We start from the raw sequence: 62,532 nt of genomic DNA, 5'->3' as shown, positions 1-62,532 counted from the left end.
TTAATTTATTCCCTTCTACCTTCTGGTTCTCGATCACCCTATCCTAATTCTCCTCTCTAAGATCACCCACCCCTCAGTCTCCTGTGCTCCAGAGAAAATCTTCTCTGCACTCTTTCCAGCTTAATGACGTCTTTCCTGTAGCAGGGTGACTAAAACTGAACAGGCAAAATGCAAATTGGAGGAGCAGCATCTCATAATTTCACTTGGGCAGCGTACAGCCCAGTGGTATGAATATTAATTTCTCTCACCTCAGGTAGCCCCGACATTCCCTCTCTCTCTCTATCCCTCTCCCACCCAAGTCGCACAAGCTTCTCATTTTCACCCAACAAACAACTAACAATGGCCTAGAACATAGAAACATAAAAATAGGTGCAGGAGGAGGCCATTCAGCCCTTCAAGCCAGCTCGCCATTCATTGTGATCATGTCTGATCATCCACAATCAGTAAACCGTGCCTGCCTTCTCCCCATATCCTTTGATTCCACTAGCCCCCAGAGCTCTATCTAACTCTCTCTTAAACCCATCCAGTGATTTGGCCTCCACTGCCCTCTGTGGCAGAGAATTCCACAAATTTACAACTCTCTGGGTAAAACTGTTCCTTCTCACCTCAGTTTTAAATGGCCTCCCCTTTATTCTAAGACAGTGGCCCCGGGTTCTGGACTCCCAAAACATTGGGAACATTTTTCCTGCATCTAGCTTGTGCAGTCATTTTATAATTTTATGTCTCTATAAGGTCCCCTCTCATCCTTCTAAACCAGTGAATACAAGCCTAGTCTTTTCAATCTATCCTCATATGACAGTCCCGCCATCCCAGGGATCAATCTCGTGAACCTACGCTGCACTGCCTCAATTACAAGGATGTCCTTCCTCAAATTAGGATACCAAAGCTGTACACAATACTCCAGGTCCGGTCTTACCAGGGCCCTATACAACTGCAGAAGAACCTATACTGAAATTCTCTCGTTATGAAGGTCAACATGCCATTAGCTTTCTTCACTTCCTGCTGTTCCTTTATAGAAACATAGAAAATAGGTGCAGGAGGAGGCCATTTGGCCCTTCGAGCCAGCACCGCCATTCATTGTGATCATGGCAGATCATCCACAATCAGTAACCTGTGCCCAACTTATCCCCATTCGCCTTGATTCTGCTAGCCTCGAGTAGTCCGGCACTCCCTCCTCCTCCCTGTACGCTCGGTAAATGGCTTTCGCCGCCAACAGCTCCATGGAGGGGAGTGGACGTGGGGGCCGAGTGGGTGGAGGGAAGGGTGGGGGTAGGAGGGGGGTGAGGGTGGGGGGAGGAGAGACTGGGGGAGGAGGGGGTGGGGAAGGAGAGAGTGGAGGAGGAAAGAGGGCGGGTGGTGGGGAAAGGGGGGGTGGGCGACAGTGAGAATGGGGCTGGAGGAGGAGAGAATGGGGGAAAGGGGGGTTGTGGGGAAAGGTGGGTGGGGGAAAGTGAGAGTGGGGGTAGGGGAGGAGAGAGGTGGGGGGGAGGGGGAGGGTGGGAGGAGAGAGTGGGGGTGGGGGTGAGGGGGAGGGGGAGAGTAGGGCTGGGGAGGAGGGCAGAGTGGGGCTAGGGAGGAGGGCAGAGTGGGGCTGGGGAGGAGGGCAGACTGGGGGTAGGGGAGGAGAGAGTGGGGGGGAGGGGGAGGGTGGGAGGAGAGAGTGGGGGTGGGGGTGAGGGGGAAGGGGGAGAGTAGGGCTGGGGAGGAGGGCAGAGTGGGGCTGGGGAGGAGGACAGAGTGGGGCTGGGGAGGAGGGCAGAGTGGGGCTGGGGAGGAGGGCAGAGTGGGGGTGGGGGAGAGTGGGTGGGGAGGAGGGATGATTGGGATGGGGGCGACAGTGGGGTGCGGGCAGGGAAAGTGGGTGTGGGGGGAGGAGGGGGGGCCGAGTGGAGGTGAGGGGAGGGGTGAATAGCGGTGAGGAGGGGGGAATAGGGTTGAGGCAGGGCTGGGGGGAATGGGGATGGGGCAGGGGAGGGGAAAGTGGGGGTGGGGTAGAGGGGATGGAGTGGGTCTGTGAGAGGAGGAGGGGGGTTAAGGGGGATTGAGTGGGGGGGGGGGGGGTTGAGAGTGCTACACCAATACAGGAGAGGCTTTGGGTCCACGGCTCACTCAGTGACACCCTCTCCCTTTCCCTGTTCCCCCTCTGTGAGGAATGGGCCCAACGGGTCCACTTAGTCCAGTATTATTTAAGCCTCTTCATCTTACAATAGGAGAGAGAGTGTGGGAGAGAGGCAGATGTACAATAATGTCCCTGCAATACATGATATATTCCACTAACTGCTCATTGATGTTCAGAGAGACATGACCGTGTGTCTACTCACATTCTACGACGAGGGTCACAGTCCCCTCCCCTGTCCCGTGTTCATTCTCCGCCACACACTGATAGTCCCCAGCGTCCCGCGGTGTCACCCGAAGGATTTTCAACCACAGCTCGTTGCTGGAACGTGTTGTGCTCAGCGTGACACCGAGATGTCGCCAGGTCAGGTTGGACGCTGGGAAACTCTGGACGGAGCATAGGATCGCTGCAGAGTTTCCTTCCTTTACACTGACCCCATAATTGTTCACGTTGCTGGGGGAAGTGATGGAGAGATTCTGCGGCGCGTCTAAAGGCGAACGGTTTAAACTTGAGTTAACACGGCAGAATTCCACATGCCAACCAGGAGAATACGGAGAGAAAAGATGAAGGACGAATGTAACCAGTCTGAAGAAGGGTCTTGACCTTTATAGGGCCCTGGTGTGACCACATCTGGAGTATTGTGCGCAGTTTTGGTCTCCTAATTTGAGGAAGGACATTTCTTGCTATTGAGGGAGTGGAGCGTAGGTTCACCAGGGTAATCCCCGGGTTGGCGGGACTGTCATATGAGGAAAGATTGGAAAGACTGGGCTTGTATTCACTGGAATTTAGAAGGATGAGAAGGATTAGGCGAGTGGGCAAATGCATGGCAGATGCAATATAATGTGGATAAATGTGAGGTTATCCACTTTGGCGGCAAGAACAGGAAAGCAGAGTATTACCTGAATGGTGGCCAATTAGGAAAAGGGGAGATGCAACGTGACCTGGGTGTCATGGTGCACCAGTCATTGAAAGCAAGCATGCAGGTGCAGCAGGCAGTAAAGAAAGCGAATGGTATGTTAGCATTCATAGCAAGAGGATTTGAGTATGGGAGCAGGGAGGTTCTGCTGCAGTTGTACAGGGCCTTGGTGAGACCGCACCTGGAGTATTGTGTACAGTTTTGGTCTCCTAATCTGAGGAAAGACATTCTAGCCTTAGAGGGAGTACAGAGAAGGTTCACCAGATTGATCCCTGGGATGGCAGGACTTTCATATGAAGAAAGACTGGATAGACTAGGCTTATACTCGCTGGAATTTAGAAGACTGAGGGGGGATCTTATAGAAGCATATAAAATTCTTAAGGGGTTTGAGAGGCTAGATGCGGGAAGATTGTTCCCGATGTTGGGGAAGTCCAAAACAAGGGGTCACAGTTTAAGGATAAGGGGGAAGTCTTTTAGGACCGAGATGAGAAAACTTTTCTTCACACAGAGAGTGGTGAGTCTGTGGAATTCTCTGCCAAAGAAGGTAGTTGAGGCCAGTTCATTGGCTATATTTAAGAGGGAGCTAGATGTGGCCCTTGTGACTAAAGGGATCAGGGGGTATGGAGAGAAGGCAGGTACAGGTTACTGAGCTGGATGATCAGCCATGATCATATTGAATGGCAGTGCAGGCTCGAAGGGCCAAATGGCTTATTCCTGCACCTATTTTCTATGTTTCTATGTATCATATGGAGACGTAGTCCAGAACCAGGGGCCACAAAGTCTAAGAACAAAGGGGTGGCCATTTAAAACTAAGGTGAGAAAAAACTTTCTTCACCCTGAAATTTGTGGAATTCTCTGCCACAGAAGGCAGTGGAGGCCAATTCACTGGATTAATTTAAAAGAGAGTTAAGGGCATGTCCCACTTAGGCAATTTTTTAGGCGACTGTCAAAGTCGTAGCAGAACGCCAACATTTTATTTTATCCGACGTCAATGACCACGACAATGCTGAGTCAGGTCGAGATTACACCGTCTTTGGAAACATCGCGAAATTCCCATGCTGTTAATGCTTCTCCGGCGTCCTAATTTTCGCTGAAATCACTGACAAGTCGGTAAGTATTTGAGAGTTTTCAACTATAATATCTTGTATGGGTTACTTAAAAACCAAGCTTCACGGTGACAAGACATAAACTGGATTGACTTCCAGTTTACTAATGGAGGTATTAAGAAATTTAATTTTAAAAGTGGTTACATGGATTTTTGTGAAAAGTGTGTGAGCATTCTTTGAAAATGTACGGGAGATGCATATCTGGTTTCTGGGTTGCATATCTGGGTTGGGAGCCTACTTTAAATGTGATCGCTGATGGCCATAAACATTGCGAAAATTCCCACGCTTACCTGACCGTCAAACTGTCGCCTCCAATCTACCTGTCAAATGTCCTGACAGTAAATAAATTGGTTAAACACAAGTATTTTATGGTATCTTGAAATGACTTTACTTGAAATGATTTTAATATTATGTGCTTCTAAATGCATCTAGGAGAAACTAGCAAACCTGGGGACAGCATGCGACAGCGCCCGCAATAAGCAACGGTACCTGGCGGCAAGCCAGCTGTGGCCGAGAAATTTCACTCTGGATGATTTCCCAGCGACGCGCTGAGATCCACTACGATTCTTGGAAGACTCCTCACGATCATGCACGCGACACCCTGGCGAACTGTCGGCGACAGCCTAGTCACCGGCAGTCGCCTTAAAATCGCCTAAGTGGGACAGGCCCTTACGATAGAGCTCTAGGGGCTAGTGGAATCAAGGCATATGGGGAGAAAGCAGGCACAGGTTACTGATTGTTGATGATCAGCCATGATCACAATGAATGGCGGTGCTGGCTCAAAGTGCCAAATGGCCTCCTCCTGCACCTATTTTCCATGTTTCTATGTTTCTAAAAGTCACCCATTCCTTCTCTCCACAGATGCTGCCTGGCCCACTGAGTTACTCCAGCACTATGTACCTGTCCACGTTCTCCAGAGATGCTGTCTGACCCGCTGAGTTACTCCAGCACTTTGTACCTGTCCATGTTCTCCACAGAGATGCTGCCTGACCCGCTGAGTTACTCCAGCACTTTGTACCTGTCTACATTCCCCAGAGAAGCTATCTGTCCCACTGAGTTACTCCAGCACTTTGTGTCTATAAACCTTGAACACTTTGAACCATCCTACCACAACCAGAGAGCTGTCCTGAACTACTATCCACCTCATTGGTGACCCTCGGACTATCCTTGATTGGACTTTGCTGGCTTTACCTTGCACTAAACGTTATTCCCTTATTATGTATCAATACACTGTAAATGGCTCGATTGAAATACAAATGTAACCAGTCTGACGAAGGGTCTCGACCCGAAACGTCACCCATTCCTTCTCTCCAAAGATGCTGCCCGATCCACTGAGTTACTCCGGCACTTTGTACCTGTCCAGGTTCTGCGGAGATGCTGCCTGACCCCCTGAGTTACTCCGGCACTTTGTACCTGTCCACGTTCTGCAGAGATGCTGCCTGACCCGCTGAGTTACTCCAGCATTTTGTGTCTATCTTCGGTTTAAACCAGCGTCTGCAGTTCCTTCCTACACATTTCGTCTGCTCCACTGTGAAATCTCCGCAAGGTATGTCTAGTTTGAGGAAGTTCTCCTCTTTCTGACGAGAGTTAGAGTCTTAGGGTGATAGTGTGGAAACAGGCCCTTTTGCCCACACCAGCCAACAGGCCCCATCTGCACTTGTCCCACCTGCCCGCATTGGCCCATATCCCTCCAAACCTGTCCTATCCATGTACCTGTCCAACTGTTTCTTAAACGTTGGGATAGTCCCTGCCTCAACTACATCCTCTGGCAGCTTGTTCAATACACCAACTACCCTTTGTATGAAAAAGTCACCCCTCAGATTCCTATTCAATCTTTTCCCCTTCACCTTGTATCTATGTCCTCTGGTCCACGATTCCCCTACTCTCGGCAAGAGACTCTGTGCATCTACCCGATCTATTCCCCTCGTGATCTTATATGCCTCTATAAGATCCCCCCTCATCCTCCTGCGCTCCAAGGAATAGTGACCCAGCCGACTCAACCACTCCCTATAGCTCACACCTTCTAGTCCTGGCAACATCCTCGTAAATATTCTCTGAACCCTTTCAAGCTTGACAATATCTTTCCTACAACATGGTGCCCAGAACTTTACACAATATTCTAAATGCGATCTCACCAACGTCTTGTACAACTGCAACATGATCTGCCAACTTCTCTACTCGATACTCTGACTGATGAAGGCCAATGTGACAAAAGCCTTTGTGGCCACCTTATCTACCTGCAACTCAACCTTCAAGGAACCACGCACCTGCACTCCTAGATCCCTCTGCTCCACAACGCTCCCCAGAGGCCTAACATTCACTGTGTAAGTCCTGCTCTTGTTAGACGTCCCAAAATGCAACACCTCACATTTCTCTGTATTAAACTCTTGCCCAGAGTAGGGGAATCGAGGACCAGAGGACGTTTCGGGTCGAGGCCCTTCTTTAGACTGGTGAGGGAGAAGGTAAACGAGAGATAAAGACGATGGTGTAGAGAGATAAAGAACAATGAATGTCAGATCGGAGAGCAGGAGGCATCACAGAGAGGGAGCAGGATGTGGCAGAACTGCAATCTTGTGAAAGATTGCAGCAGGATCTTGATCGATTGGCCAGATGGGCTGAGTACAAAGTGCTGCAGTAACTCAACGGGTCAGTCAGCGTCTCTGGAGAACGTGGACAGGTACAAAGTGCTGGAGTAACTCAGCGGGTCAGTCAGCGTCTCTGGAGAACGTGGACAGGTACAAAGTGCTGGAGTATCTCAGCGGGTCAGTCAGCGTCTCTGGAGAACGTGGACAGGTACAAAGTGCTGGAGTAACCCAGCGGGTCAGTCAGCGTCTCTGGAGAACGTGGACAGGTACAAAGTGCTAGAGTAACCCAGCGGGTCAGTCAGGGTCTCCGGAGAAAAGGAATAGGTGGCGTTTCGGGTCGAGACCCTTCTTCAAACTGAGAGCCGGGGAGTGGGAAACGAGAGATATAGACGGCACAAATGAATGAAAGATATGCGAAAGCAACGTTGATCAGGTAAAATGTGGAGCGCACAATGGTCCATTGTTGGCTCTGGGGTAGGTGATAACGAGCTATTCAGGCAATGATAATCATGAGGACGACAGTAAATAAAAGACGTCCCTCACCTGAAACGTCACCTTCCCTTGTCTTCCAGGATTGAAAGCCTGAGCTACAGGGATAGGTTGGGGCATAGAAACATAGAAAATAGGTGCAGGAGGCCATTTGGCCCTTCGAGCCAGCACCGCCATTCATTGTGATCACAGCTGATCATCCACAATCAGTAACCTGTGCCTGCCTTCTCCCCATATCCCTTGATTCCACTAGACCCCAGAGCTCTATCCAACTCTCTCTTAAATCCATCCAGTGATTTGGCCTCCACTGCCCTCTGTGGCAGAGAATTCCACAAATTCACAACTCTCTGGGTGAAAAGGTTTCTTTTCACCTCAGTTTTAAATGGCCTCCCCTTTATTCTTAGACTGTGTGTGTGGCCCCTGGTTCTGGACCCCAGCATTGGGAACATTTTTCCTGCATCTAGTCCTTTCATAATTTTATACGTCTCTATAAGATCCCCTCTCATCCTTCTAAACTCCAGTGAATACAAGCCCAGTCTTTCTGGGCAGGCTGGGATTCTATTCCTTGGAGTGCAGGAGGATGAGGGGTGATCTTACAGAGCTGTACAAAATCATGGTGGGAATTGATCGGGTAGACGTACAGAGATTCTTGCCCAGAGTAGGGGAATCGAGGACCAGAGGACAGAGACTGAAGGTGAAAAGATTTAATGGAACCTGATGGGTTACTTTTTTCCACACAGAGGTTGGTGGGTGTATGGAACGAGCTGCCGGAGGAGGTGGTTGAGTCTGGGACTATCCCAACGTTTAAGGAACATTTGGACAGGTACATGGATAGGACAGGTTTGGAGGGATATGGGCCAAACGCGGGCAGATGGGACTAGTGTAGATGGGGCATGTTGGCCGGTTGACTCCATCTACACCTCACGCTGCCTTGGCAAGGCCAGCTGCATAATCAAGGACCAGTCTCACCCCCGGTCACTCCCTCTTCTCCCCTCTCCCATCAGGCAAGAGGTACAGAAGTTTGAAAACGCACACCTCCAGATTCAGGGACAGTTTCTTTCCCAGCTGTTAACAGGCAACTGAATGATCCTACCACAACCAGAGAACAGTCCTGAACTACTATTTTACTATCTTTGATCGGACTTTACTGGCTTTTTCTTGCACTCAACGTTATTCCCTTATCTTGTATGCGTACACTGTGGACGGCACTATTGTAATCGTGTAGACACAAAAAGCTGGAGTAACTTAGCGGGACAGGCAGCATCTCTGGAGAGAAGGAATGGTGACATTTCGGGTCGAGACCCTTCTTCAGACAATAGGGAGAGGTTGAACAGGCTCGGATTCTATTCCCTGGAGCGCAGGAGGATGAAGGGCGATCTTATAGAGGTGTACAAAATCATGAAAGGAATAGATCGGGTAGACGCACAGAGCCTCTTGCCCAGAGTAGGTGAATCGAGGACCGGAGGACATAGGTTTAAGATGAGAGCGGAAGAGAAGATTTAATAGGAACCTGAAGGGTAACTTTTTTCACGCAGAGGGTGGTGGGTGTACGGAATGAGCTGCCGGAGGAGGTAGTTGAGGCTGGGACTACCGCAACATTTCAGAACCATTTGGACAGGTAACATGGGGCGGCACAGTGGTGCAGCGGTAGAGTTGCTGCCTTACAGTGTTGGCAGCGCCAGAGACCCAGGTTCGATCCTGACCACGGGTGCTGACTGTACGTTCTCCCCGTAACCTACGTGGGTTTTCTCTGAGATCTTCAGTTTCCTCTCACACTCCAAAGATGTACACGTTTGTAGGTTAATTGGCTTGGTAAATGTAAAAATTATCCCTAGCGTGTGTGGGACGGTGTTAGTGTGCGGGGATCGCTGGTTGGCGCGGGCTCGGTGGGTGGAAGGGCCTGTTTCTGCGATGTGTATCTATAAACTAAGAATGTGTGTGTGTGAGAGAGAGGGAGAGTGAGTGTGTATGTGAGTGAGCGTGAGAGAGAGGGTGTATGTGTGTGAGTGAGTGTGTGTGAGAGTGTGTGTGTGAGAGTGTGTGTCAGAGTGTGTGTGAGAGTGTAGGTGTGTGAGAGTGTAGGTGTGTGAGTGAGTGTGTGTGAGCGAGTGTGTGTGAGTGAGTGTGTGTGAGTGAGAGCGTGTGTGTGTGAGAGAGAGGGTGTGTGTTTGAGTGAGTGTGAGAGGGAGAGTGAGTGTGTGTGTGTGAGAGAGAGTGAGTGAGACAGTGTGTGTGAGAGAGAGGGAGAGGGAGTGAGTGTGTGAGAGTGTGTGGGAATGAGTGTGTGTGTGTGAGAGGGGGAGAGCGAGTGAGTGTGAGAGTGTGTGTGTGTCTATGTGAGAGAGGGGGAGAGAGTGAGTGTGAGAGTGTGTGAGTGAGAGTGAGTGTGTATGTGACAGAGAGAGTGAGTGTGTGTGAGAGAAAGGGAGAGTGTGTGTGAGAGAGTGTGTGTGAGAGGGTGAGTGAGAGGGTGAGTGAGAGGGTGAGTGTGTGTGTGTGAGAGAGGAGAGTGTGGGTGTGTGTGTGTGTGTGAGAGAGAGAGAGGGGGAGAGAGTGTGTGTGTGTGTGTGTGTGTGTGTGTGTGTGTGTGTGTGTGTGTGTGTGTGTGTGTGTGTGTGTGTGTGTGTGTGTGAGTGAGAAACATAGAAAATAGGTGCAGGAGTAGGCCATTCGGCCCTTCGAGCCTGTACGCACCGCCATTCAATATGATCATGGCTGATCATCCAACTCAGTAGCCTGTACCTGCCTTCTCTCCATACCCCCTGATCCCTTTAGCCACAAGGGCCATCTAAATCCCTCTTAAATATAGCTAATGAACTGGCCTCAACTACCTTCTGTGGCAGAGAATTCCACAGATTCACCACTCTCTGTGTGAAAAAAAAACGTTCACATCTCGGTCCTAAAAGACTTCCCCCTTATCCTTAAGCTGTGACCCCTGGTTCTGAACTTCCCCAACATCGGGAACAATCTTCCCGCATCTAGCCTCTCCAACCCCTTAAGAATTTTATATGTTTCAATAAGATCCCCCCTCAGTCTTCTAAATTCCAGCGAGTATAAGCCTAGTCTATCCAGTCTTTCTTCATATGAAAGTCCTGCCATTCCAGGGATGAATCTGGTGAACCTTCTCTGTACTCCCTCCAAGGCTAGAATGTCTTTCCTCAGATTAGGAGACCAAAACTGTACACAATACTCCAGGTGCGGTCTCACCAAGGCCCTGTACAACTGCAGCAGTACCTCCCTGCTCCTATACTCAAATCCTCTTGCTATGAATGCCAACATACCATTCGCTTTCTTCACTGCCTGCTGCACCTGCATGCTTGCTTTCAATGACTGATGCACCATGACACCCAGGTCACGTTGCATCTCCCCTTTTCCTAATTGGCCACCATTCAGGTAATACTCTGCTTAGAGTTTAGAGAGAGGGAGAGTGTGTGTGTGTGTGTGTGTGAGAGAGGGAGAGTGTGTGTGTGTGAGAGAGGGAGAGTGTGGGGGGTGTGTGTGTGCGTGTGCGTGTGCGTGTGTGTGTGTGTGTGTAACTCCATCATCTGTGATGGCCCAATAATCCATCTGTCGTTATAGAGTTGTGTCAGTGTGTGTGTACTCACATTCTACAGTGAGGGTCACATCCCTCTCTGTTGTCCCGTGTTCATTCTGTGCCACACACTGATAGACCCCAGCGTCCCGCGGTGCCAGCTGAGGGAACTCCATCCACAGCTCGTTGCTGGAGCGTGTTGTGTTCAGTGTGACACCGAGATGTCGCCACGTCAGGTTAGATGCTGGTAAACTCTGGACGGAACAGAGGATCGCTGCAGAGTTTCCTTCCTTCACACTGACCAAGGAACTGTTCATGTTGTTGGGGGAAGTGATGGAGAGATTCTGGGGGGCATCTGCAAAAAGATAAAATTTAGCAACCAGTTTTGCGGCACTTTCAATGATCCTTGGATTATGAAAGACTTCAGACTTGAGATACAGCGCGGAAACGGGCTCTTCGGCCCACCATGTCCACGCTGACCATCGCTCACCCGTTCACACACTAGTTCTTTGTTTAGTTTCGAGATACAGCGTGGAAACAGGCCCTTCAGCCCACCGAGTCCGCGCCGACCAGCGATCCCCGCATATTAACACTATCCTACACAAACTAGGGACAATTTTTACATTTACCAAACCAATTAACCTACAAACCTTCACGTCTTTCGAGTGTGGGAGGAAACCGAAGATCTCGGAGAAAACCCAAGCAGGTCGCAGGTCGCAGGTAGAACGTACAAACTCCGTACAGACAGCACCCGCAGTCGGGATCGAACCTGGGTCCCTGACGCTGCATTCGCTGTAAGTAGCAGCAACTCTACTGCTGTGCCACCGTGCCACCGTGCCACCCACAAATTACTTGATGGGCCGAATGGTCTAATTCTGCTCCTATCATCTATGACCTTATGTACCAGCACTGCGAATAGATGATTGCTGTTCCTGCACAATAAACGATCTCCATACTTACATTGCACAGTCAGTGTGAGTTTCTGCTTGGATGAGACAGTTGGGTAACTGACTTTGCAGGTGAGGTCTTGCCCGTGATGTTTGGGCGCTGGGGTCAGGGACAGAACAGAAGTAAATGTCAGCGTGTCACCCGGCTGAGTTTTGCTGTGCGAGACTGACGATGGTATATCAGCGGGGGTGACCCAGGTTAATTTGGGTGCCGTTCCATCACACGTGGTGTTGAAGGAGCAGGTCACGTTCACAGGCTGACCTGCCACCATTTTAGCAGGGAATATCGTGGGTTTATCTGTGAAAGCTAACACAGAGAAACGGATACTTTTAGGTAAATATCATTAGATGCATCGGTTCACATCGAAATCCCAGTCTTGGGTTGCCAACTGTCCCATATTAGCCGGGACATCCCGTATTTTGGGCTAAATTGGCTTTTCCCATACAAGACTGCCCTTGTCCCGTATTAGGCTCGAGGAACAGTGTAGGCCCGGACAGTGTAGGCCCGGACAGTGCAGGCCCGGAGAGTGCAGGCCTGGACAGTGCAGGCCCGGACAGTGTAGGCCCGGAGGCCCAGGCACCCTCTAATGGAGGTTTGTGCCCAGCGTCTGGGCTTGTGGACAATGAGAGTGAATGGGATTGTGGGCAGCACTGAGATTGTTCCCAGATGATGTTGTTTATGCTGATGTGGATGAGGTATAAATATCAGCTCCAGGATACTTGGGCAATCTGTGCTGCCCCTCTTCCAAACACAGTGGTAGCAATGGGAAGGGGGGTTATGTGTAGGGTTGCCAACTGTCCTGTATTAGCAGGGACATCCCGTATTTTGGGCAAAATTGGTTTGTCCCGTACGGGACCGCCCTTGTCCCGTGTTAGGACCGGGGGGCGCTGTAGGCCCGGAAACTGTAGGCCCGGACGCTGTAGGCCCGGACGCTGTAGGCCCGGACACTGTATGCCTGGACAGTGTAGGCCCGGACACTGTATGCCTGGACAGTGTAGGCCCGGACAGTGTAGGCGCCTGGGCCGCTATAGGTCTGGACAGTGTAGGTCCGGACAGTGTAGGCCCGGACAGTGTAGGCCCGGACAGTGTAGGCGCCTGGGCCGCTATAGGTCCGGACAGTGTAGGTCCGGAGGCCCAGGCGCCACCTAACGATGGTTCCATAGCAACCCGCCTTCCGTCACGGACGGCCGCTATTGATGGAGCGGGAGCACGTGGCCACTGGCTGGGTGAGGTCACGCGTGGCGCGGGGCGGTGACGTCACCTTGTCCCTTATTTGGGAGTGAGATAGTTGGCACCCCTAGTTGGAGAGGGCCCTGATTTCAGGCTGACGCAGTGGGTACCTCCCCTCCCTCTCTCTCTCTCTCTCTCTCTCATGAGTAAATGGCAGTGAAGACATTCGGACATTTTCCAGATCGTCTCTCACCTCGTTTGCCGCGACATCGCACTGCCCAGAAGATTGCGGCGGTGATGACGACACCAAGGGCGACGGCAAGAACAATCACGGCCACGACGTATTTCCCAGTCCTGTCCTGGCCACATACTGAGGGGTGGAGAAAGGAGTCGGTGAAAGCCCAGCTCCGAGACACAGACACCACAACTTAACCCCAGACCAAGCAGCGAAAGAGATTCTCCAGCATGCAGCTCTCCATTGGATTACACTGGAATTACATAACAGGCCATTCGGCCCGTCTTGTCCTGCTGTCCCTACTTTCCTCATCTCTCAGAATGTCCCACCTCCTTCTAAATCTACTTCTACTGTGCCCTCAACCCGCACCGAGAGCAGTGAGTCCACCACTCACCTCTCCCTGAGCAAAGCCATGTCCCTCTGAGGTCCCAACGGCTGTTTACTGCTGATGGCCTCCAGTTCTGCTCTTCCTCACACTCTGCCCACATTCACTTCATCCTAACCCTTCATTGTTTCAGAGTCGTGCAGTGGCACAGCACGGAAACAGGCCCTTCGGCACATCTCATCTAAGCAAGTCCCATTTGGTCCATTTATCTCTGAACCTTTCCTATCCATGTACCTGTCCAAATGTTGTTATTGAACAACTTCAACTACATCCTCTGGCAGTTCGTTCCCAGATACCAACCACCCTTTCTGTTAAAAAGTTGCCCCTCAGGTTCCTATTAATTTATTCCCTTCTACCTTCTAGTTCTCGATCACCCTATCCTAATTCTCCTCTCTAAGATCACCCACCCCTCAGTCTCCTGTGCTCCAGAGAAAATCTTCTCTGCACTCTTTCCAGCTTAATGACGTCTTTCCTGTAGCAAGGTGACTACAACTGAACAGGCAAAATGCAAATTGGAGGAGCAGCATCTCATAATTTCACTTGGGCAGCGTACAGCCCAGTGGTAATTTCACTTGGGCAGCGTACAGCCCAGTGGTATGAATATTGATTTCTCTCACCTCAGGTAGCCCCGGCATTCCCTCTCTCTCTCTCTATCCCTCTCCCACCCATGTCGCACAAGCTTCTCATTTTCACCCAACAAACAACTAACAATGGCCTAGAACATAGAAACATAAAAATAGGTGCAGGAGGAGGCCATTCAGCCCTTCAAGCCAGCTCGCCATTCATTGTGATCATGTCTGATCATCCACAATCAGTAACCCGTGCCTGCCTTCTCCCCATATCCTTTGATTCCACTAGCCCCCAGAGCTCTATCTAACTCTCTCTTAAATCCATCCAGTGATTTGGCCTCCACTGCCCTCTGTGGCAGAGAATTCCACAAATTTACAACTCTCTGGGTAAAACTGTTCCTTCTCACCTCAGTTTTAAATGGCCTCCCCTTTATTCTAAGACAGTGGCCCCGGGTTCTGGACTCCCAAAACATTGGGAACATTTTTCCTGCATCTAGCTTGTGCAGTCATTTTATAATTTTATGTCTCTATAAGGTCCCCTCTCATCCTTCTAAACCAGTGAATACAAGCCTAGTCTTTTCAATCTATCCTCATATGACAGTCCCGCCATCCCAGGGATCAATCTCGTGAACCTACGCTGCACTGCCTCAATTACAAGGATGTCCTTCCTCAAATTAGGATACCAAAGCTGTACACAATACTCCAGGTCCGGTCTTACCAGGGCCCTATACAACTGCAGAAGAACCTATACTGAAATTCTCTCGTTATGAAGGTCAACATGCCATTAGCTTTCTTCACTTCCTGCTGTTCCTTTATAGAAACATAGAAAATAGGTGCAGGAGGAGGCCATTTGGCCCTTCGAGCCAGCACCGCCATTCATTGTGATCATGGCAGATCATCCACAATCAGTAACCTGTGCCCAACTTATCCCCATTCGCCTTGATTCTGCTAGCCTCGAGTAGTCCGGCACTCCCTCCTCCTCCCTGTACGCTCGGTAAATGGCTTTCGCCGCCAACAGCTCCATGGAGGGGAGTGGACGTGGGGGCCGAGTGGGTGGAGGGAAGGGTGGGGGTAGGAGGGGGGTGAGGGTGGGGGGAGGAGAGACTGGGGGAGGAGGGGGTGGGGAAGGAGAGAGTGGAGGAGGAAAGAGGGCGGGTGGTGGGGAAAGGGGGGGTGGGCGACAGTGAGAATGGGGCTGGAGGAGGAGAGAATGGGGGAAAGGGGGGTTGTGGGGAAAGGTGGGTGGGGGAAAGTGAGAGTGGGGGTAGGGGAGGAGAGAGGTGGGGGGGAGGGGGAGGGTGGGAGGAGAGAGTGGGGGTGGGGGTGAGGGTGAGGGGGAGGGGGAGAGTGGGGCTGGGGAGGAGGGCAGAGTGGGGCTAGGGAGGAGGGCAGAGTGGGGCTGGGGAGGAGGGCAGAGTGGGGGTAGGGGAGGAGAGAGTGGGGGGGAGGGGGAGGGTGGGAGGAGAGAGTGGGGGTGGGGGTGAGGGGGAGGGGGAGATTAGGGCTGGGGAGGAGGGCAGAGTGGGGCTGGGGAGGAGGGCAGAGTGGGGCTGGGGAGGAGGGCAGAGTGGGGGTGGGGGAGAGTGGGTGGGGAGGAGGGATGATTGGGATGGGGGCGACAGTGGGGTGCGGGCAGGGAAAGTGGGTGTGGGGGGAGGAGGGGGGGCCGAGTGGAGGTGAGGGGAGGGGTGAATAGCGGTGAGGAGGGGGTAATAGGGTGGAGGCAGGGCTGGGGGGAATGGGGATGGGGGCAGGGGAGGGGAAAGTGGGGGTGGGGTAGAGGGGATGGAGTGGGTCTGTGAGAGGAGGAGGGGGGTTAAGGGGGATTGAGTGGGGGGGGGGGTTGAGAGTGCTACACCAATACAGGAGAGGCTTTGGGTCCACGGCTCACTCAGTGACACCCTCTCCCTTTCCCTGTTCCCCCTCTGTGAGGAATGGGCCCAACGGGTCCACTTGGTCCAGTATTATTTAAGCCTCTTCATCTTACAATAGGAGAGAGAGTGTGGGAGAGAGGCAGATGTACAATAATGTCCCTGCAATACATGATATATTCCACTAACTGCTCATTGATGTTCAGAGAGACATGACCGTGTGTCTACTCACATTCTACGACGAGGGTCACAGTCCCCTCCCCTGTCCCGTGTTCATTCTCCGCCACACACTGATAGTCCCCAGCGTCCCGCGGTGTCACCCGAAGGATTTTCAACCACAGCTCGTTGCTGGAACGTGTTGTGCTCAGCGTGACACCGAGATGTCGCCAGGTCAGGTTGGACGCTGGGAAACTCTGGACGGAGCATAGGATCGCTGCAGAGTTTCCTTCCTTTACACTGACCCCGTAATTGTTCACGTTGCTGGGGGAAGTGATGGAGAGATTCTGCGGCGCGTCTAAAGGCGAACGGTTTAAACTTGAGTTAACACGGCAGAATTCCACATGCCAACCAGGAGAATATGGAGAGAAAAGATGAAGGACGAATGTAACCAGTCTGAAGAAGGGTCTTGACCTTTATAGGGCCCTGGTGTAACCACATCTGGAGTATTGTGCGCAGTTTTGGTCTCCTAATTTGAGGAAGGACATTTCTTGCTATTGAGGGAGTGGAGCGTAGGTTCACCTGGGTAATCCCCGGGTTGGCGGGACTGTCATATGAGGAAAGATTGGAAAGACTGGGCTTGTATTCACTGGAATTTAGAAGGATGAGAAGGATTAGGCGAGTGGGCAAATGCATGGCAGATGCAATATAATGTGGATAAATGTGAGGTTATCCACTTTGGCGGCAAGAACAGGAAAGCAGAGTATTACCTGAATGGTGGCCAATTAGGAAAAGGGGAGATGCAACGTGACCTGGGTGTCATGGTGCACCAGTCATTGAAAGCAAGCATGCAGGTGCAGCAGGCAGTAAAGAAAGCGAATGGTATGTTAGCATTCATAGCAAGAGGATTTGAGTATAGGAGCAGGGAGGTTCTGCTGCAGTTGTACAGGGCCTTGGTGAGACCGCACCTGGAGTATTGTGTACAGTTTTGGTCTCCTAATCTGAGGAAAGACATTCTAGCCTTAGAGGGAGTACAGAGAAGGTTCACCAGATTGATCCCTGGGATGGCAGGACTTTCATATGAAGAAAGACTGGATAGACTAGGCTTATACTCGCTGGAATTTAGAAGACTGAGGGGGGATCTTATAGAAGCATATAAAATTCTTAAGGGGTTTGAGAGGCTAGATGCGGGAAGATTGTTCCCGATGTTGGGGAAGTCCAAAACAAGGGGTCACAGTTTAAGGATAAGGGGGAAGTCTTTTAGGACCGAGATGGGAAAACTTTTCTTCACACAGAGAGTGGTGAGTCTGTGGAATTCTCTGCCAAAGAAGGTAGTTGAGGCCAGTTCATTGGCTATATTTAAGAGGGAGCTAGATGTGGCCCTTGTGACTAAAGGGATCAGGGGGTATGGAGAGAAGGCAGGTACAGGTTACTGAGCTGGATGATCAGCCATGATCATATTGAATGGCAGTGCAGGCTCGGAGGGCCAAATGGCACCTATTTTCTATGTTTCTATGTATCATATGGAGACGTATAAAATTATAAAAGGACTGGACCAGCTAGATGCAGGAAAAATGTTCCCAATGTTGGGGGAGTCCAGAACCAGGGGCCACAAAGTCTAAGAACAAAGGGGTGGCCATTTAAAACTAAGGTGAGAAAAAACTTTCTTCACCCTGAAATTTGTGGAATTCTCTGCCACAGAAGGCAGTGGAGGCCAATTCACTGGATTAATTTAAAAGAGAGTTAAGGGCATGTCCCACTTAGGCAATTTTTTAGGCGACTGTCAAAGTTGTAGCAGAACGCCAAAATTTTATTTTATCCGACGTCAATGACCACGACAATGCTGAGTCAGGTCGAGATTACACCGTCTTTGGAAACATCGCGAAATTCCCACGCTGTTAATGCTTCTCCGGCGTCCTAATTTTCGCTGAAATCACTGACAAGTCGGTAAGTATTTGAGAGTTTTCAACTATAATATCTTGTATGGGTTACTTAAAAACCAAGCTTCACGGTGACAAGACATAAACTGGATTGACTTCCAGTTTACTAATGGAGGTATTAAGAAATTTAATTTTAAAAGTGGTTACATGGATTTTTGTGAAAAGTGTGTGAGCATTCTTTGAAAATGTACGGGAGATGCATATCTGGTTTCTGGGTTGCATATCTGGGTTGGGAGCCTACTTTAAATGTGATCGCTGATGGCCATAAACATTGCGAAAATTCCCACGCTTACCTGACCGTGAAACATCAAAATCCCAGTCTTGGGTTGCCAACTGTCCCATATTAATAATAATAATAATAATAAACATTTATTTTTTATAGCGCTTTTCCAAGTGCTCAAAGACGCTTTACAAAAACAGTCAAGACATAAAAACAAACGAACTGTCCTGACGGAGAAGCGGCGAACAAATAGCGCCAGCGTCCTCTCACGTCAGGGTCCGGCAGTAGACAATAAAGAACACAAGACACACAATTACAATTTTTAACACAAACAGCCATCACAGTGATTGCTCCAGGCACACCCTCACTGTGATGGAAGGCAAAGAAAAGTCTTATCTCCTCCTCATTCTTCTCCCGTGGTGCCACGAGGCGATCGAGGCTCCCAACTCTTGAAGCCCCCACCGGGCGATGGAAAGTCCCAGGGCCGAGCCAAGCAGGCCGATGAAGGTCCTGAGCCCCCACCGGGCGATGGAAAGTGCCGCGGCCAGGCCATGCAGGGCGATGAAGGTCCTGCGAGCGGGGCAATCAAACCTCGCGCTCCGGGGCGGTCGAAGCTGCTACGGCTGGAGCTCCCGAAAGCCGGTCGCCAGCCAGGGACCTGCGAGCTCCCGATGTTGCGGTTTGCAGGGCCCACGGCCGAAGCCTCCGAGATGGTAAGTCCAGGCCCTGCGACCGGAGTCTTCAAGGTCGATCCCAGCTGGAGGCCGCCGACTCCACGGTGTTAGGCCGTAGCGCGAACGGAGATACGACACGATAAAGGTCGCATCTCCGTTGAGGAGATTGGAAAAAAAGGTTTCCCCCACCCCCCACCACCCCCCACATATACAGAGTTAAAAATAGATCAAAACGTACATTTAAACGATGACAATAGAAAAAAAAAAAAAAAAAAAGACAGAGAGACTGCCGGTGAGCCGCAGCTGCAGAACGCAGCCACGCCCCTAACACGCCACGCCACGCCACGTCGGGACATCCCGTATTTTGGGCTAAATTGGATTTTCCCATACAAGACTACCCTTGCCCCGTATTAGGCTCGAGGAACAGTGTAGGCCCGGACAGTGTAGGCCCGGACAGTGCAGGCCTGGACAGTGCAGGCCCGAACAGTGCAGGCCTGGACAGTGTAGGCCCAGAGGCCCAGGCACCCCCTAACGGAGGTTGCGTAGCAACCCCCCTCCCGCCCCGGGCGGCCGCCATTGGTTGAGCGTGAGCACATGGCCGCTGGCTGAGTGAGGTCACGAGCGGCGCGGGGCGGTGACGTCTCCTTGTCTCGTATTTGGGAGTACTATAGTTGGCACCCCTATCCCAGTCCCACAAGTAAATGGACATTCACAAGGATGATCCATGAACAGGGAGGAACAATGGTCAGGGGAAGTTGAAAAGGCCAGGGATCAGTAATGTCATGATGGCCTGTGATCAGGTAGATGGGGGCAGGATTCTCCACTGAGGGCTGTAAGGAGACCAAACATAGACTGGCCGATCATTTCGCTGAACATCTTCCCTCAGTCCGCCTGAACCTACCTGATCTCCCGGTTGTTAAACACTATTTCCCCTTCTCATACTGACCTTTCTGTCCTGGGCCTCCTCCATTGTCAGAGTGAGGCCAAACGCAAATTGGAGGAACAGCACCTCATATTTCACGTGGGCAGCTCACAGCCCAGTGGTATGAACATTGACCTCTCTGACTTCAAGTAACCCTTGCATTCTCTCTCACTCCATCCCTCCCCCTTCCCAGTTCTTCGACGAGCCTATCTCCGACTACATTTTATCTCTGCTTGCTCTGTTTTTTACCTTCTCCCCGCTAACAATGATCTGTTGTACATTTTCCTCAATCTCCATCCTTTGTCCTGTTTTCACCTCACACTTCCTTATCTATGTATCTCCCTCACCCCTGACTTCAGTTTGAAGGGTCTCGATCCGAAACGTCACCCATTCCTTCTATCCAGTGATGCTGCCTGTCCCACTGAGTTACTCCAGCATTTTGTATTGATCTTTAAACCAGCATCTGCAGTTCCTTCCAACAATAAACAGCTACCAATGGCCTGTTCCCTTTATCACCGTTACTTTTTTTGCGCATCTTTCATCCATTTCATATCATATCATATATATACAGCCGGAAACAGGCCTTTTCGGCCCACCAAGTCCGTGCCGCCCAACGATCCCCGTACATTAACACTATCCTACACCCACTAGGGACAATTTTTTTAATTTTTTTTTTTACATTTACCCAGCCAATTAACCTACATACCTGTACGTCTTTGGAGTGTGGGAGGAAGCCGAAGATCTCGGAGAAAACCCACGCAGGTCACGGGGAGAACGTACAAACTCCTTACAGTGCAGCACCCGTAGTCAGGATCGAACCTGAGTCTCCGGCACTGCATTCGCTGTAAAGCAGCAACTCTACCGCTGCGCTACCGTGCCGTACCGTACCATTTGTTCTATATCTCTCTACTTCACTGTCTATACCTCTAGTTTCCCTCTCTCTTGACTCTCAATCTGAAAGGTCTCGACCCAAAATGTCACCTATTCCTTTTCTCCAGATACTGCCTGACCCACTGAATTACTCCAGCACTTTGTACCTGTCCACATTCTCCAGAGATGCTGCCTGACCTGCTGAGTTACTCCAGCACTTTGTACCTGTCCACATTCACCAGAGATGCTGACTGACCAGCTTAGTTACTCCAGCACCTTGTACCTGTCCACATTCTCCAGAGATGCTGACTGACCAGCTTAGTTACTCCAGCAGTTTGTACCTGTCCACATTCTCCAGAGATGCTGACTGACCAGCTTAGTTACTCCAACACCTTGTACCTGTCCACATTCTCCAGTGATGCTGCCTGACCCTCTGAGTTACTCCACCTTTTTGTGTCTACCTTAGGATAAGACAGTCACTGATAAATCTAATGGTTAATAACATTCCTAAGAGAAACGTGGGGAAATAAGGTCCTTGCTACTGTAGGGAATGCATATGGACAGGAAGGGTTCAGAGGGTGGGGGCCAAATATGGGCATTGGGACAAGCCCAGAATGCCAACATGGTTGGTATGGAGTAGATGGGCAGAAGGGCCTGTTTCCATGCTGTATATGACTTCGTCAAGGGTGGAGATGAATTTACAAAGAAGCTAGAAAAACCTGCAAAGGCCAGAGGAATGCACATTTAGTATTAGTACTGGTTTTTATTGTTGTGTGTACTAAGATACAGTGAAAAGCTATGTTTTGTGCTACGCAAGCAGATTAAACCATTCATGAGGAAAACAAGATGTGCAGAAGAGAAAATAAAGAGGGCGCCGAATATAATGCCACAGCGACAGAGAAAGTGCAGGTGAAAAAAGTGCAAGGGCAGCAATGAAGTAGATTGGAAGGGAGGTCTTTTGTCCCTAGCTTACAAGAGGTGCAACCAAGTGTGTGATAACAGCAGGGAAGAAGCTTTTTCTGAATCTGGTGTGATGTGCTTTCAGCTTTTGTATCTGATGCCCGATGGGAGTAGGGAGAAGAGAGAATGACCGGGTTGTGAGCGGTACTTGTTTATATTGGCTGCTTTACCGAGGCAACGAGAAGTGTAGATAAAATCACTGTTAGCAATGTACACCGATCAGCCAAAACATTATGACCACTGACAGGTGAAGTGAATAACATTGATTATCTTGTTACAATGGCACCTGTCAAGGGGTGGGATATATTAGGCAGCAAGTGAACAGTCAGTTCTTGAAGTTGACGTGTTGGATGCAGGAGAAATGGGCAGGAGTAAAGACCCGAGTGACTTTGACAAGGGCCAAATTGTTATGGCCGGACGACTGGGTCAGAGCATCTGCGAAACAGCCAGGCTTGTGGGGTGCTCCCGGTCAGCAGTGGTGAGTACCGACCTACAGTGGTCCGAGGAGGGACAAACCACAAACCGGCAACAGGGTGTTGGGCGCCCAAAGCTCATCGATGCGCGAGGGCAGTGATGGCATCCTGATGCACTGTGGGAAGACGACAAGCCGGTGAAGGGAGTGTGATGCTCTGGGCAATGTTCTGCTGGGAAACCCTGGGTCCAGCCATTCATGGTGGACGTCATTTTGACACGTGTCACCTACCTACACATCATTGCAGACCAGGTACACCGCTTCATGGCAATGGTATTCCCTGATGGCAGTGGCATCTTTCAGCAGGATAATGCGCCCTGCCACACTGCACACATTGTTGGGGAATGGTTTGAGGAACATGATGAAGTGTTCACGGTATTGCCCTGGCCTCCAAATTCTCCAGATCTCAATCCGATTGAGCATCTGTGGGATGTGCCGGATCGACAAGTCTGATCCACGGCGGCTCCACCTCGCATCTTACAGGACTTGAAGGATCTGCTGCTAATGTTTTGGTGCCAGATACCACAGGACTCCTTCAGGGGGCTTGTACAGTCCATGCCTCGGCAGGTCGGCGCTGTTTTGGCGGCACACGGAGGACCAACAGCATATTAGGCAGGTGGTCATAATGTTTTGGCTCATCAGTGTATATGGGCAATGTAAACCTAATAATAGCGCAAAAACTGGAGGTATCGTAATCGTCAGAAATGAGCCGAGGCTCCTGATGCTGCGGTGTGTGTGTGTGTGTGTGTGTGTGTGTGTGTGTGTGTGTGTGTGTGTGTGTGTGTGTGTGTGTGTGTGTGTGTGTGTGTGAACAGGGAACGTGTACAGTTCATGTTATTCCCCACTCACTGCTGAGCATCTGATGTTGAGTGATTATACAGAGCACTTACCAATAACATTGAGCCGTGTTACAGGGTGGTAGTTGAAAAGCCACCCAGTGAATTCAACTCTGAAAAAGTAGGAACCATTGTCATCCTGTGTGACGTTGTCTATAACCAGGGAACAGTCCTTGTCTTTCAGATCTCCAGACAGCCGGGTCCGATGGCGAAACTTTGTTGATTCTAGACTGGGATTCCCGGAGTGGAAGGCTACAGAAGCGTCATCGCTCGGCCACTCACTGTTATACCAGATTCCCGTCCGATCTTTATTCCATTGAGTCGGCGGGTAAGTGTAGTGACACGGAATCCGTGCACACAAACCATTCTGCGCTGTCACATGTCCTGGATTGTCCGCAGTCCACAGCTGTCCCGACACCTCGGCTGAGGAGAGAAGGAACAATCTTTAGTACCGTGCAGGAAGGAACTGCAGATCCTGGTTTAAACTGAAGATAGACACAAAGTGCTGGAGTAACTCAGTGGGACAGGCAGCCTCTCTGGAGAGAAGGAACGGGTGACGTTTTGGGTCAATAGACAATAGACAATAGGTGCAGGAGTAGGCCATTCAGCCCTTCGAGCCAGCACCGCCATTCAATGCGATCATGGCTGATCACTCTCAATCAGTACCCCGTTCCTGCCTTCTCCCCATACCCCCTCACTCCGCTATCCTTAAGAGCTCTATCCAGCTCTCTCTTGAAAGCATCCAACGAACTGGCCTCCACTGCCTTCTGAGGCAGAAAATTCCACACCTTCACCACTCTCTGACTGAAAAAGTTCTTCCTCATCTCCGTTCTAAATGGCCTACCCCTTATTCTTAAACTGTGGCCCCTTGTTCTGGACTCCCCCAACAATGGGAACATGTTTCCTGCCTCTAATGTGTCCAATCCCCTAATTATCTTATATGCTTCAATAAGATCCCCCCTCATCCTTCTAAATTCCAGTGTATACAAGCCCAATCGCTCCAGCCTTTCAACATACGACAGTCCCGCCATTCCGGGAATTAACCTAGTGAACCTACGCTGCACGCCCTCCATAGCAAGAATATCCTTCCTCAAATTTGGAGACCAAAACTGCACAAAGTACTCCAGGTGCGGTCTCACCAGGGCCCGGTACAACTGTAGAAGGACCTCTTTGCTCCTATACTCAATTCCTCTTGTTACGAAGGCCAACATTCCATTGGCTTTCTTCACTGCCTGCTGTACCTGCATGCTTCCTTTCATTGACTGATGCATTGGGACACCCAGATCTCGTTGAACTCCCCCTCCTCCTAACTTAACACCATTCAGATAATAATCTGCCTTTCTATTCTTACTTCCAAAGTGAATAACCTCACACTTATCTACATTAAACTGCATCTGCCATGTATCCGCCCACTCACACAACCTGTCCAAGTCACCCTGCAGCCTTATTGCATCTTCCTCACAATTCACACTACCCCCCATCTTAGTATCATCTGCAAGGGTCGAGACCCTTCTTCAGACTGGAGTGAGAGGAAAGGGAAATGGGATACATAGACGGTGATGTGGAGAGATATAGAACAAATAAATGAAATTTTTGCAAAAAAGGAACGATGATAAAGGAAATAGACCATTATTAGCTGTTTATAGACACAAAATGTTGGAGCAACTCAGCGGGGCAGGCAGCATCTCTGGAGAAAAGGAATGGGGGACGTTTCAGGTTGTGACCTTTCAGATTGTTAGCTGTTTGCTCGGTGAGAACGAGAAGCTGGTGCACATCTTGCGCTCCCTCACCACCCCTCCATTTAGTGTGGCTCTCCCTCCTCACCGCCCCTCCCACATTGTATCACTCTCTCCTCACCACCCCTCCCACATTGTATCACTCTCTCCTCACCACCCCTCCCACCGCGCCACGCTCCCTCCTCACTGCCCCTCCCACAGCACGGAGCTCCCTCCTCACCGTCCCTCCCACAGCAAGGCATTCCCTCCTCACTGCCCCTCCCACAGCACGGCACTCCCTCCTCACTGCCCCTCCCACAGCACGGCACTCCCTCCTCACCACCCCTCCCACAGCACGGCACTCCCTCCTCACCACCCCTCCCACAGCACGGAGCTCCCTCCTCACCACCCCTCCCACAGCACGGAGCTCCCTCCTCACTGCCCCTCCCACAGCACGGCGGTCCCTCCTCACTGCCCCTCCCACAGCACGGAGTTCCCTCCTCACTACCCCCACCCACAGTGATGAAGAATGGGTGACATTTCGGGTCGAAACCCTTCTACAGTCTGAAGAAAGGTCTCGACCCGAAACATCACCCATTCCTTCTCTCCAGAGATGCTGCCTGTCCCACTGAGTTACTCCAGCATTCTGTGTCTACCTTCGATTTAAACCAGCATCTGCAGTTCTTTCCTACTGAATATTCATACCACTGGGTTGTAAGCTGCCCAAGCGAAATATGAAATGCTGTTCCTCCAATTTGCGCTGGGCCTCACTCTGACAGTGGAGGAGGCCCAGAACAGAAAGGACAGTGTGGGAATAGGAGGGGGAGTTAAAGTGTTTGGCAACCGGGAGATCGGGTTGGTCCAGGCGGACTGAGCGAAGGTGTTCAGCGAAACGATCGTAGCGGTCCCAGCTCCGAACCTTGCGGAACTCCGCTAGTCACCGACCAGTAAAAGCCCCCTCGCCAGAAAACACCTGAGTTGCTGCTGATGGTACCTTGGAGAAGGGTCAGGAGGAAGAACGATCTCCCGATCATCGTCCGATCCCAGAGATCCCGTCAGTGTCCCGATCTCCCGGTCTGGAAGAGAAAGTAATTGCAGTAAAACTCCAGCGACCAATCTATCTATCTACCTATATACTAAAACTCGTTTATTTGTTTGTTTGTTCCTGAACTACAGCCAAAACGGTACACGATAGCGCAACAATTTTAGGCCCACCTTACTCACCGTTGTTCCTTTTTGTGCAAATAGAAGAAGTTTCAGTGAAATCGGTGCTATATTTTAAAAATTATTCACATTTTAAACTTTAAATCTATATCCGAGGGAGGGAGGGGGGGAGGAGGGTGGATAAGGGGGGTTGAGGGGATGGAGGTTGAGGGGGAGGAGAAGGGGGAAGAGGAAGAGGGAGGGGGGTGGAGGGAGTGGGAGGGGAGGGGAGGGTAGGAGGGGTCAGGGGTGGGGGGAGGGGGGGAGAGGGGAGCGGTGTGGAGGGGAGGGGGGGGGGGGGGAGAGAGGGTGCTGCACCAATACAGGAGAGGTTTGGGCCCAACTGGTCCACTTGCTCTAGTGTATTATTAAAACTCTCATCTTGTTTGTTTGTCCGTACGTACCCGAAATACAGCCAAAATGGTACACGATAGCGCAACAATTTTAGGCCCAACTTACTCACCATTGGCCTGCGGTTCAAATGGTTGCTATATTTTAAAAGTTATCCACCTTTTAAACTTTAAAAGATCACTTTTTAAACTTTCAGAAATTTGATTGGCTCTACCACCTCCCCCCACGTGGGGTCCGGCACATCCTGATTGGCTACCTCCATGTTTGACGTCACAATGGGAACCCAACGGGTCCGTGCCTGCGCAGTTGGGGCCCGTTGATCTAATACTTACGTAAGATGGCCGCCGGATCCTTGCGTGCGCAGTTGGGGGAGGGTTGCCGCTCGGAGGAGGGGGGGGGGGGGGGCGGGACCAGTCCGAGTCACGGGAGTGGCGGCCAATGGGGGGGGGGGGGGGGAAGTAGTGATCTCAGCTCTCCATGCCGGGCGATCTGACCCTGGGTCGGGGCTGGTCCAACCTTCTGCGGCTTGGAGCTTCCCGACATCGGTCTCTACCCGAGACTATGAGCTCCTCGATGTTGAAGTCTGCAGGCCGTGGTTAGAGCGTCGATCCCAGGCAAAGGATCACAGGCTCTGATGGAAAGTCCTCGGCCCCATGGTGGGGCTCAAAGTTAGTCCCGAGCAAGGCCTCCAGCTCCATGATGTTAGGCCACAGAGCGACCAGAGATACCATCTGGAAAACAATTGCATCTCCGGCATTTGAGCCCCGTATCTGAGGAAGGATGTGCTGGCTCTGGAGAGGATCCAGAGGAGGTTTACAAGAACGATCCCAGGAATGAGTGGGTTTGCATATGATGAGCGTTTGTCGGCACTGGGCCTGTGCTCGCTGGAGTTTAGAAGAATGAGGGGAACATCATTGAAACTTACTGAATAGTGAAAGGCTTGGAGAGAGTGGATGGGACAGGATATTTCGAATAGTGGGAGAGGTCACAGACTCAGAATTAAAGGACGTTCTTTTATGAAGGACATGAGGAGGAATTTCTTTAGTCAGAGGTTGGCGAATCTGTGGAATTCTTTGCCACAGAAGGATGTGGAGGCCAAGTCAAGGTTTCAAGGTCAGTTTATTGTCACATGTACCAATTGAGGTACAATAAAATTTAAATTACCATACAGCCATACTAATAAATTAGTACGGGTGTCAGGGGTTCTGGGAAGAAGGCAGGAGAAGGGGGTTAGGAGTGACAGATCAGCCATGATTTAATGGGCCGAATGGCCTAATTCTGCTCCCATCACTTATGAACATATGAGCAATATAAACATAGCACAAAAAGTAAGGAAATTTGTGTTTGGTAGATTATTTCTTTGTTGTAACAATGCTTCTTGGCAATAAATCTTATACCGTTGGAAAGCCTGTTTATTTCCCTTTTAAATGGTGCCACATTTGTAAGGAACATGCATTTGTGGGATGAGCAGCAGAGCTGAGTATATGGGTTGCGCCCATGAAAAATTTGCCAAATCTTCTCTGCCAATGCCAAACAGCTTATTCTGCTGTTGCTATTGACTCTTGTTTTGAGCTTCTGGTACCCCCAGGTGCTGACAAGAATGGGATGCCATCCCACAACAGTGTGTGACCAGGCTGGTGACCAGCATGAGGAGGAGGTGCTAGGCTGTTATGGCTGTGTATGGTTCTTCCACACGCTACTGTGGCTCCTGTTTATTAAATGAATAAATTGTTAAATTGCCAATATGTCTTGTTTCTTCAGACTTCAATCATCCAATCCACCAAACAACACCGAACAAGAGTCAATGGCAGAATAAGCTGTTTGGCATTGGCAGAGAAGATTTGGCAAATTTTTCATGGGCGCAACCCATATACTCAGCTCTGCTGCTCATCCCACAAATGCATGTTCCTTACAAATGTGGCACCATTTAAAAGGGAAATAAACAGGCTTTCCAACGGTATAAGATTTATTGCCAAGAAGCATTGTTACAACAAAGAAATAATCTACCAAATACAAATTTCCTTACTTTTTGTGCTATGTTTAGTTGCCTTCCGTTGGCTTTTTAAAGCTTCCCAATGGTTAGACTTCCCGCTAATAGACAATAGACAATAGGTGCAGGAGTAGGCCATTCAGCCCTTCTTGCCAGCACCGCCATTCAATGCGATCATGGCTGATCACTCTCAATCAGTACCCCGTTCCTGCCTTCTCCAATCTTTGCCAAGTAACATGATGGCGCACAGTGGCGCATCAGTAGAGTTGGTGCCTCACAACGCCAGAGACCCGACTTCGATCCCAACTACAGGTGCTGTCTGTACGGAGTTTGTACGTTCTCCCTGTGACCTGCATGGGTTTTCTCCGGGATCTCCGGTTTCATTCCACGCTCCCAAGACGTACGGGTAATTTGTCCCAAGTGTGTGTAGGAAAGCGTTGGTCACTGGTAGGCACGGACTCGGTGGGCCGAAGGGCCTGTTTCCACGCTGTATCTCTAAACTAGAAAATTAAACTCAACTGACATCAACGGCTACTGGTCTGCCATGTGGGTACGTTCCACAAGGTGCCTGGTACATGCATTAGGGAAGATGTCTGAGGAACAGCGTGGGGCTCTAAGCTGATCATTACTAATGTGGAAGTAAGAGGCTATTCATACAGAGGTTGATGAGGGGTCGTGTGGGTTTGTGGAACAAGCTGCCGGAGGAAGTAGTTGAGGCAAGTACAATAGCAACATTTAGTTCAGTTAAGAGATACAGTGCGAAAACAGGCCCTTCGGCCCACCAAGTCCATGCCGACCAACGGTCACCCCTTCACCCTCTGGTTCTGAGAACTGCTTTCTGAGGCAGAGAATTCCACAGATTTACAACTCTCTGACTGAAAAAGTTTTTCCTCATCTCCGGTCTAAATGGTCTACCCCTTATTTTTAAACTGTGGCCATGAGGAGGAATTTCTTTAGTCAGAGGGTGGCGAATCTGGAATTCTTTGCCACAGAAGGCCAAGTCAAGGTTTCAAGGTCAGTTTATTGTCACATGTACCAATTGAGGTACAATGAAACTTGAATTACCATACAGCCATACAAAAACATTAGTAAGGATATCAGGGGTTATGGGGAGAAGGCAAGAGAATGGAGTTAGGAGTGACAGATCAGCCATGATTTAATGGGCCGAATGGCCTAATTCTGCTCCTATCACATGACCTTACGAGCAACCTCGTTGCCTTCCGTTGGCTTTTTAAAGCTTCCCAATGGTTAGACTTCCCGCTAATCTTTGCCAAGTAACATGATGGCGCACAGTGGCGCAATGGGAGAGTTGCTGCCTCACAGCGCCAAGACCCGACTTCGATCCTGAGTACAGGTGCTGTCTGTACGGAGTTTGCACGGTCTCCCTGTGACCTGCGTGGGTTTTCTCCGGGATCTCCGGTTTCATTCCACACTCCAAAGTCGTAGGTTAATTAGGCTTCAGTAAAAAAAAAAAATTTGTCCCAAGTGTGTGTAAGATAGCTTTGGTCAGTGGTCGGCACGGATTCAGTGGGCCGATGGGCCTGTTTCCACGCTGTATCTCTAAACTAAACACAGAACTAGTGTGTGAACGGGCGATCGCTGGTCGGCACGGACTCGGTGGGCTGAAGGGCCTGTTTCCACGATGTATCTCTAAACTAGAAAACTAAACTTAACTGGCATCAACGGCTACTGGTCTGCCATGTGGTTACGTTCCACAAGGTGCCCGGTACATGAATTAGGGAAGATGTCTGAGGAACAGCGTGGGGCTCTAAGCTGATCATTACTAACGTGGAAGTAAGAGACTATTCATATAGAGGTTGATGAGGGGTCGTGTGGGTTTGTGGAACTAGCTGCCGGAGGAAGTAGTTGAGGCAAGTACAATAGCAACATTCAGTTTAGTTTAGTTCAGTTAAGAGATACAGCACGAAAACAGGCCCTTCAGCCCACCGAGTCCATGCCGACCGATCACCCGTTCACACTCCAGTTCTATGCTTATTATATACAGCGTGGAAACAGGCCCACCGAGTCCACGCTGACCATCGATCTCCCGTTCACCCTCTAGTTCTACGTTTAGTTTGGCGATACAGCGTGGAAACAGGCCCTTCGACCCACCGAGTCCACGCTGACTATCGCTCACCCATTCACACACTAGTTCTGTGTTTAGTTTAGAGATACAGCGTGGAAACAGGTCCTTCGGCCCAACAAGTCCGCACTGACCAGCGATCCCCACACACTAACACTACCCTACACACGCTAGGGACTATTTATAATTAGACCAAGCCAATTAACCTACAAACCTGGAGTGTGGGTGGAAACCGGAGATCCCGGAGAAAACCCACGCAGGTCACGGGGACAACGTACAAACTCCGTACAGATAGCACCCATAGTCAGGATCGAACCCGGGTCTCTGGCGCTGTGAGGCAGCAACTTTACCGCGGTGCCACCATGCTACTTAAAAGAGAAAGGAAACTTTAGTGGGATACGGGCCAAATGCAGGAAAAAGTGACTAGTTTGGATGGGGGTTCTTGGTCAGCATGGACGAGATAGGCCGAAAGGCCTGTTTCCCTGCTCTGTGACTCTATGAGGTTGCTGAAATTCCTGCCCCCCCCCCCACCAGTAAACATTGTGAAGAGTTTTAGGCCCCATATCTGAGAGAGGATGTGCTGGCATTGGAGAGGGTCCAGAGGAGATTTACGAGAACGATCCTGGGGAATGAGTGGGCTCACGTATGATGAGCGTTTGACGGCACTGGGCCTGCACTCACTGGAGCTGCGAAGGATCAGGGGGGACCTCATTGAGACGTACCGAATAGTGAAAGTCCCGGAGAGAGCGGATGTGGAGAGGATGTTTCCACGAGTGGGAGAGGTCAGAGCCTCAGAATTAAAGGACGTTCCTTTTAGGAAGGAGATGAGGAGGAATTTCTGTAGCCAGAGGGTGGTGAATCTGTGGAATTCTTTGCCACGGAAGGCTGTGGATGCCAAATCAGTGAATAATTTTAGTGGGACAGTGTCAGACCAGAGGGCACTGCCTGAGAATAAAAGGAAGTACCTTTAGGAAGGTATTTATTTCACAAAATGCTGGAGTAACTCAGCAGGTCAGGCAGCATCTCAGGAGAGAAGGAATGGGTGACGTTTCGGGTCGAGACCCTTCTTCAGACTGATGTCAGGGGGTGGGACAAAGGAAGGATATAGGTGGAGACAGGAAGATAGAGGGAGAACTGGGAAGGGGGAGGGGAAGAGAGGGACAGAGGAACTATCAGCCACATCTGCTTTCTTGGAATCTTACACTACCTTTAGGAAGGAGTGGGCGGATGCATGGTAGATGCAGTTTAATGTGGATAAATGTGAGGTTATCCACTTTGGTGGTAAGAACAGGAAGGCAGATTATTATCTGAACAGTGTCAAGTTAGGAAAAGGGAAAGTACAAAGAGATCTGGGTGTCCTTGTTCATTAGTCACTGAAAGTAAGCATGCAGGTACAGCAGGCACTGAAGAAAGCTAATGGGATGTTCGCCTTCATGACAAGATGATTTGAGTATAGAAGCAAAGAGGTCCCTAGTGAGGGCCCTAGTGAGACCGTACCTGGAGTACAGTGTGCAGTTTTGGTCTCCAAATTTGACGAAGGACATTCTTGCTATTGAGGAAGTGCAGCGAAGGTTCACCAGGTTAATTCCCGGAATGGCGGGACTGTCGTATCTTGAAAAACTGGAGCGACTGGGCTTGTACACACTGGAATTTAGAAGGATGAGAGGGGATCTAATTCTAATTCTAATTCTATCATTTTATTTCGTACATGTTAAAAGACATCAATTAAAAAACAAAATAAACAAAAAAACAGAAGAAATACAAAGAATTTCATCCATTACTTAACGTCTTTACATGTGCGAAAAGGAGTAGGAAGTGTGAACTTATTTATTCCTACCCCCATTCCCTAATCAATATTTATCAAGTATTATCTATAATAACTAATACCTAAAATACATATATAACTACATATATACTCACTCACCCCTACAGTCATATGAATATACCTATTTACACAATAATGTCTATATTAACTACATCTGATATATATACATACATTAGGCCAATCATATATATACATATACCCGACCATTTACATACAAAATATAAATACAAATATAGTCACCCACCCGTATAATAAGTCAAATATTAATACAAAAATACTCATACACCCTTATATGTTCATATAGATATACTTATTTAAATAATGATGTGTTATTATATGTAGACCCCTGGTGACTGTTAATCCCACTCCTCACTGTACCTAGAAAAAATCATGTGTTTATATTTGTTTTTAAACTGGATGATATTTATTCAAACATATAAGATTATTAAGGGATTGGACACGCTAGAGGCAGGAAACATGTTTCCGATGTTGGGGGAGTCCAGAACCAGGGGCTACAGCTTAAGAATAAGGGGTAGGCCATTTAAAACAGAAATTAGGAAAAACTTTTTCAGTCAGAGAGTTGTAAATCTGTGGAATTCTCTGCCTCAGAAGGCAGCGGAGGCCAATTCTCTGGATGCTTTCAAGAGTTAGATAGAGCTCTTAATGATAGCGGATTCAGGGGGTATGGGGAGAATGCAGGAACTGATTGTGGATGATCAGCCATGATCACATTGAATGGCGGTGCTGGCTCGAAGGGCCAAATGGCCTACTCCTGCACCTATTGTTTATTGTCTATTGAGATGAGGATTTTTTTTAGCCAGAGGGTGGGGAATCTGTGGAATTCATTGCCACAGACCGCTATGGAAACCATCAATAGGTGTTTTTAAGGCGGAGATTGACAGATTCTTGATTAGTACAGGTGTCAGGGTTTATGGTGAGAAGGAAGGAGAATGGGGTCGAGAGGGAAAGATAGATTGAATGGCGGAGTGGACTCGCTGGTCAGAGCGGACTTGGTGGGCCGAAGGGCCTGTTTGCACTTTGTATCTCTAAACTCAACATAGAACTAGTGTGTGAATGGGCGATCGATGGTCGGCGCAGACTCAGTGGGCCGAAGGGCCTGTTTCCACTCTGTATCTCTAAAACTAAAACTAAGAACTAAAACTATTGTGTAACGAACCAGATTTGATCAGGGTGGTTCTTGGTTCTTGGTCCTCCAAAATATTCCAAATGAAATTTAAACTGGTGGGTGATTATGGTAAAAGAACCGTTCGGAGGTAGTGACCATAAAATGATTAAATGCTGAGGCTTTATAACATGCTGGTCAGATCGCATATGGAGTTTTGGGAGCAGTTTTAGGCCCTATATATGACGAGGGATGTACTGGAGAGGGTCCAGAGGTTTATGACAATGATTACTTAACATATGTCGGCACAGGGCCTGTACTCGCTGGAGTTTAGAAGAATAAGGGGTAACCTCATTGAAACGTACCGAATAGTGAAAGGCTTGGATAGAGTGGGAGAGTCTAGGACCAGAGGGCACAGCCTCAGAATTAGACTTTCCTTTACGAAGGAGATGAGGAGGAATTTCTTTAGCCAGAGGGTGGTGAATCTGTGGAATTCTTTGCCACAGAAGGCTGTGGAGGCCAAGTCAATGGATATTTTTAAGGCAGAGATAGATAGATTCTTGATTAGTACAGGTGTCGGGGGTTATGGGGAGAAGGCAGGAGAATGGGGTTAGGAGGGAGAGATGATCAGACATGATTGAATGGCAGAGTGGACTTGATGGGCCGAATGGCCTAATTCTGCTCCTCTCACTTATGACTCTAAATATCACCAACAGCTGCATCAGCTACATTGAAGCTGTGGTCAATAAAGCACACTCATGTCTCATCTTGCCCAAAAGATGAAGGAAGTTGGGCATTTCTCCAGTGACTCACAGCAACTTCTCCACATGACTCCAGTGACTCACAGCAACTTCTCAGGGGGGAGTGGACGTGGACGTGGACTACAGGAGACCCCAGTGGCTGTGCCTATTGCAAATAGGTATACCCTCTTGGGAACTGTCGGGGCAGAAGACGGTTCCAGTCCGAGTGGCGGACCTGTTGGCAAGGATACTCGACAGGGGAGACCGAAGTCTGGAAAAGCCGTAGTGGTCGGTGACTCCATAGTCCGAGGGACGGACAGAAGATTCTGTGTCAGCAGGAGGGACTTGAGGATGGTCTGTTGCCTCCCTGGTGCCAGGGTTCAACACATCACGGACCGGCTTCAGAAAATCCTAGTGAGGGAAGGCGATCAACCTGAAGTCGTTGTGCGCGTGGGCACGAATGACGTCGGGCGGAAGAGGAAGGAGTTGCTACAGCGGGAGTTTAGAGAGTTGGGAAAAACACTGAGAAGTAGGACGTCGAAGGTGGTTATCTCTGGACTACTACCGGTACCTCGTGCTGGTGAGGCCAGGAACAGAGAGATAGAGGGTATGAATTTATGGCTGAGGGGCTGGTGCAGAGAGCAGGGATTTAGATTTCTGGACCACTGGGATCTCTTCTGGGCTAGGGGTGACTTGTACAAAAGGGACGGGTTGCATCTTAACAGCAGGGGGACAAACATTCTGGCAGGGAGGTTTGCTAGTGTGACACCTGTGGCTTTAAACTAAGTAGGGGGGGGGAGGGGTTAACAAATTGTGAATATGAAGATGAGGTAAAAGGGAATACAGGAAATATTGCTAAAGACTCTCGGAAGAATGGGAACAGAAGTTCTAGAGGGGAAAAGAAATTAAGGGCAGGGCCAATTGTGAACGATGTGAGAGGGGAGGTAAATACAGAAGTTAAAGTGTTGTACTTAAATGCGCGTAGTATAAAAAATAAAGTGGATGAGCTTGAGGCTCAGTTAGTCATGGGCAAGTATGATGTTGTAGGGATCACTGAGACATGGCTACAAGAGGACCAGGGCTGGGAACTGAATATTCAGGGGTACACAATGTATAGAAAAGACAGACAGGTGGGCAGAGGGGGTGGGGTTGCTCTGATGGTAAGGAATGATATTCATTCCCTTGCAAGGGGTGACATAGAATCAGGAGATGTAGAATCAGTATGGATAGAAATGAGAAGTTGTAAGGGTAAAAAGACCCTAATGGGAGTTATCTATAGGCCCCAAACAGTAGCCTCGACATAGGGTGCAAGTTGAATCAGGAGATAAAATTGGCGTGTCAAAAATGTAATGCTACGGTGGTTATGGGAGATTTCAACATGCAGGTAGACTGGGAAAATCAGGTTGGAAATGGATCCCAGGAAAGAGAGTTTGTAGAGTGCCTTCGAGATGGATTCTTAGAACAGCTTGTACTGGAGCCTACCAGGGAGAAGGCAATTCTGGATTTAGTGTTGTGTAATGATCCTGATCTGATAAGGGGACTAGAGGTAAAAGAGCCATTAGGAGGCAGTGATCACAACATGATAAGTTTTACTCTGCAAATGGAAAGGCAGAAGGGAAAATCGGAAGTGTCGGTATTACAGTATAGCAAAGGGGATTACAGAGGCATGAGGCAGGAGCTGGCCAAAATTGATTGGAAGGAGGCCCGAGCAGGGAAGACGGTAGAACAGCAATGGCAGGTATTCCTGGGAATAATGCAGAGGTTGCAGGATCAATTTATTCCAAAGAGGTGGAAAGACTCTAAGGGGAGTAAGAGACACCTGTGGCTGACAAGGGAAGTCAGGGACAGCATAAAAATTAAGGAGAGGAAGTATAACATAGCAAAGAAGAGTGGGAAGACAGAGGATTGGGACTCTTTTAAAGAGCAACAAAAGTTAACTAAAAAGGCAATACGGGGAGAAAAGATGAGGTACGAGGGTAAACTAGCCAATAATATAAAGGAGGATAGCAAAAGTTTTTTTAGGTACGTGAAGAGGAAAAAAATAGTCAAGGCAAATGTGGGTCCCTTGAAGACAGAAGCAGGGGAATTTATTATGGGGAACAAAGAAATGGCAGACGAGCTAAACCGTTACTTTGGATCTGTCTTCACTGAGGAAGATACACACAATCTCCCAAATGTTCTAGGGGCCGGAGAACCTAGGGTGATGGAGGAACTGAAGGAAATCCACATTAGTCAGGAAATGGTTTTGGGTAGACTGATGGGACTGAAGGCAGATAGATCCCCAGGGCCTGATGGTCTGCATCCCAGAGTACTTAAGGAGGTGGCTCTAGAAATAGTGGAAGCATTGGAGATCATTTTTCAATGTTCTATAGATTCAGGATCAGTTCCTGTGGATTGGAGGATAGCAAATGTTATCCCACTTTTTAAGAAAGGAGGGAGAGAGAAAACGGGTAATTATAGACCAGTTAGTCTGACATCAGTGGTGGGGAAGATGCTGGAGTCAATTATAAAAGACGAAATTGCTGAGCATTTGGATAGCAGTAACGGGATCATTCCGAGTCAGCATGGATTTACGAAGGGGAAATCATGCTTGACAAATTTACTGGAATTTTTTGAGGATGTAACTAGGAAAATTGACAAGGGAGAGTCAGTGGATGTGGTGTACCTCGACTTTCAGAAAGCCTTCGACAAGGTCCCACATAGGAGATTAGTGGGCAAAATTAGGGCACATGGTATTGGGGGTAGGGTACTGACATGGATAGAAAATTGGTTGACAGACAGAAAGCAAAGAGTGGGGATAAATGGGTCCCTTTCGGAATGGCAGGCAGTGACCAGTGGGGTACCGCAAGGTTCGGTGCTGGGACCCCAGCTATTTACGATATACATTAATGACTTAGACGAAGGGATTAAAAGTACCATTAGCAAATTTGCAGATGATACTAAGTTGGGGGGTTGTGTGAATTGTGAGGAAGATGCAATAAGGCTGCAGGGTGACTTGGACAGGTTGTGTGAGTGGGCAGATACATGGCAGATGCAGTTTAATGTAGATAAGTGTGAGGTTATTCACTTTGGAAGTAAGAATAGAAAGGCAGATTATTATCTGAATGGTGTCAAGTTAGGAGGAGGGGGAGTTCAACGAGATCTGGGTGTCCTAGTGCTTCAGTCAATGAAAGGAAGCATGCAGGTACAGCAGGCAGTGAAGAAAGCCAATGGAATGTTGGCCTTCGTAACAAGAGGAGTTGAGTATAGGAGCAAAGAGGTCCTTCTACAGTTGTACCGGGCCCTGGTGAGACCGCACCTGGAGTACTGTGTGCAGTTTTGGTCTCCAAATTTGAGGAAGGATATTCTTGCTATGGAGGGCGTGCAGCGTAGGTTCACTAGGTTAATTCCCGGAATGGCGGGGCTGTCGTATGTTGAAAGGCTGGAGCGATTGGGCTTGTATACACTGGAATTTAGAAGGATGAGGGGGGATCTTATTGAAACATATAAGATAATTAGGGGATTGGACACATTAGAGGCAGATAACATGTTCCCAATGTTGGGGGAGTCCAGAACAAGGGGCCACAGTTTAAGAATAAGGGGTAGGCCATTTAGAACGGAGATGAGGAAGAACTTTTTCAGTCAGAGGGTGGTGAAGGTGTGGAATTCTCTGCCTCAGAAGGCAGTGGAGGCCAGTTCGTTGGATGCTTTCAAGAGAGAGCTGGATAGAGCTCTTAAGGATAGCGGAGTGAGGGGGTATGGGGAGAAGGCAGGAACGGGGTACTGATTGAGAGTGATCAGCCATGATCGCATTGAATGGCGGTGCTGGCTCGAAGGGCTGAATGGCCTACTCCTGCACCTATTGTCTCTTGTCTATTGTCTATTGTCTATTGAACTGTGAAAGAACACTGTTGGGTTGCATCACATCCTGGTTTGGCAGCAACTCTGCCCAAAGCCACAAGAAATTACTGACAGCTTAGTTTAGAGATACGGTGCGGAAACAGGCCCCCTCGGCCCACGCCGACAAGCGATCACCCGTTCACACACTAGTTCTGTGTTTAGTTTAGCGATACAGTATGGAACCCAGGCCCTTCGGCCCACCGAGTCCACGCTGACCAACGATCCACGCACACTAGCACTATCCGACACCAACTAGGGACAATTTACAATTTTGGCAAGCCGATTAGCCTAGAAACCTGCACGTCTTTGGAATGTGGGAGGAGACCAGAGGAAACCCAAACAGGTCAAGAGCCCAGATTCAAGAATGTTTTATTGTCACATGTCCCAGATAGTACAATGAAATTCCTACTTGCAGCAGCACAAAACAATATGTAAACAGGCAAACTCTGTACAGACAAACACCCGCAATCAGGATCGAACCCGGGTCTCTGGCGCTGTGAGGCAGCAACTCTACTGTTGCACCACCGTGCCCCCAACGTGGATATCACCCAGTCCATCACACAAAGCAGTCTCCCCACTCCACTCCCCGAAGGGCCCGTTAGAAAGCATTTTATCAGGATGCATCGCAGCTTGGTTGGGGAACAGTTCCATCCACGCAGCAACAGGCTCTTTGGCCCACCACATCCATGCCAGCCCTTTTTTGGCCCATCTATTGGTATAGTTGTACAATTACCATGTGTACCAGGATTCAGTGTTTGCCTGCAGCCCAGCCCTAAGTGATAGGAGCAGAATTAGGCCATTCGGCCCATCAAGTCTACCCCGCCATTCAATCATGACTGATCTATCTCTCCCTCTTAACCCCATTCTCCTGCCTACTCCCCATAACCTCTGACATCCATACTAATCAAGAATCCATCTATCTCTGCCTTAAATACATCCACTGACTTTGCCTCCTCAGATTCATCACGTTCTGACTAAAGATATTCCTCCTCATCTCCTTCCAACTGAATAATCCTACCACAACCAGAGAGCAGTGCTGAGCTACTAACTACCTCTTTGATGACCCTTGGACTGTCCTTGATCAGACTTTGCTGGCTTTACCTTGCACTAAACGTTATTCCCTTATCATGTATCTGTACACTGTAAATGGAACAATTGTAATCATGTGTAGGAAGGAACTGCAGATGCTGGTTTAAACTGTAGATAGACACAAAATGCTGCGTAACTCAGCGGGGACAGGCAGCATCTCCGGATAGAAGGAATGGGTGACATTAAGGATTGAGACCCTTCTTCTTTCCAGAGATGCTGCCTGTCCCACTGAGTTATTCCAGCATTTTGTGTCTATCATCGATTGTAATCATGTGTTGTCTTTCCACTGACTGGTTAGAAACATAGAAACATAGAAAATAGGTGCAGGAGTAGGCCATTCGGCCCTTCGAGCCTGCACCGCCATTCAATATGATCATGGCTGATCATCCAACTCAGTATCCCGTACCTGCCTTCTCTCCATACCCCCTGATCCCCTTAGCCACAAGGGCCACATCTAACTCCCTCTTAAATATAGACAATGAACTGGCCTCAACTACCTCTGTGGCAGAGAATTCCACAGATTCACCACTCTCTGTGTGAAAAAAAACGTTCTCATCTCGGTCCTAAAACACTTCCCCCTTATCCTTAAACTGTGACCCCTTGTTCTGGACTTCCCCAACATCGGGAACAATCTTCCTGCATCTAGTCTGTCCAACCCCTTAAGAATTTTGTAAGTTTCTATAAGATCCCCCCTCAATCTTCTAAATTCCAGCGAGTACAAGCCGAGTCTATCCAGTCTTTCTTCATATGAAAGTCCTGCCATCCCAGGAATCAATCTGGTGAACCTTCTCTGTACTCCTTCTATGGCAAGAATGTCTTTCCTCAGATTAGGAGACCAAAACTGTACGCAATACTCCAGGTGTGGTCTCACCAATGCCCTGTACAACTGCAGCAGAACTTCCCTAATCCTATATTCAAATCCCCTCGCTGGGGATGAATGCCAACATACCATTCGCTTTCTTCACTGCCTGCTGCACCTGCATGCCTACTTTCAATGACTGGTGTACCACGACACCCAGGTCTCGTTGCATCTCCCCTTTTCCTAATCGGCCACCATTCAGATAATAGTCTGCTTTCCTGTTCTTGCCACCAAAGTGGATAACCTCACATTTATCCACATTATACTGCATCTGCCATGCATTTGCCCACTCACCTAACCTATCCAAGTCACCTTGCAGCCTCCAAGCATCCTCCACACAGCTAACAATGCCCCCCAGCTTCGTGTCATCTGCAAACTTGGAGATGTTGCATTCAATTCCCTCGTCCAAATCATTAATATATATTGTAAATAGCTGGGGTCCCAGCACTGAGCCTTGCGGTACCCCACTAGTCACTGCCTACCATTCTGAAAAGGACCCGTTTATTCCTACTCTTTGCTTCCTGTCTGCCAACCAGTTCTCTATCCACATCAATACTGAACCCACAATACCATGTGCTTTAGGTTTGCATACTAATCTCTTATGTGGGACCTTGTCGAAAGCCTTCTGGAAGTCCAGATATAACACATCCACTGGTTCTCCCTTATCCACTCTACTAGTTACATCCTCGAAAAATTCTATGAGATTCGTCAGACATGATTTACCTTTCATAAATCCATGCTGACTTTGTCCAATGATTTCACCACTTTCCAAATGTGCTGCTATCCCATCTTTAATAACTGACTCTAGCATTTCCCCCACTACCGATGTTAGACTAACTGGTCTGTAATTCCCCGTTTTCTTTCTCCCTCCCTTTTTGAAAAGTGGGGTTACATTAGCTACCCTCCAATCCTCAGGAACTACTCCAGAATCTAAAGAGTTTTGAAAAATTATCCTCATGATCAATTCACCTGTTTCTGACTGGAAGGGACCTACATTTGTTTTAACTAATCTTTTTCTCTTCACATATCTATAAAAACTTTTGCAGTCAGTTTTTATGTTCCCTGCCAGTTTTCTTTCATAATATATTTTCCATTTCCTAATTAAGCCCTTTTGCTGGACTCTGAATTTCTCCCAGTCCTCTGGTAGGCTGCTTTTTCTTGCTAATTTGTATACTTCATCTTTTGTTTTGATACTATCACTAATTTCCTTTGTTAGCCACAGATGCACTACCTTCCCTGATTTATTCTTTTGCCAAACTGGGATGAACAATTGTTGTAGTTCATCCATGAGGTCTTTAAATGCCTTCCATTGCATATCCACCGTCAACCCTTTAAGAATCAATTGCCAGTCTATCTTGGCCAATTTACGTCTCATACCCTCAAAGTTACCTTTCTTTAAGTTCAGAACCGTTGTTTCTGAATTAACTATGTCACTCTCCATCCTAATGAGGAACTCAACCATATTATGGTCACTCTTGCCCAAGGGGCCACGCATATCAAGACTGCTAACTAACCCTTCCTCATTACTCAATACCCAATCTAGAATAGCCTGACCTCTCGTAGGTTCCTCTACATGTTGGTTTAGAAAACTATCCCGCATACATTCCAAGAAATCCTCTTCCTCAGCACCTCTGCCAATTTGATTCACCCAAACTATAGGTAGATTGAAGTCACCCATTATAACAGTTTTACCTTTGTTGCACGCATTTCTAATTTCCTGTTTGATGCCATCCCCAACTCTACTACTACTGTTAGGTGGCCTGTACACAACTCCCACTAGCGTTTTCTGCCCCTTAGTGTTTTGCAGCTCTACCCATATCGATTCCACATCCTCCAAGCTAGAAGATATGCTGTCAAGAATTGCTAGTAACAGAGCTTTATCATTCCGAGGCGATGAGATTCGCATCTTCAGAGATTACCCCTTTGAGGTGGTTAAGAAAAGAGCACTGTTTAATGAGACAAAATCTATTCTCAAGAAGATCCCAGCGCTCAGATTTGGTATGTTGTATCCAGCAAAACTCCGAGTGACCTACAATCAAAATGAATCCTTTTTTACTGACCATAATAAAGCACTGGAATTTGCTCGGGAGATCGAAAGGTCGCTGAAGGCTTGATTATGATTTCACGGCTATCTTAATTGGCAGACATCTAATTGGACTTTAAAAATATTAAAATTCAAAGATTTAAGTTTAGTGTATATACTATACGTATATTAACCGTAACTAATAATTATTAATTAAAAAACATATATATTTTTATTAATCATTACTAATAAGAAGTGTAAGTAATATTTGATTTATGTAAACTTTACTTTGAATACTTAATTAATACACTTTAGATAGAAAAATCGATTTATTATAGACTAATTAGTTTCGGGCCTGCCCCGTTTATCTCTCTTTTTTAAAAAAAAACAAAAACAAACAATAACTGTGTTAAAAAACGGAGCTAGTATTAATTTTTTTTTACATCTCACGGAAGTCCTTAGATTTTTTGCCACCTTAGGGTGGCTAACACTAACTGCACTAATTGTAGTTGTAGTTTTAGTTGTCTCTTCTTTTTTCCTGCACTCTTTTAACCTTTTATATATTGATTTTTTTTTTAGATTTAACTTTTATTATCATGTCATTTTTCAGAAATTATATACTTTTGGGAGATATTTCCGGGAGACACTCTACGTTGTACAAAAGATCATCCACCCCTCATTCAAGAAAAATGTTGTAGTCCGGGTGCCAGACCATTTGCTTTATTATAGACCATTTATCGGTTAAGATGCAAGATTCTACTAGGAAAACAGGGGTTAAAGGTATTACATTTTGTAGTTGGAATGTCAAGGGTGTTAATGAACCAATTAAAAGAGGTAAAGTACTTTCACATTTAAAATCTATTGATGCAGACATAATGTTCCTTCAGGAAACTCATCTAAAAAATGTAGCACATAATAGACTGAAAGGCAAATGGATTGATAAAGTATTTCACTCATCGTTTCCCTTTAAATCAAGAGGTGTTGCTATTTTAATTCGTAAGGGTATACCATTTATAAATACTTCCTCTATAGTCGACACTGAAGGTAGATATGTTATATTAGTGGGAGAACTATACTCTACAAAATTGATATTGGTGAATGTCTACGCACCAAATTTTGATAATCCGTTATTTTTTTAAAAAAATTTAATACCATTCCAGAATTTGGACAATATAACTTGATAATTGGAGGAGATTTAAATTGTACATTAGATCCTTATTTGGATAGGTCTTCAACTCAAAGGAAAACAAAATCCAAGTCGTGTGAATTATTAAACCCTTATATAAATAGTGCAAATATAAAAGATGTTTGGAGGATTGATAATCCTTCAGGCCGAGAGTATTCATTTTATTCACCTGTGCATAAAACTTATTCAAGAATTGATTATTTCTTGGTGGACTCCAAACTTATTCCTTATACGTATAATTCAAAATATCATAATATTATTATATCCGATCATGCCCCTTTAACATTTAGGGTAAAACTCCAAGGAGTAACGGGGAAACAGACTAATTGGAGATTTAATCCGCAAATCTTAAATGAAAAAGCATGTTATGACTATCTTAAATCGCAATTTGAGATTTTTTTTAACGCAAATGACCTTCCTGAAACACCTGCGTCCCTGCTTTGGGAAACATTTAAAGCGTTTGTGAGAGGATGTATTATTGCTTTTCAAGCGTCTCAAAACATGAAGAACCGAGCTGAACAGAATGACCTGGAAAGTCAGATAAGACAGTTAGACATAACAAATGCCATCGCTCCCTCTATTGAAATACATAATAAAATTGCAGTTCTCAAATATAAGTTAAATTATATCCTCTCAGCTCATATTTTAAGGCTTTTTCAATATACTAAACAAAAACATTTTGAATTTGGAGATAAACCACAGAAATTGCTAGCACGTCAACTCCGTAAATTAGAAGATGATTCTACAATTCATAAAATTAGATCAGAAAATGAAGATTTGCTTAAACTACCTAAGGATATTAATCAGAGATTTTTGCAATTTTATCAGTCATTATATTCATCAAAAATAACAGATACTTCTACGCAGATGCAAAAGTTTTTGCAGGAATGTAACCTTCCTGGTTTGAATGTGAGTGATAGAAATTTACTGGGCGCAGAAATAACTATGAAAGACGTTGAACGCGAGGTACGATCAACCCGCCCGCAGGCCCTTCATCGCCCTGCGTAGCTCGGCTGCAGCACTTTACATCGCCCGGTGGGGGCTCAGGACTCTCATCGCCCTGCGTGGCTCGGCCGCGGCACTTTACATCGCCCGGTGGGGGCTCAGGACTTTCATCGCCCTGCGTGGCTCGGCCCTGGGACTTTACATCGCCCGGTGGGGGCTTCAAGGGGTTGGGAGCCTCGACTGCCTCGTGGCGCCACGGGAGAAGAATGAGGAGGAGATAAGACTTTGCCTTCCATCACAGTGAGGGTATGCCTGGAGCAATCACTGTGATGGCTGTTTTGTGTAAAAAATTGTATCTGTGTGTCTTGTGCTTTTTGATGTCTGCTGCCGGACCCTGACGTGAGAGGACGCTGGCGTTGAGTATTCGCCGCTTTTCCGTCAGGATAGTTTGTCTGTTTGTCTCTATGTTAAATGTATTTGTAAAGCGCTTTGAGCATGTGATAAGGCGCTATATAAAATAAATATATTATTATTATTATTATTATTATTAAATCCATGAAAAATGGGAAGACTCCTGGCCCTGATGGCTTAAATAATGAATTTTATAAAAAATTCAGTGGTTTGATCTCTCCACGTTTGCAAACTGTATATAGTCACGCCTTTAAACAACAGAGATTGCCACAAACTCTGACTGAATCAACAATAATCCTCATTCCTAAAAAAGATAAGGATTCTGAAGACCCTGGTTCGTATAGGGCGATAGCTCTTTTAAATACTGATCAGAAGATATTAGCGAAAATCTTAGCTCAGAGATTAAGTCTAGTTATAGACAAATTGATACACCCCGATCAATCAGGCTTTATAGCCAAACGATATTCATTTTTCAACTTGAGACGCTTGTTTAATATAATTTATTCAAATAGACTATTAAATGAAGATTTAGCAATCATCTCGCTAGATGCTGAAAGAGCATTTGATCAAGTAGAATGGCCCTATCTTTTTTCAGTGATGGAAAAATTTCAACTAGGTGAAAACTTTTGTGCATGGGTGAAACTTTTATATACATCCCCAACAGCTAAAATATTAACTAATCAAATGCTGTCATCTAAATTTCATTTAGCTAGGGGTTGTAGACAAGGATGTCCACTATCACCACTTTTATTTGCCCTTATTATAGAACCACTTGCTGAGAGTATTAGATCAAATTCAGATATTCATGGCTACAACACTAAACATACAACCAATAAAATTTCTTTATATGCGGATGATGTATTAATATATATTACAAAGCCAGAAATTAGCATTCTGAATTTATTAAATCTCATAACTCAATTTGGTTCATTTTCAGGTTATAGAATTAACTGGTATAAAAGTGAAATTATGCCAATAATGGAGCATAATCCGGCCATACTTCAACAATTTCCTTTTAAAATTGCCTATGAAAAGTTTAAATATCTTGGAATTTACGTGACTAGGAAATATACTTCTTTATTTAAATTAAATTTTCCTCCTTTACTTGCTAAATTACACAGAAATATCCAATTTTGGAAAACACTCCCTATATCATTAGTTGGTCGTAGCAATGCTATAAAGATGATCTTTCTTCCACAGCTACTATACTTATTTCAAGCAATTCCGATCTATCTTCCAAAAAAATTTTTTTTTAAAGTTGATTCAATTGTTACTAATTTTATTTGGGACTACAAGACTCATAGAATAAATAAAAGACATTTATGTAAGTCTAAAATTAATGGAGGAATTGCTTTACCTAACTTTTTATTTTATTATTGGGCGGTTAATATTAAAAATATAACCTGCTGGTTGGATGATTCTGATCAACAACCGGATTGGTTAAAGATGGAGAAAGAGGATTGTTTACCATTCGATATTGGTGCGATCCTCTTAGCTCCAATAAATTTAAATAAAAAAACATATGGAGGTAATCCCATTATACATAGTGTTATCCGTACCTGGAAATAATTAAAGCTTACGTTAAAATTGAGTAAATTATCTGTTTTCCTTCCTATTGCGAATAATCCTTCTTTTAAACCGTCTGTCTTAGATAGAGGCTTTGCTCAATGGAAAAGTTATGGAATCAAAAGGGTGGGAGATCTTTATCATAAGGGAACTTTTCTTTCGTTTCAGGAGTTACAGCAGAAGTACGGATTACATGTTAATAATTATTTTAGATATTTACAACTTAGAGATTATGTAAAATCACACATGCAAGAATATAAGTTTAGAGGTCCAGAAACACTTGATGTATGCCTGAATCGACATTATAACTCAAATAAATTAATATCTTTTATTTACAATACTCTCCTTGACATTGACATTCCGTCATCAGAATCTTATAGACGAGCATGGGAGGACGAATTGAATCAATTTATAATGCAAGATATATGGGATGAAAGTTTACAACATATACATCAATGTTCATTGAATACTAGACATTCCTTAATACAATTTAAAATAATACATAGATTACATTATTCGAAGACGAAATTAAATAGGATTTTTCCTAGTATCTCTCCTATTTGTGATAAATGTCAATTTCAAGAAGCTAATTTATCTCATATTTTCGTAACTTGTATAAAAATGCAAAACTTCTGGTTGGAGATTTTTAAAATAGTTTCTAAAGTTATTAATAAAAAATTAGATATGGACCCAAAATTAATTATATTAGGATTATCAGAACATACTACAAATTTTACAGTAAGTCAGGTACATTTTCTTGATTACAGTCTAATAACTGCGAAAAAATTAATACTTAAATTTTGGAAAAAACCAATAACCCCCACAATTAAAATGTGGACTATGGAAATGACAGAGACCCTGTATTTGGAAAAAATAAGGTTTGCCTTAATCGACAAACCTGAGTTATTTTTAAAAATATGGTCTCCATTTATTGAATTTTTAGAAAAGTAAATGGGTTTGGCACAGGACTAAAATAAAAAAATTTAAATTAAAAGTTGAAACTTGAGTTGGGGGTTGGATGTACAGCTGTGGTTTTTGTCTCCCGGATCTAGTCCCGTTAATTTTTATTGTTAGATCCTTTTTTTTTTTTAACCCTCTTACTCTCTCTCCAAGTTTATAGTTTTATATTTTTATTTTTACTTTCTCTCTTCAAAAATTTTAAAATTGAAGCTATGTAAGAACTTTGTAACAAATGTGTTTTTTCTTATTTCTATTTGTACATATGCTTTTCAAAAATAAAATTTAAAAAAAAATTTTTTTTTTGTAAGTTTCTATAAGATCCCCCCTCAATCTTCTAAATTCCAGCGAGTACAAGCCGAGTCTATCCAGTCTTTCTTCATATGAAAGTCCTGCCATCCCAGGAATCAATCTGGTGAACCTTCTCTGTACTCCTTCTATGGCAAGAATGTCTTTCCTCAGAATAGGAGACCAAAACTGTACGCAATACTCCAGGTGTGGTCTCACCAATGCCCTGTACAACTGCAGCAGAACTTCCCTGCTCCTATACTCAAATCCCCTCGCTGGGGATGAATGCCAACATACCATTCGCTTTCTTCATTGCCTGCTGCACCTGCATGCCTACTTTCAATGACTGGTGTACCACGACACCCAGGTCTCGTTGCATCTCCCCTTTTCCTAATCGGCCACCATTCAGATAATAGTCTGCTTTCCTGTTCTTGCCACCAAAGTGGATAACCTCACATTTATCCACATTATACTGCATCTGCCATGCATTTGCCCACTCACCTAACCTATCCAAGTCGCCTTACAGGCTCCTAGCATCCTCCTCACAGCTAACACTGCCCCCCAGCTTCGTGTCATCCACAAACTTGGAGATGTTGCATTCAATTCCCTCGTCCAAATCATTAATATATATTGTAAATAGCTGGGGACCCAGCACTGAGCCTTGCGGTACCCCACTAGTCACTGCCTACCATTCTGCAAAGGACCCGTTTATTCCTACTCTTTGCTTCCTGTCTGCCAACCAGTTCTCTATCAACATCAATACTGAACCCACAATACCATGTGCTTTAGGTTTGCATACTAATCTCTTATGTGGGACCTTGTCGAAAGCCTTCTGGAAGTCCAGATATAACACATCCACTGGTTCTCCCTTATCCACTCTACTAGTTACATCCTCGAAAAATTCTATGAGATTCGTCAGACATGATTTACCTTTCATAAATCCATGCTGACTTTGTCCAATGATTTCACCACTTTCCAAATGTGCTGCTATCCCATCATTAATAACTGACTCTAGCATTTCCCCCACTACCGATGTTAGACTAACTGGTCTGTAATTCCCCGTTTTCTCTCTCCCTCCCTTTTTGAAAAGTGGGGTTACATTAGGTACCCTCCAATCCTCAGGAGCTACTCCAGAATCTAAAGAGTTTTGAAAAATTATCCTCATGATCAATTCACCTGTTTCTGACTGGAAGGGACCTACATTTGTTTTAACTAATCTTTTTCTCTTCACATATCTATAAAAACTTTTGCAGTCAGTTTTTATGTTCCCTGCCAGTTTTCTTTCATAATATATTTTCCATTTCCTAATTAAACCCTTTTGCTGGACTCTGAATTTCTCCCAGTCCTCTGGTAGGCTGCTTTTTCTTGCTAATTTGTATACTTCATCTTTTGTTTTGATACTATCACTAATTTCCTTTGTTAGCCACAGATGCACTACCTTCCCTGATTTATTCTTTTGCCAAACTGGGATGAACAATTGTTGTAGTTCATCCATGAGGTCTTTAAATGCCTTCCATTGCATATCCACCGTCAACCCTTTAAGAATAAATTGCCAGTCTATCTTGGCCAATTTACGTCTCATACCCTCAAAGTTACCTTTCTTTAAGTTCAGAACCGTTGTTTCTGAATTAACTATGTCACTCTCCATCCTAATGAGGAACTCAACCATATTATGGTCACTCTTGCCCAAGGGGCCACGCACATCAAGACTGCTGACTAACCCTTCCTCATTACTCAATACCCAGTCTAGAATAGCCTGCTCTCTCGTTGGTTCCTCTACATGTTGGTTTAGAAAACTATCCCGCATACATTCCAAGAAATCCTCTTCCTCAGCACCTCTGCCAATTTGATTCACCCAAACTATAGGTAGATTGAAGTCACCCATTATAACTGTTTTACCTTTGTTGCACGCATTTCTAATTTCCTGTTTGATGCCATCCCCAACTCTACTACTACTGTTAGGTGGCCTGTACACAACTCCCACTAGCGTTTTCTGCCCCTTAGTGTTTTGCAGCTCTACCCATATCGATTCCACATCCTCCAAGCTAATGTCCTTCCTTTCTATTGCGTTAATCTCCTCTCTAACCAGCAACGCTACCCCACCTCCTTTTCCTTTCTGTCTATCCCTCCTGAATATTGAATATCCCTGGATGTTCAGCTCCCAGCCTTGGTCACCCTGGAGCCATGTCTCCATAATCCCAACTATATCATATTCATTAATAACTATCTGCACATTCAACTCATCCACCTTATCATGAATGCTCTGTGCATTGAGACACAAAGCCTTCAGGCTTGTTTTTACAACACTCTTACCCCTCATACAATTATGTTGAAAAGTGGCCCTTTTTGATTTTTGCCCTGGATTTGTCTGCCTGCCACTTTTACTTTTCACCTTGCTACCTATTGCTTCTACCCTCGATTTACACCCCTCTGTCTCTCTGCTCCTGCTCCCATCCCCCTGCCACATTAGTTTAAATCCTCACCGACAGTACTAGCAAACACTCCCCTTTTGTTGTTAGCACGCAACAAAAGCTTTTCGTTGTCTCTCGGTACACATGACAATAAACATAGAAAACATAGAATAATAGAAAATAGGTGCAGGAGTAGGCCATTCGGCCCTTCGAACCAGCACCGCTATTCAATATGATCATGGCAGATCATCCAAAAGCAGTAATCCGTTCGTGCTTTCTCCCCATATCCCTCGATTCCGGTAGTCCTAAGAGCTAAATCTAACTCTCTCTTGAAAGCATCCAGTGGATTGCCATCCACTGCCTTCTGTGGCAGATAATTTCACATATTCACAACTCTCTGGGTGACAGGCAGCTTCTCTAGAAAGAAGGAATGGGTGATGTTTCAGGTCGAGACCCTTCGTCAGACACGGTGAACCTATGCTGCACTCCCTCAATAACAAGAAAACGAATCTAAGCTAATCTAAACTCCAGAGATGCTGGCACTAAACTAATCTAATCTCCAGAGATGCTGCCTGTCCCGCTGAGTTACTCCAGCGCTTTGTGTCTATCTTCGGTGCAGTTACCTTAATACACAAGTCTTTCAGTGATCAGACTCTGTACAAAATCACAACTCAACTAAACAGGTGTTTGACCGTGGGAACGAGCTAACAGACACGGAATTGCGTACCTGGGTTCTGTCCGCTGCTCGTCTCTGGAGTATCGACTGACAATCTATCAGTGGGCCAGTGTCCTTGTCTTCAGCGGCCGTCACTGTGTGGAGAACAAGAATGTGTGGAGGGGAAAATTTACATCAAGAAACGGAAGTAAAATAAGGAAGTATTTCTTTATCAGCAAACAGTTAACCCTTTTCATCCCTGATGGGGCATGACTTCGACTTAGTTTTTTCAATTTATATCAAAAAATTTATTCTATTATTAAAAATCATATTTACAATACAATAAAACAAAACAGAACCCACCACCAGAATACAAGACAAACAAATATACTAAATGAACTACTATACAACTACGATACATTCCTTGTCCAGGATGCATTCCACCCCCCACGGTGCCCAGAGGTCCCGGAAATCCCCCAGAATGCCCATGGACAGCGCCTGGTTCCTCTCCAGTACCACCCGCGTATGGACGTAACCCCGGAAAATGGGCAGGCACTCTCGTCCCCATCTCTGTGACCTCCTCCACTCCTGACTCTGTAACACCCTCCCCTCTGACCCCTGCACTCCTCTCTGTCTCTGTAACCCCCTCTCCTCTGACCCCTACACTCCTCAATTCTGTAACACCCTCCCATCCATCCGGCACCTACACCCCTCTCCCCGTCCCTGTAACCCTCTCCCCGTCTCTGTAACACCCTCCCCTCCGGCCCCTTCACACCTCTCCCCGTCTCTGTAACCCCCTCCCCTAGGGCCCCTACACCACTCTCCCCGTCTCTGTAACCCACTCCCATCCCACCCCTACATCCCCCCGTTTCTGTAACCTCCTTCCCTCCCCTCCAGCCACTGCACCCCTCCAGTCTATGTAACCCCCGTCCCTCTGACCTCTACACACCTCCCTCTCTTTATAATCCTCCCTCTGGCCCCTATACCCCATCCCCTCCGGCCCCGACAACCCTCTCCCCATCTCTGTAAACCCCTCCCCTCCGGTCTCTACACCCCTCTCTGTAACTCCCTCCCCTCCACCCCTCCCTGGCAAATTGGAGGTATTTAATCTAACAGGTGTGACAGTCTCCTGCTCCACTGTGCCATTTGGACAAGACTACACTGATTCAGGAATTGGAGGAAAGAACTGCAGTTGCTGGTTTAAATCGAAGATGTTGAGGACGTCCACACGTCGTGTAAACACTCTGTTTAATCATTAACCGAATACAGTTCCGTCGCTCACCAGCGCAAGCCCGAGTTCCGTCGCTCAGCCGCGCATGCCCGTGTTCCGTCGTTCACCTGTGCGTTCCCGCGTTCCGTCGCTCACCCGCACGTGCCCGCGTTCCGTCGCTCACCCGTGCGTGCCCGAGTTCAAACTCCAATTGCCAAATCCTTTGTTCTCCTGGCACACGAATGCCCGACCCTCTGACCGTGTGGCTGTTCGGTCCAGATCACGCCCGGTCCGCATGAGAGTCCTGCCTGACAAACGATGGTTCAATACCAAATTGGCTTGGCCCGCTACATGACCCCCCTCCCCCCGAACCAGAGTACTGGAGGCGGGTAGGGTGACGAGTGAGGCAGCCTGGTCGCGTGTACGCGTCTCCTGTGTTCAGGGTCCCAGCTGGCAGAGATAAGGGCGGGTGCGGTCATGACGGTGGATGCCCTGTGTGGTGGGGTTGTGCCACCTGCACTGGTTGGTCAACGTCCAAGTGTGCCGGCTTAAGACGGTCCACGGAGACAGTCTCGTGCCTGCCTCCCGTGTTGATGACACAAGTCGTGGTGCCGTGCTGCAGTACCTGGATGGGTTCCCTCGTAAGCACTTTGCAGCGGCGTACGGTGGGAATCGCGGCGAATGAAAACATACTGGCAGTTTGTGAGGGTCGGTGGTTCACACGTGAGGGCGAGTCCGTGGCGGGACGTCGGGACAGCAGAGAGCGTGCCCCCCTTCTCCCGGAGGCACGTCAGCATGGTCAAGGATGGTTCCTGATGTCCACGTGCTGCTGGGATGAAATCCCCTGGGACAGTAAGTGGGGCGCCGTACAACAGCTCGGCTGAGGAAATTGCCAGATCCTCCTTCGGGGCAGTGTGTATTCCCAGCAGTACCCACGGCAACCATCCAGTCCGGGCCCGCGAGCTGTGCCTTTAAGGATATCTTCAGGTGCCGGTGAAAATGCTCCACTAGGCCGTTGGCTTGTGGGTGGTGGGCTGTAGTGTGGTGCAGCTGAGCGCCAAACAGCCGGGCAACTGCTGACCACAACTCGGAGGTGAACTGCACACCTCTGTCCACTGACACAGCAAAATGGGCAATCCAGTGGCAGTGAGGGCACGTGGACACATTGCAGCAGACGTATCTGAGATCAGGGCGGCTCCTGATGAGGTATCCGAGAGCGAGACGGCTCCCGAGAGATTGTCCGTTCCCGATGGGGGCAAAACGCTGACCTCCGCTCACGTGTCCACCAGAAAACGCCGCCCGGTCCCATGTGCAGAGGAGGCGATGCCTCTGGCCGGCCACAGTAGCCACTACTGGCGGTCGGCCGAGGCGTTTCCCGGAATGTGCACAGGGTGGTCGGCATCTGCATGCCTCGGAACCCCACCTTTGGTGGTCGTAGCACCACGTACTTTTGCTGGCATCGCTCGTGTCCAGCTTCACCGGCGCATCTTCGGTGGAGGCTGGGACCGGCCGCTTGACCCGCCGAGGCCGCGCCACCACCCCGTTGATGGTGGCGCCACCCGGCTGTTTAACCTGCCAAAGCACGTCTGCACGGGCAGCTACCCGGCAGGGGGACGGTGAAATCCTCGTTCACGAGGAGCAGGCGAATGTCATCAGGCATTTGTTCGAGGAAAATCTGTTTGAACAGGAGGCAGGGCGCGTGACCGTTCAGCATGGCGAACATTTCGCTCATGAGCACAGACGGCTTGCGGTCGCCGAGGCCGTCCATGTGCAGGAGTTTGTCGGCCCTGTCGCAGAGGCTGAGACCGAAAGTGCACAAAAGGAGCGTATTAAGGCCCTTGTACGTGCCCGCAGCTGGTGGCTGGCGAAGGTAATTGATTAGGCACCCACCCGGTGGTGTCCTGGTCCAGCGCTCTGACCACATGGTAATATTTTGTAGCATCGGCAGCGATCTGTCGAATGTGGAACTGGGCCTCAGCCTGTTCGAACCACACTTGGGGCTGTGATGTCCAGAAAATGGGGAGTTTAACTGAAACTGCATTCTGCTGGTCTAGGTTGCCGGCTGCAAACATGTCAATAATCCAAAATAAGCCATTTTGGATCGACGGGGTCACCACTGAGAAGGTCCACACGTCATGTAAACAATCTGTTTAATCATTACCCGAATACAGTTCCGTCGCTCACCCACGTCTGCCTGAGTTTAATCTCCAATTGCCAAATTCTTTATTCTCCTGGCTGTAGCAGGAGTAGGCCATTCGGCCCTTCGAGCCAGCACCACCATTCAATGTGATCATGGCTGATCACTCTCAATCAGTACCCCGTTCCTGCCTTCTCCCCATAACCCCTGACTCCACTATCCTTAAGAGCTCTATCTAGCTCTCTCTTGAATGCATTCAGAGAATCGGCAGTGAATTCCACAGATTTACAACTCTCTGACTGAAAACGTTTTTCCTCATCTCCGTACTAAATGGCCTAGCCTTTATTCTTAAACTGTGGTCCTTGGTTCTGGACTCCCCCAACATTGGGAACATGTTTCCTGCCTCTAACGTGTCCAACCCCTTAATAATCTTACATGTTTCGATAAGATCCCCATCTTTTCTCCCCGTATTGCCTTTTTAGTTATCTTCTGTTGCTCTTTAAAAGAGTCACAATCCTCTGGCTTCCCACTCTTCTTTGCTATGATATACTTCCCTTTTATTTTTATGCTGTCCTTGACTGCCCTTGTCAGCCATGGGTGCCTCTTACTCCCCTTAGAATTTTTTCTCCTCTTTGGGATAAATTGATCCTGCAACTTCTGCATTGTTCCCAGGAATACCTGCCATTGCTGTTCCACCGTCATCCCTGCTAGGGCCTCCTTCCAGTCAAATCTGGCCAGCTCCTGCCTCATGCCTCTGTAATCCTCTAAGAAAAGATAAGGTACAAGGGTAAACTAGCCAATAATATAAAGGAGGATAGTAAAAGCTTTTTTAGGTATGTGAAGAGGAAAAAAATAGTCAAGGCAAATGTGGGTCCCTTGAAGACAGAAGCGGCGGAATTTATTATGGGAAACAAGGAAATGGCAGACGAGTTGAACCGGTACTTTGGATCTGTCTTCACTAAGGAAGATACAAGCAATCTCCCAGATGTTCTAGTGGCCAGAGATCCTAGGGTGACAGAGGAACTGAAGGAAATCCACATTAGGCAGGAAATGGTGTTGGGTAGACTGATGGGACTGAAGGCTGATAAATTCTCAGGGCCTGATGGTCTGATTCCCAGAGTACTTAAGGAGGTGGCGCTAGAAATTGTGGACGCATTGGTGATCATTTTCCAATGTTCTATAGATTCAGGATCAGTTCCTGTGGATTGGAGGGTAGCTAATGTTGTCTCACTTTTTAAGAAAGGAGGGAGAGAGAAAACGGGAAATTATAGACCAGTTAGTCTGACATCAGTGGTGGGGAAGATGCTGGAGTCAATTATAAAAGACGAAATTGCGGAACATTTGGATAGTAGTAACAGGATTGTTCCGAGTCAGCATGGATTTACGAAGGGGAAATCATGCTTGACTAATCTTCTGGAATTCTTTGAGGATGTAAACAGGAAAATTGACGGGGAGAGCCGGTGGATGTGGTGTACCTTGACTTTCAGAAAGCCTTTGACAAGGTTCCACATAGGAGATTAGTGGGCAAAATTAGAGCACATGGTATTGGAGGTAGGGTACTGACATGGGTAGAAAATTGATTGACAGACAGAAAGCAAAGAGTGGGGATAAATGGGTCCCTTTCAGAATGGCAGGCAGTAACTCGTGGGGTACCGCAAGGCTCGGTGCTGGGACCGCAGCTATTTACAATATACATTAATGACTTGGATGAAGGGATTAAAAGTACCATTAGCAAATTTGCAGATGATACAAAGCTGGGTGGTAGTGTGAACTGTGAGGAAGATGCTATGAGGTTGCAGGGTGACTTGGACAGGTTGTGTGAGTGGGCGGATGCATGGCAGATGCAGTTTAATGTGGATAAGTGCGAGGTTATCCACTTTGGTGGTAAGAATAGGAAGGCAGAGTATTATCTGAATGGTGTCAAGTTAGGAACAGGGGACGTACAACGAGATCTGGGTGTCCTAGTGCATCAGTCACTGAAAGGAAGTATGCAGGTACAGCAGGCAGTGAAGAAAGCCAATGGAATGTTGGCCTTCATAACAAGAGGAGTTGAGTATAGGAGCAAAGAGATCCTTCTGCAGTTGTACAGGGCCCTAGTGAGACCGCACCTGGAGTACTGAGTGCAGTTGTGTCTCCAAATTTGAGGAAGGATATTATTGCTATTGAGGGCGTGCAGCGTAGGTTTACTAGGTTAATTCCCAGAATGGCGGGACTATCATATGTTGAAAGACTGGAGCGACTAGGCTTGTATACACAGGAATTTAGAAGGATGAGAGGAGATCTTATCGAAACGTATAAGATTATTAAGGGGTTGGACACGTTAGAGGCAGGAAACATGTTCCCAATGTTGGGGGAGTCCAGAACAAGGGGCCACAGTTTAAGAATAAGGGGTAGGCCATTTAGAACTGAGATGAGGAAAAACGTTTTCAGTCAGAGAGTTGTGAATCTGTGGAATTCTGTGCCTCAGAAGGCAGTGGAGGCCAATTCTCTGAATGCATTCAAGAGAGAGCTGGATAGAGCTCTTAAGGATAGCAGAGTCAGGGGGTATGGGGAGAAGGAAGGAACGGGGTACTGATTGAGAATGATCAGCCATGATCACATTGAATGGTGGTGCTGGCTCGAAGGGCCGAATGGCCTACTCCTGCACCTATTGTCTATTGTGCCTGGAGAATAAAGGATTTGGCAATTGGAGATTGAACTCGGGCAGACGTGGGTGAGCGACGGAACTGTATTCAGCCATGATCACATTGAATGGCGGTGCTGGCTCGAAGGGCCGAATGGCCTCCTCCTGCACCTATTGTCTAATCCCCTTTGCTATACTGCAATACTGACACTTCCTATTTTCCCTTCTCCCTCTTAATTTGTTGAGTAAAACTTATCATATTATGATCACTGCATCCTATTGGCTTTTAACCTTGAGTCCCCTTATCAGATCAGGTGGCGGCGCCTAACGGCAGCGGCTGACTAGCAGTCTGTTCGTCTTTTTTTTGTTGAGTGTCGGTGTTGGGATGATTTTTATATATATTTTTTTTGGTTGTGTATGTGTGGGAGGGGGTGGTGGTGTGTGGGGGGTGGGTGGGTGTGGGGAACTTTTCTCTTCCTCACGGCGCGGGGTGCGGCTCGGCTGCGGGGCCTAACATCCCCCGGTGCGGCTCGGCCGCTGGACTTTACATCGCCCGGTGCAGCTTGGCCGCTGGACTTTACATCCCGGTGCGGCTCGGCCGCTGGACTTTACATCCCGGTGCGGCTCGGCCGCTGGACTTTACATCCCGGTGTGGCTTGGCCGCTGGACTTACATCGCCCGATGCAGCTCGGCTGCAGGACTTAACACCGCCCGGTGCAGCTCGGCTGCGGGGCTTAACACCGCCCGGTGCAACTCGGCTGCGGGACTTTACATCGCCCGGTGCAGCTCGGCTGCGGGGCTTAACACCGCCCGGTGCAGCTCGGCTGCGGGGCTTAACACCGCCCGGTGCAACTCGGCTGCGGGACTTAACACCGCCCGGTGCGGCTCGGCTGCGGGACTTTTAACCGCTGGTGCGGCTCGACCGCGGGACTTAGCTGCGCAAGGCTTGGTCGCGGGCCTTTCATCGCCCGGTTCGGCCGCGAGACGTTTCAGCGCCCGGTGCAGGGACTGTGCGGGTCGGTCGGGGACGAGCTGCCTGTCCGTGGGCGTGGGGAAGAGAGGGGAAGTTTTGTTGCCTCCATCACAGTGAGGGGGTGTTTGGAGTCACTGTGATGGACGTTTATGTTGGGGTCATGTGTCTTGTGTTCTTTTTTTTTTTCTTCTTTTTTTTTTTCTATGACTGCTATGTAGTTTCGTTAGGTACTTCGGTACCGAACGACAAATAAAGCTCTGTTATACCTGTTATATACAACACTAAATCCAGAATTGCCTTCTCCCTGGTAGGCTCCAGTACAAGCTGTTCTAAGAATCCATCTCGGAGGCACTCCACAAACTCTCTTTCCTGGCGTCCATTACCAACCTGATTTTCCCAGTCTACCTGCATGTTGAAATCTCCCATAACCACCATAGCATTACATTTGCCTCATGCCAATTTTATCTCCTGATTCAACTTGCACCCTATGTCGAGGCTACTGTTTGGGGCCCTGTAGATAACTCCCATTAGGGTCTTCTTACGCTTACAATTCCTCATTTCTACCCATACTGATTCTACATCTCCTGATTCTATGTCACCCTTGCAAGGGAGTGAATATCATTCCTTACCAACAGAGCGACCCCATCCCCTCTCCCCACCTGTCTGTCTTTTCTATACGTTGTGTACCCCTGAATATTCAGTTCCCAGCCCTGGTCCTCTTGTAGCCATGTCCCCGTGATTCCCACAACATCATACTTGCCAATGTCTAACTGAGCCTCAAGCTCATCTACTTTATTTTTCATACTTTGCGCATTTAAATACAACACTTTAACTCCCCTCCCCTCTCACACCGGTCACAATTGGCCCTGACCTTACTCTCTTATCCCATCTAGAACTTCCCTTCTCATTTATTCGAGAGTCCTTTGCAATTTCTCCTGTATTCGCTTCCCCTTTAACTCCATCTCCATATTCCCAATTTGTCAACCCCTCCCCCCCACTACTTAGTTTAAAGCCACACGTGTAGCACTAGCAAACCTGCCTGCCAGAATATTGGTCCCCCTGCTGTTAAGGTGCAACCAGTCCCTTTTGTACAGGTCACCCCTACCCCAGAAGAGATCCCAGTGGTCTAGAAATCTAAATTCCTGCTCCCTACACCAGCCCCTCAGCCATACATTCATATCCCCGATCTCTCTGTTCCTGCCCTCACCAGCACGAGGTACAGGTCACAGTCCAGAGATAACCACGCTTGACGTCCTACTTCTCAGTCTTGTTTCTAACTCTCTAAACTCACATTGCAGTATCTCCTTCCTCTTCCTCCCGACGTCGTTCGTGCCCACATGCACAACTACTTCCGGTTGATCGCCTTCCCTCACTAGGATGTTCTAAAGCCGCTCCGTGATGTCTTGAACCCTGGCACCAGGGAGGCAACAGACCATCCTCAAGTCCCGCCTGCCGCCACAGCATCTACTGTCCGTACCCCAGACAATGGGGTCACCCACTACTATGGCTCTTCCTGACTTCGGTCTCCCCGGTAAGTCTCCTTGCCTGGATTAGAGCCGCCAACTTGTCCGCCGCTCGGACTGGAAGCGTCTTCTGCCCCGACAGCTCCCAAGAGGGTGTACCTGTTTGCAATAGGCACAGTCACTGGGGTCTCCTGGAGTCCACGTTCGCTCCCCCTTGAAATGGGCTCCCACCTTCACTCGACCTGTACCCTTGGAGTGACAGCCTCACAGTAGGTCCTGTCCAGGAAACTTTCACTTTCCCAGATGGCCCTGAGGTCATCCAGCTGCTTTTCCAACTCCACCACACGTCCATTCAGGAGCTGCACCTGGACACAGTTCTGGCAGGTGCAGCTCCCAGAAGCTCCAGCGGTGTCCCTACCTTCCCACATCGTGCAGGAAACACACTGCACCAGCTTGTCTGCCATTACTTTATTGTCAAAAAACAAATCAGGCTCAAAAACAAGTGTATCCTCCCCACCTCAGCCCCCTCGCCGAAGACTCGCAGCCAAAGAAAACCTCGCAGCCAAAGAAATCCTCGCAGCCAAAGAAAACCTCGCAGCCAAAGAAAACCTCGCAGCCAAAGAAAACCTCGCAGCCAAAGAAAACCTCGCAGCCAAAGACTCGAACTTTTCTCACAGGGCACTTAAGACTCGCACTTCCCTCGACAGGGCCACACCCAGGCCGGGCTGCACCCCTTGTGCAAGCCTTGTTTATATCAGTCACTAAATTGCCTAATTGGCCAATTTACCAAACATCTAATTTAATTGAGCAGCCAATCCACGTACTCACTTCTCTCCTGCCTTCCTGATGAGCTTGGAGGTATGCGCTTCACTGATTGCCTGCTAGCGTCCCTTTGGCACTCTTTTTAAACTGACTTTTTACCTTCAATTAACACTTACTTGCTTTCAAGTCAAGTCAAGTCAAGTCTATTTGTCACATACATATACAAGATGTGCAGTGAAATGAAAGTGGCAACGCCTGCGGATTGTGCTAAACTACAAAACAGAATAGAAAAAAATGATTTTATCACAAAAAATAAATTAATACAGTAAATTAAATTAGTCCCTGGTGATGTGAGAGTTAACAGTCCGGATGGCCTGTGGGAAGAAACTCCGTCTCATCCTCTCTGTTTTCACAGCGTGACAGCGGAGGCGTTTGCCTGACTGTAGCAGCTGGAACAGTCCGTTGCTGGGGTGGTAGAGGTCCCCCATAATGTTGCTGGCTCTGGATCTGCACCTCCTGATGTATAGGTCCTGCAGGGGGTTGAGTGTAGTTCCCATAGTGCGTTCAGCCGAATGCACTACTCTCTGCAGGGCCTTCCTGTCCTGGGCAGAGTTGTTCCCAAACCAGATTGTGATGTTCCCGGACAAGATGCTTTCTACAGCCCCAGAGTAGAAGCACTGAAGGATCCTTAGAGAGACTCTAAATTTCCTCAACTATCTGAGGTGGTAAAGGCACTGCCTTGCCTTACTCACCAGTTTGGCAATGTGTGTTGTCCATGTCAGATCCTCTGTGATGTGACTCCCAGGTATTTAAAGCTGCCCACCCTATCCACAGTAATCCCATTTATATCCAGTGGCGTGTACGTCCTCGGATGTTGAGCCCTTCTAAAGTCTACAATCAGCTCCTTCGTTTTTGTGACATTCAAGAGGAGGCTGTTGTCCTGACACCAGAGTGCCAGATCAGCCACCTCCTCCCGGTAGGCCTTCTCATCGTTGTCGGAGATCAGGCCCACCACCACAGTGTCATCAGCAAACTTGATGATGGAGTTTGAGCTGAACCTGGCCACACAGTCATGTGTGTACAGGGAGTACAGTAGGGGGCTAAGGACGCAACCCTGGGGGGATCCTGTGTTCAGGGTGAGGAGGCTGGATGTGTGTTCCCCCATCCTGACCACTTGGGGCCTGGCGGTGAGAAAGTCCAGGACCCAGGCACACAGGGGAATGTTAAGCCCCAGTTTCAGCAGCTTCTCAGCCAGTCTGGTGGGGACTATTGAGTTGAAAGCTGAACTAAAATCAATGAACAGCATCCTCACATAGGCCCTCTTCTGGCTGTCCAGATGCGATAGAACCTGGGAGAACGCATCATCTGTGAATCTGTTCGAACCGGTATGCGAACTGAAGCGGGTCCATATTGCAAGGGAGGAAGGCACAGATGTGGTTCTTGATTAGTCTCTCGAAGCATTTCATGACCACCGAGGTGAGGGCCACCGGTCGATAGTCATACAAACAAGCTGGAGAGGCATTCTTTGGCACTGGTACGATGATGGATCCTTTGAAGCATGCAGGGATCACGGACTTTGCCAAGGAGAGGTTGAATATTGTGGTGAGGACTGGAACAAGCTGAGTGGCACAAGACTTTAGTACTCGCCCAGATATACCATCTGGGCCTCCAGCTTTCCTCGTATTCATATGCGTCAGCGCCCTCCTCACATCGTGCTCAGACACCGAGAATGCGTGCACGTCCCCCGCGGTGGATCCCCCTCCAGCCTCGCTAGCCAGCGCGCTGGCGGCGTTGTTTTTAGACGGCGAGCTAGGGGTAATGTTGCCCATCTCAAACCGTGTAGCAGGAGTTCAAGTCATCAGCTTGGGAGGTGCCGGCACTTCCGGTTGAGGGGGGGCTGCACCGGTAGTTAGTTATAGTCCGTAGCCCCTGCCAAAGGCGCCTGGTGTCCTGCTGCTCCATCAGCGACTCCATCCTGTCCCTGTACCTCCTTTTTGCGTCCTTCACTACCCTTCGCAGTCGGTAAGACTCTACCTTGTAGTTGGCCATATTGCCGGATGCCAGGCCGGAGTTGTAAGCAGCGGTGCGAGCATTCAAGGCAACGCGAATAGACCTGTCCACCCAGGGTTTTTGAATAGGAAAGATACTGACCCTTACCGTGGGGACGATGTTATCGGCTATTGTGGCAATGAAGTCCGTAACCGCTTCCACAAACTCATTGACGTCTCTGGAACTTGCTTGGAATATATTCCAGTCGACATCGCTCAGTGCAGCTTGCAGCATGGCCTCTGAATGGTCAGACCACCACTTTACGTCCCTCGACACCGCCGTTTCCCATACTATCCGTTGTTTATACTCCGGCAGCAGGAAAATGGCAGCGTTGTGAGATTTTCCAAAAGGAGGGAGAGGAACGGCCTTATAGCCTTTCCTGAATGGCGTGTACCAATGGTCCAAAGTTCTTTCCTCCCTGGTGACACACGTGAGGTGTTGGCAGAAGTTAGGCATGACCTTTTTGAGATTTGCCCTATTAAAATCTCCAGCCACCAGCACAGCCGCATCAGGGTTCTTGTTTTGGTGTCGACACAACACATCATGTAGGGCCGATAGTGCCACGTCGGCGTCCGCTTGCGGTGGAATATAGACGGCTGAACTCCCGGGGAAGGTAAAATGGATAGCATGAGATAGTCAGCAGGAACGAGAAAGTGTCTTAATATTCCTAGGGTTGCACCAGTTATTGTTGGTCATGACGCAAACTCCTCCACCCTTGGATTTCCCCGATTCTTCTATTCTGTCCGCACGGAAAACAGTGAAGGACGGTTGGGAAGATCACCTGATCCGGCACCAGCGGGGTCAGCCATGTCTCGGTCAGACAGAAGATGTTGCAGTCTCTTTTGTCCCGCTGGAATCTGATCCTCTCTCTGAGCTTGTTCTCCAGGGATTGGACGTTCGCCTGAAGGATGCTGGGCAGAGGTGGACGGAAGGCTTGGGCTCTCAGCCTATTCCGAATCCCCCCCCCGCCTTCCACGATGTTTTCTCCGACTTTTTCTCGGAGCCACGCTCCCATTGATGTTGCCGCGGCGTGCTCTTTTGATC

At 47.8% G+C, this 62,532-nt stretch overlaps 1 protein-coding gene across 1 annotated transcript; it reads right to left on the bottom strand.

The window, feature by feature from the left end:
* Positions 1-2,321: 2,321 nt before the first annotated feature.
* LOC144590965 (sialic acid-binding Ig-like lectin 13) lies at positions 2,322-50,423 on the bottom strand (the record flags this gene model as incomplete). Its single annotated transcript, XM_078395329.1, has 8 exons — positions 50,344-50,423; positions 25,682-25,763; positions 23,027-23,395; positions 16,155-16,436; positions 13,116-13,232; positions 11,705-11,998; positions 10,818-11,099; positions 2,322-2,603 (listed from the first exon to the last, which is right to left on the bottom strand). Coding segments are annotated over exons 2-8 (1,666 nt in total), but the record flags the coding sequence as incomplete, so codon positions are not given.
* Between the last annotated feature and the right edge of the window lie 12,109 nt (positions 50,424-62,532).

Source organism: Rhinoraja longicauda, unplaced genomic scaffold (genome assembly GCF_053455715.1).
Source record: "Rhinoraja longicauda isolate Sanriku21f unplaced genomic scaffold, sRhiLon1.1 Scf000434, whole genome shotgun sequence".
Classification (NCBI taxonomy): Eukaryota; Metazoa; Chordata; class Chondrichthyes; order Rajiformes; family Arhynchobatidae; genus Rhinoraja; species Rhinoraja longicauda.
The sequence above is the reverse complement of the archived record's forward strand: the minus strand, read 5'-3'. Positions and strand labels throughout refer to the sequence as shown.